At 37.0% G+C, this 72,089-nt stretch overlaps 1 protein-coding gene across 3 annotated transcripts; it reads right to left on the minus strand.

The window, feature by feature from the left end:
- Positions 1 to 11,650: 11,650 nt before the first annotated feature.
- On the minus strand, positions 11,651 to 54,563 carry GABRA1 (gamma-aminobutyric acid type A receptor subunit alpha1). 3 transcript variants are annotated; one of them, XM_061456567.1, is made up of 10 exons: positions 54,364 to 54,563; positions 51,832 to 51,913; positions 47,957 to 48,069; positions 38,251 to 38,318; positions 32,301 to 32,521; positions 30,595 to 30,677; positions 26,104 to 26,247; positions 20,825 to 20,977; positions 17,663 to 17,865; positions 11,651 to 14,465 (listed from the first exon to the last, which is right to left on the minus strand). In XM_061456567.1, the coding sequence occupies exons 1-10, from the start codon at positions 54,419 to 54,421 to the stop codon at positions 14,157 to 14,159; spliced, it is 1,434 nt and encodes a 477-aa protein (XP_061312551.1). In that variant the 5' UTR covers positions 54,422 to 54,563; the 3' UTR covers positions 11,651 to 14,156. The 3 variants fall into 3 exon arrangements, with proteins under 3 accessions (XP_061312551.1, XP_061312552.1, XP_061312553.1); XM_061456568.1 differs by having other exon boundaries at positions 54,173 to 54,502; XM_061456569.1 differs by lacking the exon at positions 54,364 to 54,563 and adding an exon at positions 54,029 to 54,166.
- Positions 54,564 to 72,089: the final 17,526 nt, after the last annotated feature.

A 72,089-nucleotide genomic window follows, 5' to 3' on the forward strand; every position in this document is an offset into this window, starting at 1 on the left:
GATGAATAGGATTTCTGTATTTACATCCTAGGGCTGTAGGTGAGAATAAAATAGACCCTACCACCAATTCTTTCTTACTTATATTCCACTTCTGTCTCTTTGGAGCTTTGATTCGGATTTTCATTTTCCTCCTTCATGACAGCAGTGCATTGGAGTGAAGTTTGCAATAGCTCCCAAATGCCTACCCTGGTCAGTATGCAACAGTATAAGCCCAGGCCTCACTTACATCAGTAATTTTCTTGCTCACTTTTCTGTTTTATTTTTCCAGTTAGTGCTTGTAGATTTTCCTTTTATTGCTAAATAAAAAGATCTTACCTGTAGCGGCATTCATCTGCTATTTCCATCATCTAAATCCAGGAAGTAAAATGATACTATAATCTACTTTAAATCATATCATAACAATCCTCATTAATTGAGGCTTTGTCTTTAATCATCTAAGATTATGAATACAGATTTTTGCCTAAAAACTGCCAGCCAAGTTATGAATAGGGCCACTGAATATCCTCTATTTCTCTTCAGTTGAAAACGTTACTTCACTAAAAACCTTTCACTTGTATCCAAGCCTGATTCCAACATGCACTTTTTTCACACATGACTCAGAATAAAACTCACAACCTGCAAATTACCAAATTATTCAAATCTCTGTTCGCTGCTGAGGTGCAAAAAGCCCACAGCTATGAGCCACATAATTTCCAACTGTGAATGCAGGACGTTGGATGGTTCAAAATTATTTTCTTAATTACAGTTGCAGTTTCTTCTCAGATCTTTTGGTCAGGTAGGAGATGAGAGGGGCATTTACCTTGATTAAGGTGCAGGAACGTTTTTCTTCTTTCCAGATGTCTTTCCTCCAAATAAATCAGCAATTAAATCTAATTTGGATTGTATGTATTTTAGCTCAATTACTAAAATAACAAAAGTTTTGTCACGAGCTGGAGAGAGGCCTGACTTTGATGAAATCACTACTTAGATCTTGGTTACGCAACATGAATCGAAAAGGAAGACATAGAAATACAGCTACATAATGAAGTCCTGGATTGTACATGAACATCCTCAAATTTCTTTATTGGGGAATGGGAATTTTGTCCCTCTTTCTTTCTGCTGCAGCCTCGTTGAGTCTTCCTTTTCTTGCACATAGGGATTTCTTCATTTCTTAATACTTCCCTTTGCAGCCAAATGTCTGGAATCCAATACTGTGCTGCCTTCCCCCCCCGACCCCAGCTGACCTCACTTGCTCATCTTTTTGTCTTTTGGACATAATATACTTCTTATACTGTTCAGTAGAAAGCACAAGACAGGCTGCAGATGTGAGAATTTGTTCTATATAGCAGAGTATACCTGACATTTATAAGAGATTTTATTATCTCATGGAAGTTGAACAGAGTTATTTTTTTTCAGTCAGCTATTTATTTCCTATGAATCACTTGGTACCACGTTAATAATATTACTACATTATCAACCTTTCATTTTAGCCATCATATTTAAATTTCCGCACTTCTTTTTTGTGGCATCTTATATCCTCTATTCACTTTGAAATAAAATTACTACAATTTCTCAGCAGAGTTCTTTTAGAGCAAGAATGTATTGCTCAAAATAAAGTACATCTGTATCTTTTAAAATCTACAGGAAAAAAAAGAAAACCCTTATGAGCAAAGCCAGTGAAATTATGTCTCAGTATTTAACAAGCTATTTTAGTACCAATAGCTCAGAGTCTTGCATATCCTATGGTGCAATTATACTTGGTTTAGACTAGAGCAATGGTACAGGGTTATTTCTAATTCAGGTTTCTCAAACTGTACATTATTGACTCATAAAGATTTGGACTCCAAGAACCTTGATGTTCAAAGTACCTGTTCATTAAGTATAATCTAATAAATGTAAATTCTAGTCTTTGTTCAACATTCATTAGGGGCAAACTCCTTTCATGCACTAGGAAAAAAGCAGTCTAAAAGATCTAGTTAGAAATATCTGTTATCCTTTGTTATAATACTAAATAGCTTACCATTTCAAGACCTTAAACAGCACCAACACTTACTAACCTAAGCAGTGAGAGGTATACAATTACTGCTTTCTTTACTGTAAGGGATGTTAGCATTGCTAAATCTCATATGACACACAAATAAACATTGTTTTTTCTGAGAGATTTCACTCGGTGAAGCTGAAAGTACACTTATCTCCCTCACAATCCTTCTCTTTGCAAATTACTGCTTCCCTTCCTGGATGCTTGCAGAAGGATGGTAACACAGGGGTGACTATAAATTGTTAAACCAGGGGTAATTTCCCAGTTTGGTCAAAGCAGAAACCATGATCTTCCTCTACCTTATCTTCCCTTTCTTGAGTCCAAGTAACATCCACCGTATAGAGAAAAACTGTATGAAAAAAGGGGTGTGTGTGTGGAAATCAGTGGTGGGATGCTCATGGTACTCATGCCAAAGATTGGGTTCAGGATAAGGCGCTCAGAATGAGCAGGAGGGCAGCAGACACTTAGTTATTCCTTTATGTTTTACTGTCTCCTTTGACTAGATCAGAGATGACTAAATGGTCGGAGGCAGCTAAGGGGAGTTGTCATTTAGGCCATATACAGTTGTTACAAGTCACAGCTCTGGGGCACTGCTATCCCAGGACTATTGCTCTCCATCCTGACATAGGTTGCCTGCAGCTACTAAATCTTTCTGCAAGCTTTTTGTGTTTTGGTTTTCTTTAATTCCACAGACCCTTGTGGCACAAAACAATGTCATCTCGGTTTTGTCCTTAATCTATTCCCTATATCAAGCACTAACAAGTCTTAGCAAAAACAAGAGTGAAACAAAAGCAGGTAGTTTAGTTTGGCAAGATAGAGGAAATCTGCGAGGAAATTCTATTTCAAATATTTTCTGAATATCGCAGAGAAATGTACTTACATGACTTATTTTTTTTTAACAAGGCAGGTCAAGAGTGAAAAATCAATACATTTCAGCCTACATGGTCCAAGACCTGAACTCATTTGGAGGCCCACATTCCAGGGGTTACTCACAGTTAAGGAAGAGACAACTGGCCATCATGTGCCTGGTCATCATATTTAGCCACCTTAATTTTCCTAGTTCACATGATGACTCTGTCTAGGTGAGTACAGCTTGAAACCTAGGCTTGTAGAAAAGCCCAACAAATGCATTAAACCAAATATGCACATATAATAATACAGTTACTTTGTGGAGGAAGGAGAAGAAAAGGTGGCAAATCAGTGTAATGAAGCAGAATACAGATCTCTGCACATATCACAAGTCGAAATATCCATTTAGAATCAGGCTTCCAGGTTAGGTATGTAATTGCCATTCACACATTTGAATAGTTCGTCATTTATCTCCATAGGAAATTGGAACAACGTTTTGGGGGTTACTGAAATGTGTATCACTCATGGAGTGCTCACTCTGGCTTGTTTAAAATTGTGATTATATCTCCAGTCACAGACACAGAGATTGATTCATCCCAACTGTGCTGAAGCTCAGAGCTTGCTTTTAGCTAAAGGCATTCACAGCAAATCAGAGGTGTACTCCAGCTGGGTAGATGAAATAGGGTTGGAAGGCACACTGGTGACAGCAGTTGTCATGCCTAGGTCTCAGTGGCACTGAGCAGTAATACTCAAGCATGCTGTTTTCAGGTACTGAAGATGTTAAAACATACTAGTCAAGGTTAAAAATTGTATCAGAAAAAATACTTTCAGAGGGTCTTGTGCTTTGTTATCAAAATGCTAATAATTACAGGGAGGAAAATAAGGGATTTTTTCAGATGATGTCTATGAAAGTCTACAAAAAGAAATTAATAAACTTAAACTAAATTTAGAAAATCAAAACTCATCATCTTAGCAGATGGTGCAGCCACTGAGTAGTGGGATGTTGTACCTGAGCTTCTAACACATTTCACTCCTTCGAGAAAAAAAGTAAAATTTGACGTTGATGTCAAACCCCAAACTTTGCATTGATTTCCACAAAGTTTAGGAGGAATTGTGGCAATGTTCACACTTCTCAGGAAATTATGTAATATGGCATTCTCTACATGAATCCTGCTATTATTCGACTAGACAACAAAGTTTAAGTACAAATTAACAATGAAGCTATAGCAGAAAGAGCCACCATGTGAAGTTGGAAAGAAAAGTCATAATATATGTGTATATAAATTTATCTACATTAAAAAATATCTATTAACAGGATTCTAATAATTTGATTACAGACTTAGAACTGCTTCATTAGGGCTGAGAGATCTCCTTTAATTATCCCACAATTTAAGCTCTAAATGTATCTATTTAATACATAACTGTTTTTCCCCAAGGACATTCTGCCCTTGGCAGAGTCCCCACAGCTGATGCAAATTTGTCTAAGGGTCAACAGGTTTTGCACCCTTTCTGTAATGTTAGCCAAGGCAGTATTTTAATGTATTTTATTCAGACATATACTCTCCTATTTCCCCCAAGCAAATAGTAATTAGAGGCAATGGAAAAAAAAAATCTTATTCATGCTGACTTGCCATAGGACCTGATTTTATATTTACTGGAGATCAGTCTCACAGTGTCCTCCTTGGAAGATTCAAGTGCCATAAGGCAACTGGTTGTATTTAGCAATCTTCTGCATCAGTACTTTTGCCTTTTGGGCTCCAGAATTGATTCTTTTCTTCTTTACAACTATGCCACTTGACCTAGTGCACTGCACTGTCCAGCAGTGGCATGAGTGGCAGAAGAAATGTTAGTTCAGACTGGTGATTTCTGGGATGTCAGAAGTGACAGCTTCATGAGTAAAGGGAATTGAGACAGGTATTTTAAAACATATTACAGCTGGGAATCAGTCACCACAGAGGTTATTCAGAATTGGGAAACGTTCTTCTTTATGAAGAAGTCGCCTGCAAGACAGGAAATGTGTCTACCCTGTAAGTACACAACCCAGAGTTGTTTTTAACACATTGTAGACTTCTGCTAAGATTTTCTTACACTGTGTGAGAACCATTTATCTCAAAATTCTTAGATTTATTTTATATTTAGGAACATGCTGGATGAAAAAAGCTTCCATAAAATGTGTCCTTGCTTTATTTAAAATTCTCTTTTAAAATTGCCATAGATATTCTTGTAAATATCTTAGATAAAACTGCCACAATATTCTTGTACACTGTTTTCTAGGATGGGCTAGACTTTTGGCTATTAATAGCACATTCCACAGCTGAGACTTCTAATGTACATAAATGTAACCATTACTAGGGTGAGATTTCCACCTTTTCCCTCTTTTTTTTCTAATTATCCGCCTCTTACCTCTTTGTACAAAAGTCTGCTGAGAAGTCCCAGTCACTGACTGAGGATTCTGGTTGCAGTTATAGCTGATAGCAGCAATACCTAGGTGATAGATGTGATTTATTTTTTTTCTCAGCAGAACCTAATGGTAGTACAAGAAGTCTTTGAGAGCAGAGTGGATCCTTGCCTGATTTCCTTAAATCTAGTGAACTGCAAGATAACTTTTCCTCTTAACCTTCGTTTAAAGAAGGAACTAAGTATTCCAAGTGTTTATTTGCATTCACTCAGAAAAACACCCAGTAGTTTAGGTCTTTGGAGAGTTAAACCATACCTAAACCACTGGATTATATCACCTGAGTTGTGGTGGTGTGACTATGGTGAGTATTTTTCTTTTGGTAGTGTGGAAGTGGACAGAAAGTTCTGTTTAGATGAGCAGTTTCTTAAATCCCAGACATCATGAGTTAGCAGTTACTGTTAGCAGCAGGTTGAGGTCTGGTGTGCCCTTTTTCTCAGCTATGGAAGTCTGTTGAGTTTCTTGGACAGAGAAGTGATCTCTGCATACATCCAATGTTAACGTTCTTGGCCTTTCTGAAGCACATTAGTTTAACTGTGGAAATTATCAAATGAATACAGCACACATTTAATGAGAATTTTTCACTTGTAGAGAATAATGATTTCAGTGGGGATCGCTTGTCCCCCTTTGCAGCAGAGTGGATGAGGACAACCTTCTGCAGCCCTTTTCAGCCTTATTGCTCAATGGTGCCATGATGTCCATTCTAGGGGGACCACAGAGACAACCCCACACTAAGGCTTTGAATTTTCCTCAGAAACCTGTTCAGGTTCCTTCTCAGTGTCAGGTCACTCAAGCACAGATGTATTTGGGCTGTCGCCAGGCCTGGTCAAAGGAAGCCAGGCAGTTCAGTGTGAAGGGAAATGCTACCCAGGATGCTGGGACACAGAGACACTGGCTCCTGCCAAAGCCTGGCCTGACCAGGAGTGGCAGCTGTGGCATTGCCTCCTGCTCCATGATACAAATGCACATGTTCACTGTTTGCTAGCCTCCCCTAGCCTTCTCTTAAGCTGCTTCACCTCTGACTTCACAGCCCTCTTGCCTTCAGTTCCTTCTGTTGTGCTATAGGCAAAGTTTCTTTCTGTCTGTACTTTTCCTCCATGTGTGCTGATGAGAACAGTGTGTCCATTCTAACTAAGCCAAGTGCTGGCGCTCTTTGTGTAATGCCCCAAATAGTGGAACTGAAATCTTTGGCAGTTCTCTGCCACTACGAAGAAACTAAAAATAGTAAATATGTTTTTAGTCTGGGATTGGGGTTGTGCTGCGGTACAACTCGGTTTCCGCTGTGTTGATTTTTGTTCAAGGCCCTTCATTGCACTGACCTTGAAGCAAGTTTTCTTTAGTGATGCACACTATCCAGCCACAGTTATGATGACAAGAGAAATGGGTGATTGTTTGCCATTTGCACTGACCATAGCTTCTGATATCATCAGTCTTTTTATCTTTTAAACGTGCATTCACAGCCATTAAGTACTAGATATAATAAACCAAAATAATAGCTAATAATCTGTATAGCTTGGCTGCAATACACAGGTGTAATAGCTTGTCTGACATGTTTTAGAGCTAATATTTACCTTTATCACTGGTAAATTCCTCCTGAGACTCATTATTCATGTAATTCCCATTAAGAGGCAGTAGTAAAACAGCCTGTTGTCTTACAACTCTTGTTGTTAAGTACACTAGTAATAAATACGTCAGCTTGTGCTACACCAGAGAATTGTCATTTATCTCTAGACATTTATAAATAAATGAATCATGTTTATTTATAGACTTCTTTCCATTTACTTCTTGCAGTAGCCAGATAAAACTGCTTTCCTTTAGGTGTATGGGCATATTTTTTGAATCTTGATGTTCCCTTTGAACCTAAGGCTGTATCAAAATTAATATTCTTGCTTTTTATGTCTTTGCAATTAACCAAGAATGATACGTAGGAGTAAAAGTTTTATCAAAAGATAAATTAGTCCAATCTAGAATAATGTGATAGAAATACTTCACAGAATTGAGTTACTTGAACTTCTGTTATTTCCCCTGCTATTACTAAAGCCTGGTATGGGAAGGTAATAATTAACTTGTGCCTCTAATTTGCTTGATCAATGGCTCCATACAGATCTATGGCAAAACTCAATAATTTCAAGCTCTGTTATATAATTTAGAAAATCTTTTATGACTATAACTGGGAATTGTTTTTCTCTTTTAAATACTTAAAAGTCATTCTAAACATGGCTAGAAATTTTGGGTAAGCTTTTCAAATGCATCAAGCACTCATTTAATTCTGCTCAAAGGGTGTTTTTGTTGTTTTATTAACTCATTTGCTAGGAAAAGGCCATGCGTCTGGGGTGGGGAACTGGATGATGGATGGTTAATCATCAGACCTAAAGCTAAGATAAACATGTGGAAGTGAACTTTCTGGTTTACCAGTTTTCTGTGTTATCCATGGTTTTTTTGTCTTCTGTCTGTGTACCTAAAATTCATCTTCTCAATTGTTATACTTTTTGGAGTTTCAAGCAAAAAATCTTTCATTCAAAACCTATTAAATGGAAACGGACATTTTCATCCCTGCCACATTTTTTGGAGAAGATGACTTAGGTTAGAGTCATTTACAAATTGAGATCCAGTAACCCAATGACCAGACCACAACTCCTATGCATTCTTAGACAGCTCCTACTGAAGTAATGGCTGGGATCCTACTTAACTGCAGAAAGGTTTACCTTCTCTGGAAATCTGGCTGTCTGTTAGTGGGGGAGATTACATACGAAAGTAAGATAAGTACATTCAGGTGTGAAAATTTTGGCTTTGCAGCCAGTTAAACATTCTGTCATACATATGTTACTCTCATAATACACAGTGTGTCCTTTTAAGCTGTTGAAATGGGATATTTTGCTATTGCTTTGTTTCTTTGCCTTCCCATGGATAAATTAGGAGAGAATAGTCATTAATAAGCTGGTAAAGGCCCTAATGAGCCCAAGGCTCCATTTTTCTTGGTCTAAATTAGCCCAGTTCCTTACAAATCAAGTGCTAGTAAGAAAATCGGCAGGCTGATTGACAGTAAGGATTGTCTTTTGAATAGCTGTAAGCAGCAGTTGTCTTTTGAAAAAGAAATTTGATTTAGCTGTCTCGCGTAAATGAAGAAATGAAATCCTATCAAGCCCACAAAATTTTATGTTAATCTGCATGTTATTTTGTTGTGTCTTTGAGGCTTAGCTGATCATTATGTATCATTATAAAAATATTTCACATTGTCATATTAAAACTCATGTTTGATCTGAGACTCCCACGCTGTTATTTCCTGTGATATGCACTGTTACCTTTGAGAACTATCCCCCTCGCCTCATCGTGTCTGCTGTAGCCACTCAGGCAAGAAAAAGATGAAAACTGACGGATTTCATGTTTTTCTTTTTGTAGAAAAAATCAGAGCAAAAACCCGTATCTAAAGCACCTCCTGAAAGTATTAAAATTAACAATTTTCTCCAAAAAGCAGATGGCCTCTTAGTTTATTATGGTTAGCTGAAAAATGTTATTCTTCTTTCTTAAATTCATGTCTCTACAGCAGGTCTTAACAACTGGCAGAGATTTTTACTGTGGCCTCTGTTGGCTTTTCTTTTATTCCAAAGTATATTAATTTAAAAGATCCTTGGCTGAAATCCACTTTTCTGGTTTTTGTAAAGTATTTCATAAAAAAAAAAAAAGAAAGATCTTTCTATTGTAGCTTTGTCAGGTTTTATTTTTTTTTTTTATGACCATAAAAGATTTTCTTCTGGTTTGTTTTTTTTCTGGAATTTTTCATATGCTTGCAGTAAATCTGTTGCTACACTACAATGCAGAGCAAACCTAGAAGCTTACAAACCGCTTGTTTAGAAGTGTGGTTCTGCTGCTACAGATAGCAGTGGAATAGGACCTTTAAGTGTGGAGCTTTTAAAGAAATTTGCATGAATCCTATAGCAGCTGAATTATTCTTTTTCCCAGGAGGCACTCAAGTCAGCCAGTATTAAGCAGATGATTCATGTATGTGAAATTATAGTATAGCAAAGATTGTGCTTTCTGGGCAACCATTAACAACCCACTTCTAAAGAAATTTAGTATCCATGCCTGGTTCAGATCCTTAGACTTATACAACTTGAGGTTAATTAAATACTTCATATGTAAGAACACTTGCAAACACAGATGATGAATTTCTTTGCATTCAATTGTCCTTGATTGTAGAGAGTTCAGCAAATGCATCTTTCCTCCCTTGACAGCACATTCAGAAAAGCAATGCCCTTTGTTGGTCTATCTGTCTGTCTGCAGGGTTTTGAAGGGAAATGTCTCTAGTCTTTGGGTGCAATCCATGTAACAGCTGTGCTGGAAGTGTGAAATCCACTCAAAACATCTTCAAATGCCCTGAAGCAGTTTAATCGAATAAGTTTATCAGCAGCTGTGAAGTCATCCTGCCTGTTTGGATGGGCCTATATCCCCAGTGGAGGAGCCTATGGAAACTTGTCGTTTCAAGACTCTTAACTCTGTTGTTGTATTTGACGTAGTTTGTAATCAGATGTAACATGACAGCAGCAGCTTGACAAGCTGATAATACCCTTCACTTGCAAAATTCATGTGCTAAGACTACAAACACATTTTTATTTAGGCTATGTCATGTTTATGCATAGTAGGAGGTTTTATTTTTTCTTCTGTGCATCTGCTATAGAAAGTCTGAGGAGATCTTGAGGTTTTTATCTCTTAAAATATGAGTGATATTTTTACGGCCCCTAAGAAAAAGTTTTACTTTCCCCAGTCACACTAATTTATGCGGACAGTCATTCAGATACAACGCATGTATCTACAAAGCTGAAAGAGTTTTTCTTATTATTTGCTTCCTGAAGCATGTGTGCCCCATTTTCTAACCATTAGGGTGTTTCATAAGCTTTTATTATTTACCATAGTGGTGAAAAATAGGAGATAGAGAGAAAAGAAAATCAGAGAATTCTTTTTTTTTTTTTTTTTTTGTCAGTCTGAGAGAAATAATATAATCCAGCAAGTCATTGGTGGGCTTAAACCACGACAGTGGTGTATAAAAAGTTCTTGGTCCTGAAGAAAGTCCTGCAGTAGCTTCTAGAGATGATCCAAGTGAAACTGAAGGAGTTTCTCCTATTGATGTAATATCAGAGAAAACACAGCAATGCCATGTTAGGGTGTCATGCTGGACTGCCTGGTATCTGTGAATGTGTCATCTGACAAGGCTGTTCTTCCACTCTGTGAGCTGAATAATGCTGTAGGTTTTTCTTCGAGCCAAATCCTGTTGCATCCAGCCCATTTTACTTGAGTAAAATTCTGCCTAAAACCATCTGAGCAGTGACAAGGGAGGTTTGAGAATCCCTATGTATGCTCGGTAACTGGCATGTGAACATAGGATGTGGGTGTTCAGATGGTGTCACTCACCAGTTTCTTTACCATACTCCTCCAGAAAATCCTGTGTGGGTTTCCATAGGGATTCATCTCTGTGTATTTAGTAGTAGGAGGCAAGGAACAGGGATTCAGACTGCATTATTTTCACCCAAAATAGAGGAAAGCATGATAAGTTAATAGAATCTGAGTCTGTATTAAGACATTCTTTCCTTCTATTTTGAAGAATATGTCTGTAGGAGTCATGCTTGAGAACACTGAATATTGTTATATACACTTAAACCAGATTTTCCTGCTTTGGAAGCAGGAACTGTGCCTGCAGTCAGTTGTCTCCCACTACATAAAAGCACAATACTCGCTTTTCAAGAAGTTTTCCAAGAGAATTTGAGGGCTGAATGCACTGGAGTGACTTCTCCTGTCTCTATATTTTTCTGTGTGGGAAAAAGGAAGAGCTGAGATTTCAACATACACGTATGCTTGTTTGAATGCTACCCCAAAACTCAATAAATAAGTGAAATAATATTACTTTACATAGCCTGAGGTACTCTTCTAACAGTCTTTCTTAGATATGTGCATTTATTTAAACAGTGAAATCTGTAAAATAAATAGCTACATTTTTTTACTCTCTACCATTTTACCTGGGAGACAAAACATTTCTGTTCTGACCCTCTATTGTATTCACTGTTGTGGTACTAAACCTTAACAGTTGTTGATCTGATTCAGCTGTTTTATGGGATACACATTGTGTGGACTGAATTATCTTTTTTGAATGTCAAATCAGATTTTGGAAACTTTCCTGTTATATTTGTTCCTAGAAAACACTGGAAAAAAAAATTACATTTATTAAAACTGCATTCATTACCAAATCCAGAGAAGCTAAGGTATTGGATGAATAGCAGTTTATCTAACAATGTATCATAAAAGGCAGTAACTAAAGAAAACCAAAGTAAAACATTCACTTTCATTATTGAACATTTTTAGCTTTATTATTATAATAGAATTACAATCTGACATAAAATAAAGAGCTTTTGCTAAACTCTGTAAAGCAATACATGCTTCTGCCATAAACAACCTCTGTTAGATTTAGGTTTTATTGCCACATCACTGCACTGAGGTGCAATAAACATTCAATGTCATCTTTTTAAAATTATCCCAGGAGTAAACAGAAACTGTCCTCTATAAGAGTGTATCATTATTTTCAAGGAAGACTTACTATTATTACATGGTTTAGCAAAGCATTGTAAAAAAGCTACATAGAGAATACCTTGTCTTTGATAAACTGTGCAATCAAGTTTATACAGTATAATACTATTGGCATAGACTAACTAAGAGGTGATATAATGCAATCATTGCATAGCAAAAAGCAGACTAGGTAAGTAATATTCACATCTAATGTGCAAAATGCAGACCAAAAGGTAGCTATGGATTGCTGGAAAGTTAAAATGCCCTAAATGAACACACTAGTTTAACGCCAAAAATAACAAGATAAACAAGTACACAGAAGTTAAAGAGCCATAGTTTATTTTTTTTCTATACATATATCTACACATGATACCAGAAGATGAAACATCCCCTTTAAATAAGGTCCAATCAGATAACTTATCAAGTTTAGACAGGACTAAATGTTAGACAATGAAGCATTATTAAAGAAAAAAAAATATCTTCCCTAAATAAAACATTAACTTTTTCCTTTTGTAGGTAGAGAATGTCAACTTTATAGAGTTTAGAAAACATCGCCTATGAAATCTGACTTACAGTAGCTGTTTCTCTGGCGGCTCATATAGCATTGTTTTCAAATTAATTCAATACCATATATTACTTTTTTTTAATTGATGTTTGCAAATATCTACAGTTTTTCCCATCTCTTTGAAAAAATCTTTATCTGCAATTTTATTTCTAAGAATCGGCGGTAAAGATACTGACTAGAATTTTTTTAAAGGGGGCGCGATACCTGCAAAATGGACATCTTGTATTTAAAGCCCTTACATATTGTTCCTACAAATATATTGCTACAGTAAAAATGAAATGTAGTAAGTTTACTCAATAAAATCTATTTTCCTGTACATTCTTTTATGTATGACTTCTTTGTATTTAATGCTACATATATTACATCACTTATTGTAACAGTTATGTATCAGCAAATATAGCAGTAATATACAGATGAACTTCTGTCTTAACAAATATTTCACCATTTTTACCTACCAAATATAATCCCATACTTTAGTATTTATGCATGACCTGAGCAGACCAGTCATTAATCTAATAGTATACATTGGATGACATTGTCAAATTGCAAGCTACTATAAACTTAACCACTTTACAAATGGAATTAATTCCAAGCACTTTCTGCGTATTTATTTTGTAGGCTTTCCAGGACTGCTGATTTATTTATTTATCATTTATTTTTCTTTAGGCTCTAAATATGTTTTATTGAGCATTTAGCAACATATTAAGAGCTAAGAGGTGAATCCTACATGATGTTTTAAGAACACAACTTTAAAAAAGTAAAAAATGTACAATCTCATGCTGCGTATTTACATATATTATTTAAATATTATATTTTCTTTCTGCTATCCATAAATCTCAGTCTAAAGCTTCTTTTTAATGTATTGTTTTATAAAAGAATACATTCAACATATCTAGAGCTTGCAAAAATTTTGTTTTGTTTTAACTCTCTAAAATATAGTGATGAGTAAAAGCTATCTGTAAAAGCATCCAGAAGTTGTTTGGAGTACACAGGTGATAGAGGGAAGTTGGGATCTGCACTTGATTGTGCAACTGGCTTGAAATGTAGTCTAGTGACAACTTAATGCTTAGAACAAGGCTGCAATAAGACAGCATATTAAAGCATTTGTTACCATTAGATCTTATGTGCTATACAGTGACAAACTGTACCTACAGTGAGTAGATTTCCTTTCTCTTTAAAGACCATTTATTGTTATAATTCAGGTGTTTTGAATATAGAAGGGAAAAGGGATTAGGAAAATAACATCTCTTATTTGATTCAGCAAATGGAAAGCTTTACATCCTTGAAAAGATTATAAACAGTGGTTGAAGAAATGGTACAATATAGAATGTGCATCAGGAATATCATAAAGAGTATTTTCCCACTCCCTACAATCCTTTGAATAAAAATATCCTTTTCATGTACATATACAATATCTCTTGGGGATGTTCAGTACTAAGCTACCTACAAATAGTTCCTTTTTTTTTTTACCTTTTTTTCATTACTCTACAACTCTTTCCCACTTTCAGACTCACTTTTCCAAAGTATATAGCTTATATTGTTCTCTCCCTCACCCCCAGGTTTTTAAAATATACCGATATATTTTACCTTTTGTTAAATAAAGAAACCTTTATTTTCTTTAAGACAGAGGCAATGAAGCAGATGGGAATTACTGTATGTGAAAACGGGAAGCAATTCCCAGAGCAAATGACAAAACAGAACTGTACAAATCAATGAGGTTATTGGTGTGGAGTTGGAGCTTTTAACTGGGGCTCCCGGTTTAAATAGGTAGCCCAATAGACTAAGTTGAAGATTCCAAAAAGCAATGGAAAGGCTATTCTTGATAGTCGATCAATTTTACTGACGCTGTTAAAAGTTTTCTTGGGTTCTGCAGGTTTTGTTTCTGGCTTAACTTCTTTGGGCTCAATCGTTGCACTTTTAGCTATGGTTGCCAGCCCAGGGTCCCTTGCAATATTAGGGGTGTAGCTTGTAGCTGCAGCTGTGTATGTGTTATTTTTCTTAATGAGAGGATCCTTCACTTTCTTTGGCTGAAGAAGAAAGAAAATGTTTTATTCTCACTGTCTTCTCAACAGATACGATCATGAAAAAGTATAATAAAATTTTCCAATTAATCAAATTCACACCAAATATTGTAATAATCTGTAAGAAAGAAGTTAGGGTCGGGATACATGACTTATACAAAATATTTAGGTGAAGACAGAATAAAAATCATTAGTCTGCATTACTTGCATTAGTTAAACCAAGTTAGATGATGGATAAACAGTAATGAGGGCTTTTACTGATAGCTAGGCTCACTGATTGACAAAATTACCTCTAATGTTAATCAGCAGTGACTCATAATTCAATATTACTTTAATCAACAGGACTGAAACTTTAAAAGACATTTCTTATTGTAGCTTTCCGGTGTTAAGATTAAAAATGTGTTACCATGCATTCTAATGCAGTTTTTTTATTTAAAATAAAAAAATATTATTTTATTAAAAGAAAATATTATTTTATTAAAATATAAAATAAAATGATGTGTCCATGCACTAAAAGTATGAATCATTTAATAAACTACAACACTACAAGCAGTCTATTCATGAACAGTTTTCACCAAGCGCGCATGCATTATGGAATAGAAAATTTTCTTGTTTGAATGTTACAGTTGGATCATAGTGGCTGAAATATCATTCCATATCCAAGGATTTAAATAGCTGTATAATTTTTTGCATCCACCTAACTATCCTGCTAAAGTTAAGAATGTACTGGAAGTCTTTTAGTAGATCAGAAAGAAAATCTAGATTTTTCCCCAGTGTCGTCATGTTTTCTAGTGTTCTAGGATCTACTTGTAGGAAAAAAAAGTAATAATAGCTGTTGTATTACTTTTTCATAAGTTGAAACTGACGTAATTCCCATTTGACAGGAATACTAGCTGGAATTCAACTGTCCTTGCTGCAGACAGTCCAAACCCTTCCACCAGCCACTGCAGCATGATAAACATGAGAGATGTACTAGATCTCTAAGGTGGTGTAAAGGAACGTATCACTTTGCTCCTAGTGCCTTTGTTTATGAGGAAGAAAACAACAACAAAAAAACACCCAAAAACACAACCAAAAAAAAGAGCTTAGAAAATCTTTAGGCAGTTCTTGGCACAAAAAGAGCAGCCAAGTGTTATCCATTCTATCCTCTTCTACGGAGAAAAGGATTAAAAAAAAAAAAAAAGATACGTCTAAATAGAAAATATTAGGAGAATGTGATCCATTATGTTGTTTCCCAACATAGTAAATACAGTTCTCTGTTTTCAAGAAGCAGCTGAACAACAAAGGCAATTTTTTTTTACAGTCACAGTACTTTTTATGATAGATCAACTACAGACTAATAGTTACATAAAATACCCAGTGGGGGGAGTTGATAAAAGAGTTTTTATTCAAGAGATGAAAGTTTCAGGGAGCAGAAATACTATACTATTTAGAATACTTCCTAGTACAAGCAACTGCCTCAGCATTGGGACTCTTCTCAAGTATAACCCAGCTCCTGCAGAGCACTTGGGAAATTGAAGGGAAGCTGCAAAAGATCAAGTGGGCAGAGGCTTTTCAAAGCATGGCTTGGAGCCCCTTGGGGCTGAAAGGTTAACTTTCTGCTACTTAGGAAGGAAAGAGATTCACATGATGACTGATGTAGATGCTCTTTATTTCATGACAATGACATTTGGCTTAGCTTGAGGCTCGGATATAAGGCTACAAACTGTCTTAGAATATTTCTGATGAACAGGAGGAACAAACAGGTTGAAATAAAAAATAGAATAGAAAAAGGGCAATGTCAGGAAGATGTTTTAGTTATATGTTTATTCCTCTCCTCCTGAGCAGGAAGGCTGTTAACACGCTTGCCAAGTATGAAGCCGGTCTTGTTTCCTTAGTAGATACTCCAGTGAGGAGCAATACATTCAGCAGCCAAAGTACTACTTCACTGATGTTTCAGGAGGATCTTTCCATAGATTTAAAGGTCATGAGAAACCTGATCTGCAGACAGCCCTGACACCAGTCAGGGTCTTAATATTTCATGTCAGATTCAAGTTATGAAAAGGTAATACAACAGCTAATTAGAGCTCAATGTCATTAAGTTGCAATGCTCTGTTCATAGGTAGTTTGCCTTCCTCGCCTTTCCTTACATCTGCAGATAATGCATGTTTTTGACTTAAATCAAATGACACATAAAGACCCTTACCTGCTGAAGAATGCAAAGCCATAAATCTGCCAGTGTTTTAAACAGTGTTTGAATATTGTGTTTATATGGTGGTTGAGTTTTTTTTCTGAAAATGCAGTTTTCTTTGAAACAAATGAAATGGCTGATTATAGTAATATGTTACAAGGTAGGTTATATTAGCAAGGCAGTATTTAACATACAAGGATTTTGTTCTTTTAATACAGCCTGTTTTTTACAATGGATATGATGAAGATAGGAGACAACAAAGAATAAAACAAATTATTTAAAAAAGAAAATTAAATAATTTCTCTCTCATCCCCTTCAAGTCCTCAACAATTTCTTGATGTATCTTTGGTTTACAGACCATGTCTGATCCCAGACAAAAGGGAGTCAGTGTGATGTCTCTCTGCTGCATTCATGGAGGTATGGATCAGGATTGCATAGTCCTAGCAAAACTGTCAATGCTTTCCCCAAAACAGATCAGTTTTTCATATAGAGTAAGATGTAAAAATACTGTTTCTAGTTATAAAAAAGAAGGAAACAATAGGAGGCAAAAGAAAGAAAAGAAAGTCTGGCAGTGATTTATTTGATCTGATCACATGGCATTCCTCCTGATGGTCATGTTGGGAAGCAATGTACTTAGGAAACTGTCAAATATAGTAGCCACAAGTTTTTTTTTCCTGTGTTTATACTTGAGGCATCCACTTTTTCTCTTACTTGCACACTAATTGCCAGCCTTAAAAATAAGATGCTCAATTATCTTTTCTGCTTAGCAGCACATGTCAAAATCTTAGTAAAATTTTAAATTACTAACAGTATTAAATATCATCCAGTATGTCAAAAGCAGTATTTAAGTACTCAATGTCTAAGTAATTATTGTTTAGGTGTAGAGATGCTGTGTGCGAATACATGAGGAAACTCTTTGGAATAATTACTTCCTATTCTAAGTAATAAGAATTTCCAGCAGAGTAAAAAACCCCATGTAATGACCAAAGATGGGGCAGGATGACCTGTTGTAATAGATATTAAGTGGCGTTACCTTTTCAGGAACGACGCTTTTGCCGTCCCATGCATAGCCTCTCTTTGTGAAGTAATTCACAGTTGCAAACTCAATGAGTGCAGAAAACACAAAGGCATAGCACACGGCTATAAACCAATCCATGGCAGTGGCATAGGCCACCTTGGGGAGTGAATTCCTTGCGCTGATGCTCAGAGTAGTCATTGTCAGGACAGTTGTCACTCCTGCAAAGCAAAACAGTTTAGTGTCTTTAGATCAGTGTCTATGTTAACTGTCACAACAGATAGGAAAGCCTTGTCTTCACCCCTAATTCTTATAAACTTCCCCACTTAAGTCCAGTTGTTAATTGAGGAGATCAGAGTTCAAGTTCTGTGGGAACTGCAGGATCTACAAAACATCTTTTATACCTTTATTCTTTGACATTGTTGTAGTAGAATAATGTTTTTAATGTTGTACTGGAATTATATTTTGCGGTGTGGATTGGATACTACTTTCTGCTTCCTGGCATTTAGAGAATCACTGTCGCTGTTCCATATTCATGCCCTGTGAATTGTTGTGCAGATGTAACAATTTAATATTTTTCATTCTTTTTTGGAACAGTTCTAAGGTATTTAGATGCAAAACTAAAAAGGTTGTTTGCATTCAGCTTATTTGGGATATACTCCTTCAAATATATACTCCTTCAAATATATACTCAAATGCACTAAACTTGATGTGATACTGCATTTGTTTGTATTGATGGGTTTACAGATTTTCGACCCTTTATTCACTGCTGCCCTGAAAACAGCAAAGAATTTATGTAAGAACAATAATAATGTAATTTACATTTCTGATACCAGAGCTTAGCACTGCTGATGAACCTTTTCCCTTAACTAGCCATGGAGAGCAAGCAGGACTCCATTGAACTGACTCTGCTTGCAGCTGCTTGGAAAAAGATTCTGCAAGTGCAGGCTGGGCGTTTACATCAAATCACATGTACAGGAGTTACCTTGACAACTGCAATGTCATGTATTGGATATGTCTTCTGAGCTCAACTTTGCTACACTGTTAGTGAAAATATGCAGTGGTCTAAAATAGGCAAAATAATAATGAGCAGTGTATTTTTGTGCTGGTGTAAGGAGCTTGAAAGAGGAAGCAGTTTCTCTTCCCTGACACATAACCTAATTTTGTCTTTGACCCATTACTGGAGTTCTTACATTTCACTTACATAGTAGCAAACCAGGATTTATAATTTATATAAACTGTTGTACCAAGTAGACTAGCAGGCGTGAATTGTGTTTCTGTATGTATATACTTCCATGCAAAACTGTCTGCAATCCTGTTTCACTGCCATTAAGAAATGAACAAGCTATTTTGATACATGGAGTAAACGCAAGACTCTTTACTATTTGTCTTCTAAAAGGAAAACATTCAGAAATATGTGAGTTCTTGAGGCTGTGAAAATTGCATCTTGAACATTGAGCTTGGAGCACAAGTGTGATGAAGAACGGCTGAGGGACGTGGGGGGTTTATTCTGGAGAAGAGAAGGCTCAGGGGGGACCTTATCACTCCCTGCAGCTGCCTGACAGGAGGATGGAGCCAGGAGGGGGCTGGTCTCTGTTCCCAAGGAACAAGTGACAGGACAAGAGGAAACAGCCTCAAACTGCACCAGGGGAGGTTTAGATGAAGATGAGGAACAACTCCTTTCCCAAAGGGTGCTCAGGCATTGGAACAGGCTGCACAGGGCAGCGCTGGAGTCACTGTCCCTGGAAGTGTCCACACACCTTGTAGATGAGGCCCTCAGTGCCATGCGTTAGTGGTGCCCTTGACAGTGCTGGGGTAAGGGGTGGGCTGAATGATCTTAAAGGTGTTTTCCAACCTGGTTGATTCTATGATTCTATATTATTTATTGTGAGCTTAGCAAATCTTAGAAATTGTTCTCCATCTAGGACCAATGAAGTACAGCATTTCAAACTAATAATCTGACATTTCTTTTTAAATGGCATAAGCAAAAAGAGGAAAATAGTTACAATTTCAGTAGCTTTGATTACCGAAGCCCTTAAAAATCCAAGGTTAATTATCAGTGAAGTTGATGATAAAAACTCGGGACTAATTTTAGATGTTAATCTAAACAATATCATGCAAATCAAATTTAATTTTACTGTGGTCTAAACCATTCTGTAAACACATATCTATTAACAGAAAGCCTCTACTTGGTTCATGAGGTCTAAAGCTATGCAAGTTGTGATTGAGGCATTGGGAAACTAAAGCACACCTGTAAAGACTGCTAGAAAAGGTCAATATGTATAGTTCTTGAACAAGAGTTTCAGAGTCTGCATTTTTCAGCATCAGTCCTTGTGACTCTCTGGCCAATGTAAACGGGCAAGTGCTCTTTGGCAAAGCAGAAGGGTGCATGGGTTCCTGTTCCAGCAGTGCCTTGAGGCAGGAAAACCCGTGTAAAAGCCAGCTTGGTTGTGCGTTCTTCCACCTCCTCCTGTCAAAGGTGTTTTGGTGTCCCATCTGAACATCACAAAAAAGACTAGGTGACAGCAGAAATCCCAGGTTCTGTTTTCCTTAATTGAAGATTTTTTACTTTTTTTTATTAGGTACTTGACTTGGATTAATACCTCTGAAGTCTGTGCTAGTTGTTTGTTTCTAATTTTAAGATAAGTGTTTGTAAGAGGTGGTTAAAGCACTAGGGACCAGCTGTGTAAACTTTGTCTTCTTACTGCATGTGTCGAGTGCCTCTATTCACTGCTGTAAGCACAATAAGCTGTCACTGATTTCAAGAGCAGACCTTTAGCAGCAGCCTGCAGAAGTGATTGATGGATTAGATATTTTAAGAATTTTCAAAGGGTCTAAGGATGTCAAATGACCAACACCCATTGATTAAACCTTTCTGACAATTCCCACTATGAACGTCATTGCTGTTGTCAGAAATGATTTATTAATACAATTCTTGTTTTGGAAAAATCAAACTGTAATGGATTGCTCAAGGTATTTTCAGGTCTTTTCACAATCAGTTTAAAAGCTTTGATCCTTAAACCAGTCTCTGCTACATCTTTGCAATGAAACGTGTTAGCTACTGTGTACTGCACTATGCCCAGGCTTGTGCTGTCCTTCAATATCATGTTATGCATAAACATAAAATTTCTTAAGCCTATTTGGCTGATGATTGCCAAGCAGGTTATATGTCTTGCTTACCAAATACAGTTCTTGCTGGAACAGATTCTCTGTTAAGCCAGAAGGACACCTGCGAGAGTATCACTGTCATGATGCACGGCAGGTAAGTCTGGATGACAAAGTAACCAATCTTCCTCTTCAAATGAAAATGTGTAGTCATAACAACATATTCCCCTACAACCAAGAAAAACAGGAACATTAAAGCTTTTATAAATATCCAAATTAGAAGGCTTTATAGGAAATACTTTTTTCATTATATCCACCCCTATTATAAAAAAAGAAAAAAATGTCCTCACATCAGATTGGGTCAGCTTTGAAGAAAACATTTAATAAAGAAGGTTCTGAAGTTCCACTAATAATACAAAACTAGACAGTTCTAAGAAATGCTAATTAAACTTACATATTTTAATCTCTCTGAGTAGTGAATGAAAGTCTGCATTAGAGGCTGTTTAGGCCTCTTGTGAAAGGTCTTATTCTATTAGAAGGTAGAAAACCACCATAATATACATGTGTAGACATCAAATAAAGACTAAATCAAGAGAGGTTCTCAGAAATGTTTCAGGGCCAGGCTTAAGATGTACTTGTTGATGTGATTGGGTCTGTATTATCACTGTCTGTGCTTTATGTACTCTGAAGGTTTTGTCCCTGTCCTGCTAATTCAGTACTTTACTAAATGAGTATTCTCTCCTAAAGTAAATGGGCAATGAAAGACTCTTTTTATTACCGCTAACTTTTTGGGTGCTATGAAAACATATGAGCTGAGTATTCTAACTGCAACTGAAAGAAATCGTAAGTATTTATATAACTCTATAAATCTTTTGTGCCAGAGTACAGCAAATAATGCCGGATTTTTAAAAACAGTATATTCTCAAAAGATTGGGAAACCTATTGTTGTGACCTTTTTTTTTTAGTTGATTGTTTCTTCTTATTATGCAATAAATATTACCTTAGGAAAGGAACAAGTAGACATGTAACTGAATGGAAACCTCCATCTAGATTAGAGATGACATGTGAAATTACTGTTATTCTATTTTAAAATGTAGGCAGCTGGAAAGAGAAAGTTGCTCTCATACTGGAAAAACTTAAATTGGATTGAAAATCTATGTCTAGACAGTGACTGCTTATGCACCAAGCATGTCAAATGCCCTTTTCTTTAATTCAGAGTCTAGAAGAGCATTCATTTGAACAATCTTGCTCAATGTATAACCCTCAGGAAAGTTTGTAAATAAGATGTGACAATACTCCTGATATGATTCAATATAAAAGACAGTAGCAAAGGGGGAAAAGAGGATCAATTATAAATTGAAAGATATAGCAAAGGATATACAAGAAAAATTTTCTTTTAAAAATAGGACTGGCAGAAGTAGTATAACAGGTATTATTACTTGAATTTTGCCCACCTTTCTTTAACTTTCAGTGAAACAACCTTCTTTTCTTCTGTACCAGAGATTATGATCTCATGAAGAGTGCCAGCCTTGGCTAGAAGAGTTAATAATTTAATTTTATCTACAAAAATATGACGTGGGAAGCTATTTTAATGCAATCAGATATAGAATGCTCACAACGGTGTGTCAGCATTAATTCAGTGATTGTAGATGGCAAGCTAAGAATACAGAGTGAACACACCACTGTACTCTGAAGCTTTATTTAGCTACTTAAATTATCAAAGTATTTTTAACCTCTGGAAAATGAGAACAAGATTCAAAGCATAAAGGCAATTAAAAAGACAGGGATTACTCTCATCTGTTGTTAAGCATTGCAGTAGGTCTGAGCTAGAAGTCAGATAAAGGTAGTGCCACAAGGAATGCAGGCAAAGCACAGGTCTAGAGTAATGCCTACAGTTCAGCTGGGAGCCAAAGCCATATTTTCCAGTATCCAAAGTACCAATAGACTGCAGTCGTTTATTAGCAGATAATAGAGCTTTGAGATAATTTAAATAACTACTTAAATAACTGCAGGACATGAAAGTACTCAGTTATTTACTGATTTTTTAATTTTTTTTTATTTGTTCCTTGAAGTTTAAATTAGTTTATATGTATTTCAAAATATGAAGCATTTAAAATTGTGAAACAGCTCCATCTACATTAACTTAAATGTTTTGAATGATTCTGTGATTTCTACGTTTGATTACTTCCACTGCTCTGCCTGCAGTGGAAGTAATTTAACTAGCCCTTAATTCTGTAGTGTATTCCAATGCTCAGGTGGTATAAACTAACCTGTGTCCTTGGAAGAAAATAGTTGATAATTCAGTAACATTGCATCAATCACTCGGTGATCCGTAAACTATTTCTGATAAACCCAGTTTATCAGGTGAGCACCTAAAATTGGTGTTCATCACATCAGACATAAGGTTTGAGCTGGGGACTGAGTATTAGCTATAATAATACTTTTTCTATCACTGCAGGTAGGAAGTAAGGCTTTCCTTGTCACTAGTTTTAAACATAGCATTTCTCATTTATTACTTTTGCCATGTAGCCAAAGAGAAACTAAACAGCATCCTCTCAGAAGGTTTACAGAACAACAGAAAAAAAATAAACCATTGTGAATATAAATCCTGATAATTCTCAGAGCAAAGCAATGTTTTCAACGTTCCAAAATAATTCTATGTAAATAGGAACTTGCACAAGACCTTTAAGCATCTGTTAAGGTGCTTACAAAAGAGATCACTTTAACCTCTTTCTGAGTCAATATGAGTCAGTGGTTGGAGACTGACAGGAGTTTTACAAACATAGTAAATAAATAATTCAGCATTTGTAGTTACCTTGTTCTAGATCCAAAATTAAGAATAGCAGATGTCCTTTAGCAAAGGAAGAAAGTAAGGGCAGGAGGTGGGGGTGGGGTGGAAAAGGGAAGGGAAAGGACTTTATGGATTTACCAAGGCACTTAGTAGTTTTGAGAATGGTTAGAGTAACCCACTTACACCCAAAATCTTGGAAAATATGTGTCTGGAATTACAGGCAACTGCAAATATTATCTTAAAATTGCCCAAGATGATGTAGATTCCTTTAATGATCCACAGAATCAGCAGCACAAGAGCTTCGTTTTCTTGCCTAATAAAGGTGCTGAGACTCTTAAGTGAAGATTGTTTTCAATTCCTTTTCTCTTTTTGTCAGGTGAGTCATCATCCACGACTTTGAAATCCCTCCGTACTTTCATAATTTTTATTACATATATCATATCTTAAAGCAGAGATGATCAGAGGACAAATTTTTGCTGGAGGATTCTGTTGAGACTAGCTGCTTACTTACCTGAATGAGGAGAAAAGTGATTGTTAACCACTTCCGATCTCCAAAACTACTTTGAGGAAGGCAAACATTTTCCTTTCCAAAGCAAGTCAAGAAAACTTTTTTGTTGAGACATTGAATTTGGAAACAATAAACATGTTTGTTGTATGTTTTTATCAGGTAGCAACTAAAGAGGATTGCAAGTTTGGTAATAAAAAATTCTTTACTGGTTTTCTGTTTTTTGTTTCTTTTTTTTTTTTGTTTTGTTTTTTTTTGTTTTGTTTCAGTTTTTGTGATAACCACTGTAGTTATTTCTTTGTAATGTTATTCTGCACCTAGCCAACAGCATCTTTATTTCAGCGACTATTAACTATAGTGTATTTAACTTCATGGATAGGGCATGGTAAAGAGTTTCGTAGGTAGAAGAAGGAGGCAGATTTCAAATCTAGGAAATACTGTCAATAGAACTATTTATTTCTTCATAGAAATACAGGAAGAATTTTTACATTTAAGTTTGCCTTCAGTTCTGTTTAAAAATTTATCATCTGCCTTTCGTAACAATTTATAGGATGCCTCTCATGTTACTATCCAATTACCTTGAGCTATACCTGGTACTGCTTATTGAGATTAGGTTAAGTTCCCACATCTACAAGTGTCTTCTGATCATCCTGCTGCCTTTATAACGCATACAGCCAGCAGAGAATTGTCAGTGAGTGCAGAAGCACAGGCACACAGGCTGCCAAGGTCTCCCTGAACAAGTAGCTTCAGAAAAGAAAGAGCAAAGAGCCCGAGATCCTTGCTGTTCCTCATGAATCCCATTGACTTTCCAGCAAAGGGCAGCTGGGGTGAATTATTGGCTCCACAAAAGTCAATGGCAACATTTCTAGCTGTGGCCAGGCCAAGAGATCTCCCCTTTTCCCTTTGCTTGTCTGATCCATGCAGTGAATCTGCAGGAGCAGTTGTGTTGATACTGCCTTTGTGCCCTTAGTACTGGTCTTCCACTTCTTTTATAATTACATTAACTGAACAGAAGCTTCCAAGTAGTAAGCTGAATATTGGTCCCCTAGAAACTTTTGTCTGTGAGAAATTTTGTTGGCTTAATAGAGCATATGAATATACTTTGGCAAACGAACTATAAAATTCAGATGTGGAGTAGGATTCAGCTTGAAATTACTCACTTTTCCTTAAATGTTCATTGACTTTATGAATGACATATTAGAAGGTTTAATTTATGCAGGTCTAAGTGTACTTCTCTAGTTTAGTTACAAAGTTGGGTGCATTCAAAGCAATACAACTACTTCTAATGCAGCGCTTCTTTTGGTCCACTGAAGAGTCAGTCTAGTCAACGCTTTGAGCTCTTATTCATGCCTTATGCTCAGTTTCTTACTGTATTTGGGTCTTCATGCCACGTCCAACTTATTAGGAAAACAAACCCCAAACAAAACATCTTAAACACTATAAAGTGAAAAGCAATGTGTTTTAGACAGTTTTAAGGTTACAGGTATATAATACTGTAGATGTTGGCCATATTTCTGTATCTCATTACTAGTTTTGGGAGTAAAGCTGGTGCTAACATTAAGACATCTAAATCCTGTTTGAATGTTCCAGATGTTTTTTTATTTGATGACATATTTTTTTTTCATTCTCTAAAGACCTCCCTGAGAAACTATATGCTGGCTTTTAGCAACTTCACAGCCTCCAGGAACGTGATCCTTGAGGATTCATATTTTTATGCAATTATTTTTCTTTATGCTTATATAGTAAGCAGACAATACAACAAAGATATGAGGATTGCTTCTTTATAATGTAAATTACTGTTTTTCTGGCTAGATCTGTCACTGTGGGAAGCTTTTTAATTGGTCAAATACTTTAACCACTAGTTGAAAAAGTGGTTATCCCATGATATGTTGTCTTTTCAAACTCATGGTTTCCTAATCTGAAGCACATATATTGCACTTTACCTCTCTTATTCTTTGGTCTTTGCATTTTTTCTCCTGCTTGAAATTATGTTTTGGCAGTTAAATATGACCCTTAAAAAAACAAAACCAAAACCAAACCCACAACATTTTCACAGACCTGTACTGGACTGAACAATTCCAGAGTCCACAGTTTGTCCAAGGAGATCATATTGGTTCAATCGAGAGCCATCTTCAGCCACAACCACTGACCTTGCTGGTTCCCGTGTCCATTCATACACAACCTCTGCTCTCGTATAAGCATCTAATTAAAAAAAAATACATTGCATTTCAGCTTTGCACCTTCTGTTGCCATATGGCTTTATCAGAACAATGTTTTGAGCAGTTATTTTGATATTAAATCTTCTTTAATTATCTGTAGAAACCCACAGCTAGCTTACTGGAACTTTTTATCTAAGGGGAGATGAAACTGATTTTACAGGTCTATCCCTATGATGATTAACTAAATAACTGTTATAGGGCTGGATTAAGGTTTGTCCTCAATGGCATCAAAATCTTTCTCTTCCTTACATCATCCCTCCATTTGGTTATCTCCCCCTCACATTGACCCTGCTGTGTAACAGACATAGCAGACGTTTCTGAGGCTGCCTAGGCTCGCGTGAGGTTTAAGCACATTAATCTAATGTTCTTGCTTTGGTTGTTTCTGAGAAATGCGCACACTCAAGTTCACATTTATCTGAGACTAGAACAAAGCAACAGAGAACCACTGTGGATTCTGAAAACTTGAGTAGTCTAGTATGTTACATAGGTGATTCAGTAGCATCCTACATATGCTACCCAGGTTGTTTTGTGCTGTTATTTGTACATTATTTATGTTATTACAGCAATCAGACTATATATCAATATTTTTAATCTTGGTCCCATTGTAAAATTCTGCTGTCATTTTACATAGTCTGGAGTCTGACACTTGCTGTGAGCAGTTAGGGTGCGAGTTAGTTGTCTGTGTAGAGGCATCTAGTGTCATTCTTCGCACCTAAGGATATCCAAGACATGTATGGGACAGAATGTGTGATTAGAACCTGCACAGAGCTTGGACTCACTAAAGTCAGCTGGAAACTGGGTGGGACATTTTAGGGTATCTAAAATGATACTAGACTACTACCTAGAGGATGAGATTTTTTCCTTTTTTCAGTACTGGCAAGCAGCAAAGGAAAGGAAGGAATCTGATTTACTTGACTTTATTTGTGAGTAATTTTATCATATCGATGTAAGAGATAACAGTAATTGAAGAGATGGTGTTGAGTGGAGCGTGCTGGTAAATTAATCGCATGGCATTTGATCCTGCCTTATTGAAATGGAAGGGTGCTTTTACCCTCAGACTTCATATTCCCCAAGCACTGTAACATATAGCTTTTCAGAATCAGTGGCAAATGCAAGTCTATGTCTTAAAAATATTGGCCACACCAATACAAGAATTGGATTGCTAATCTAGTCACATAAAGAGTGGCAATAATATTAATTTTGAAGCATCTTGCTTATTCTGGAGCATGAGAGTAGTTTAGAAAAAAAAGACTGATTAGCTAAGCTGCTGAGAGCCAGTGGGTTGAGAGGGAAGGGAGTACACTCAGCAGTGCTGGAAATGAGTTTGCCCTACCCTGTACTTCCCAATTCAGTGCTCTGTTCAGCTTCCATCCTCAGCTTTCAACTCAGATATTGCATAAGTAGCAGCACAGCCTTTTGCTCCTACCACTGCTGCTTTCCAGAGTGGCCTTAGTTTTAAACTGACAATCAGATTTTTGTGCTAAGAGTTGAAGAGAGCATCTGCCTTTCTGATTTTGTTTTGCCAACATGTGGCTTTTTGTTGTTCCAGAATCTCTTTAGCATTTGTCACATTGAATTTATACTGGAATAAACTCTAGCTTAAGCTGCTATTTTGGCAAATCACTTTAGCCTTGGGGCTGGGTCAAACATTTATCGGCCTCTACAGTATGAGCAGAGACCATAGGAGATGTGCAGCTTCTTCAATATGAGGCTTTTCTGAATCCAGCTCCAGTGTGATGAGTAACAGTGGAGGACATGGAAAACTCTTATCCAATTTAATCCAAAACAAACAGAGCTGGGCAAACACTACCCTGGGGAGCTACTAAGTGTAATATTGCAGTCTGCACTTAGAGCGTGGCTTTCATGACAATTAAATGTCTTTTTCAGTATTTTTTTCAGTACATTGAGATGATTATATTGAACTTCAGTTGTTTTACAGAGATATCCCAAATGCATTTAATACGATTCCCACTGAAAAGTGGCAATTAAATATAAGAACTGTTCTTTTTCTATGTACAACTGCAAGTCCCATTTTCATATTATTCTTGAGTCCAGCCATTTGTCTCATGGAAGATATTTCTATTTAAATTAGTAGCTAATTATTGAGACAACTGTTCTGTAATCTGATAGTTAATGGAATATAACCTGATGAGAAGGAGGAGAAGGTCCAGCTTTAAGGTCCTGTTCTGGACAGTTAATTCCCATGCAGTGTTTTCAGTAAAGCCATGTTACAGAAGGAATTTCTCTCCATGAGGATCCCAGATTAGAAACTTGCCTGAATTTAGTAGGGGAATGCAGTTTTGCTGAAAACTCCTTGATTTTATCTCATGGTCCTTCCCAGCACTTGGAGTTACTTGCCTGGCATAGGCTTGTTTAGAACAGCTGACATGATAGTCAGCTAGTGATCAAAACAGAAAAATAATGAAGATAGCCTGTAAAATGTGACAGACTATGCCTGCGCTCTGACCTTAGAATGCCAGTTTTTACCTTCGACTTTAGTGTGAGAAATGGTCTTTCAACGAGAAATATCACTGATATTTTTGTTAATGTTCGTTTAAGAAAACTATGTATAATATAATAATAAAAAATATTTTGGAGGATAAAGAGGAAAACAATTTAGGTACAAAGGACATGCAGATATACTTGCAAGTCTCTGCTGTCTTGTTATCTTATGGTGTGGTTCTGGAGTTGTATTCAAATCCATATTATCCAGCCCTTTTCATTTATAATTTCTGCATCTCTTAATCATTTAATGGGAGCAAGATTCTAGTAACTAGGAAAACAATGCACTTTGCGAGCCAAGAGTACGCTAATCTGGGACACAATGGGCCAGAAAGAAATAAAGGTAGGAAAAACATGGGGGCTATTGAGAGACTAGGGAGTGTCTGGTGTTGTTTAGGCTGTGATTCAATGATGCACAGATGTGGTAGGTTTTATATCCAGTCTGCAGAACTTCAATCTGATAGTTCTCATTTGTTCAAAAACTGTTGATGGTTTATGCAGGATTAGCCATCTTCCCACCTCCCGCATCCAGCATGTGCTCCCCATAAACACTGTCATGGGCACTTCAAAAGAAATTCGATCCTGCGAGCACTCCAGATCTAACTGGGATCTCGGGTGCGCAGATCTCCCGTTATTATAGAAGAACCCACTGCAGCTATTTGCCCTATTATTAGCCCGAGTAAGGCTTCCCCTCCACCCTCTTCTGTTTCACAGGAGATTTCTAAAGATTTGTTGTAAGTGCTGTAAGAAAGCTTAAGGTTCAGGAGTAAACTATTCTTGTCAGTGATACTCCAAGTGTGTATGAGCTTTTGTTCTCTACATCTTATCTAGGAGGCCAGTAGCTCTTTAAAGACCTAACATCAGTCCTTTCTCATGGTAGACATAGAGCCCTTCAGCTCATAGTAAATTACCATCCGGTCTAGTACCATGTGAAGAACGAATTGGGTGTTCTGTTTGTTGACTTCTGAAATTGATCAAGCCACTAAGTACCCATTATGAATGAAACGACCCATTTCTACTAGAAAAAAATAGCCACTGAGGAAACAATTTGTACACTGTCACATCTTTCACACATTTTGTCTTCTTGTGTAGAGCCAACTACAGTGAAAAAGCTTTTCGCGATTTTGGTTTTGTTTTGTTTTGTTTTGTTTTTATTTAGAGTTGGAGAGGGCTATATTTAATTTTTTTAAATATTATGTTTAGCTAAGTTTGACTGCATCAGTGTCAGGTTGGTTGCTGTTCAAATTAAACTTCGGGGGAAAATTCTCAACTTACAGACAGCTTTGTCAATTATTACAATGATTTCAATTACATTATATTTTGTCCAGTATGTTCTCTGATCATAGGTTACAAATGTAACTAAATGCTGCAAGTGTAGGACTCAGTTTGGAGATTTGTGAAATTTTTCCTGTCCAGAAATGTTGCATGATTGTAATATGAGCATTTTATAATCTCAGGCAAAATTTTGTTCTAAATACGCCAATAAGGGAATTGTTTTCAATTAAACCAAATCAGTTATCCGTGGTCTGTATTTACTTTAACACTGATTTGGGGTCTTAACAAAATAAATCAACTATAAGATTACCAGTATTTTCTAAGTACCAAAATACTTTTCTAGATGTTTAGATCACTGTCGATTTTCTCTTTTGTGAATGTCCAGGCATGACATTGGAGGATATTAAAGACATAGAAAAGGTTAATTATATTAACTATAAATATATACAAGAATAAAAATACACAAGATTAAAACCTTGAGGTTTTCTCAATTGCAAAATACTTTTGTAAACTGGCTTGAAAAGGGAGTAACCTCAATTTAAAATAAACTTACAACTTCCAAATTTCAAGGGGCAAGCATGTACGTCCATAGGAAAGTCTTCTAAATGCATTGGACATTCTGCTCTCACAGTCAATCTATAACAGATTAATGAGCAAAAGGACACATTTATTCTAGTTTCATAGAAATAGCAAATAGACTTCTATTAAGACACATAGAGTAAGTATAGCATAATATCTGTTATGTGATTAATTATCAACTAGAACAGGACCCGAATTGTCTGGCTGGGGGTGCCAATAGCCATGTGTGGACACAGCAGTGCATCTGGGTCTGGCCCTCTACCACATTCACTGTATAGCAAAGACATGCTCAGACTTCTAATTTGGCATGAGGATTAGAATCTATTAACAACTGAACTTGGTTCCTTGTTGTCATCATTAAATTGGTGCACTCTGGATGCTTGGACATTTACTGCAATCATTGCATTGTTATCAGCTTGGGTGCAAACATGTTTCTCAGTAAAAGAGATTAAATAAACTATAAACAGTCACATACCACACATCAGCAAGGAACGAACAATAGTACTTGAATACTGGGCAGAAGATTGCTTCAAGGCACTTGCAAAGGTGAGCAAATAGAAATGGTTATGGTCAAAAAAGAGATATATGTGAACGATGTGCTGCCAAAATAGTGTTCCTGTGAATTTAAATCCTTATCAGTCAAGCATTTAGGAAGACAAGAAAAATTGACCTGGACTTGTGTAACTACCAGCCTAGCAGATTCTACCCTATCCTAAGCAGTCTTTAAAGATGTAGAATAAATTGAACATATTTGACAGAGTCCCAAAAGCCTGGAGACTTTGTTTTCTCCAAATACTTGCACTGCTTTTAAAAACATCTTTAAAATTGTTAAAAGAAAACTCAGTGTTCACCTATGTACTAAGCTATTTATCTTGACCTTAGTCAACAGAATCACTTTATGCCTTGTTTGATTCCATGGAGACATAAATGAGGGATGTGTAGCTCTGTAGAGACAGTATACCATTTTTTTTTCATTGTTTCTTTTGCAGTCTTTTAATCCAGAATGCTTCCATGACTGTGTGTCGTTATTTCAAAAGGATTTAACTCCTCTGCTGAAAACTAGGTAGCCAAAGTGCCAGCACAGAAATAATTTTGTCTTCTAACCTTCCAAAAGCGTTAGTGAATTGGTTTTCCTGTTATGAACGGAATAAGACATGTCTGGTTTTAGATTATTGTGCTGTGTATTCCCAAGCACAAGAAATATGAAGAATGGAGAATGAATCCTCTGTGCATCTGCTAGTTCTTAGCATCTGCTTTCTATAGGATCCAAAGATTAATAATCCTTGCATACCATCTAGTATTCTAGATTATATTAAGTTTTCGTTTTCAGGCTTTATAATACTTTGCTAATGGAATCCTTGAAAGCAACTCCAAAGTAAGGTCCTTTGCAAACTGATGGATTCACAATACTATAGGTACCTTTTCAAAATCATGCATTAAGACACATCCAGGCAGTGTAAAGGTAGCACAGCAGGAGGGAAAAAAAGCCATACCAGCCTAAATGCCTCAGTTTGTCCATCATTCCATGGCCTATTGTGAAAATAATTATGAAGCAAGAATCAAATAATGATCAAAAAGGAAACCTGTTACCTGTTTGGAAAATATGATGCTTTAACAAGTTAAATTATGAAACTGAACGAAGGATATAATGAACGAAGGATATAATGTTTTAGGACTCACCTCATCGTATATAGCAACGTCCCATCCTCAGTAATTCGTAATAGTTTATTTGGCATTGTCATGTTATGAGCCACAGACTTCTTTCCATTGTGGAAAAAGGTATCAGGTGTCCAGATTTTGCTGGCCATTAAATTATTTAGCCGGAGAACAGTCATAGGTCCTTTGAATTTTAGTCTCTCATCTTTCCAGCTTTGACGGAAAAATACATCTATAGTGTATTCCTACGTCAATTCAGAAAAAAAGGGAAACACTTGTGACGCCATATGTTGCAATATGAGAACTTGAAAAGTATATTCTTATTGTTTCCTAGAAGCAAGATGACTATTAAGGAAATCAGCAATTACCAGAACATTTCTTCTCTATATTACAATGTACCCGAAGCAGTTATTAACCAGTTACAATATCATTACTGTGTTCAACAGAAAAAAGGTTAGGGAGAACTGTATATCAAGTTAGACAAGAACGTGAGATATAGTGGAAACAAAATAATTCATCCTTTTCTCACTTTTCCTTCACTTTCTAAAAAACTGTAATTTGAAGCTGTAGATATGCAGCCAGTATGCATAGCCCAGGAAGGATATGTCTCTTGGAATAAAACAAGCTTTGTGAGACAGGGTCTTCCTAGAGTCTTTTGTTCTGTTTCATTAGCATAAACATGTAGTCAACCTGCAAAAAGTTCACAGTTCACTTAGAATTATGTGGTCCAATTTATGAGATGTTGAATGGCTCATTGGTCCAAATCACTGGACTACAGCTAGCAAAAGCTGGCAACAGCTTTGGACCAAGAATTATAGTTGTTTATGCAAGGACTAGGTCAATGGGGAAGAGATGCAGTGGCTTACTCAGTGTATGTAGGGTGTATCAAAATAACCAGCGCTCACTATGAAATGAAAGAATTATTTGTTACAAACCAACAGGAACAAAGTTAAGAGAGAGAAGATGGGAAGGAAAAGTGTGTTGGAGTATTATACTATAAATACAGAGATACATGGGGTGAAAGTGGGGAAAACTCCTGTGGATGCAGTGTAGTATAATATTTTCCCTGGGAAAAATTCCATTCAGTCATGAAAGTTTAGTGTGGGATTACCCTGACCCTTCCAACCCTAATGGTTATGCTATTGTGATAGACATAAAAAGTAGCTGTCCAAACACTGTTCAAAATTACCCTGAATTATAATCTTTTGTCTGAGAAACTGAACTTTTTCTAAGATCTCCTGCTAATGGAGGTGGCAAATCCTGAAATGAAGGAAATTCCTGAGTATGAAGGCACACACAGCTATAAGGACAAGGAATATGGTAGTAAATAGAAACATTCTGGAGCTGGTATGCAAAATCTCTCTGTGACAGACTTTCTTAGACTTGTAATTTTTCTATTAGCAAATGGTAACACTCCATACAATATAAGCAAATGTGAGCTGTTTATTTCTTGTGTAATTATCAGCAAGTAAGAATGGTGGTTCTTACTGATGGTGTGTTTTCCGTGGTTTTAGGGCAAGAAATAGCTAAATAAATTTCTTGTGGACTTGGAAATGTCGTAGTTCCATGGGGTGTTCTTAATTCGGGTTTGTTTGAGTTTTGGAGTTGGGGATTTATTTTTTTGTTTTTGTTTTGGATTTTTTTAATTTACATCCCGTATCTGTGAATCATTTAGGTGTATAGTTAATTTTATTTCCATTTTTTAAGTATGTGCTCAGTGAGCCCAGATGTGTTCAGCTCCAGTGACAGCAGTTGTGCCCTTACAGCCTACTGCTTGCTTCAAGAATTTCGCTGGGTCAAGGCTTTAGATTGAGCAGTGTGCAAAATCTCGTCCAGGTGTGCAGCAGAGTAGCAGAGAAGGAGGTTCAAAAGGCAGTAGATGGCATTAAAATATTGGATTTTCTCCATATTTTACTGTCTCCAAGGAAAATTTCCTCCTACACACATGGGGAAGGTAAAAGACATGCCCAGAAGGTGACATCATTTCAGCGTGCATGTAAACCATTCCCTTTTTATCTCTTTCAACTGCAAAGAAGGAGGTGAGTGGGAGGTGGTACAGGTTGAGAGAAGGGAGTCTGGTTCTTCACTTTATATGAACACAAGTTTCTTATGCTGGGAAAGAACATGGAGTCTGAGAGATCTGACAGCATAAGACAGAACTCAATTAAAAAGTAACTGACAGGTCATGTCTGGCACAGACTTAATCTGTCCCAGGCTGTTGCAGTATAGAGGATGAATTTATTTTGGCTGAGATTTCTCAACTCCTTAGCTTTCACTACCCACTTTAATACATACAGTAATTCTCCTCAAATGAATCCTGACAGACAGCTGATCTTTAAGATTAAGTCATCGGATACTTTAATTAAGTCTTTCTTCTACAGGAAGGTGCCACAGAGAACAAAGGAACAGAAGGATTTTTTCCAAACCATGTACTATAGCAGTGGTCTGTGTACAAATATAGGAGTGAGGTGAAATTCAGAATAAATTCTCCACAGTAGAGACTCTTCATTCCTTAGTGTGCAGGTAAGGAAGGAAGATTCCTGTCTGTGCTTTGGCAGTAAGTTGAATGATATTAAATATTTAAAGCACTTTGACTTAAATATTTTCTGATTTACTCATCTAATATCTCTTCTCAGAAACTGTAAAGGAATGTAGTAAGACAAAATTAAATTCCTGAGGAGCTTACAGTACAGAAGCAGTGGGAATGAAGGTTTACTAGGGAAAAAAATAAATATCTTTATGAGAAAAAGTTAATTTTAAAATGCTTCTTATCCCACATAATATACATCAAAAATTTCACAAAAGTGTGTCATGTGGGAATAGCCAGATATCTGTTGATTACTCCAATCCACCATCTGAGAGAGCGTGCCTGAAAACCTGCAAAGCTCTTCCAGGAAATGATATTTTTAAAAGTGCTTTTTTCCTCTTTAACTTTATTCACAAGTTTAAGAACAAGCCAAGACATTCTCTTTATAGATTAACAGGTTATGTCTATACTGCTCTTAAAAAAGTGTATTGAGAGTGGGTAGGAACACCATGTACTCCCTGATATATCAACCTACTATCTATATAGCTGCCTCATTGGATTCCGCAAACAGATGGTCTCTAGGTATGCTGATGTCTCACTGTGGCTGTAGTTTCATAACACATGGCGTCAGCTGGAAAAGCTCATTGCCAGTTCCCAGCCATCCATCCCAGGCTCAGACAGCAGCGCATCGTTCCCCCAGTGTGCCAGTACAGCTGCATGAGGCCTCTCTCTTACCAAATCCCACAGCCCAGGCTACACTTACCTTAAATCTGCTCACTGGAGCAAATTTGGGGTAGCCCTCAAGTGACAGTGTCGACAACCAACCTGTAGTATGCCCAGAGGAATTTGCACTACATGTACACAGGAATTAATATAAACTTTATATTCTGCAAGTCCTTAATTTTATCTTTCTCTCTCTGCCTCTGATTTCACGCTTATTTCCTTACGCAAAAGAGTTAGCATGAGTAGGCAGCACACACGTTACTTTTTAGGAAAGGTGAGTAGGAGTTTTATACTAAATACTCTTCTGTAATTCCTTAGTTTCCAAAACACATGAACACCTGCCTGTGTGTTTCTTGGCCGCACACTATATTAAGAAGAATGATGAATTCTTTCTCCTGTTTAATTGAGAATCAGGAGCCATGTGGTATGAGCTTTTAATTATTTTTGACAAATATTTTTGTAGGTAGTGATGGCTTATGGTACAGTAATTCAGCTACACTGAATTACAGTTGAAGTCAATGTTTTGGGTTTTGGTTTTTTTTAAATATGCCTGTTCGTATTTCTGAAAGTAGATTATTTTTGGCTTCAGTATTATATTCCTCCTTAAAACTCAAATCCCATACAAATATCAGTTCATCCTAGGAATGACAAATTAGCTTTACCTTCTACTTACTAATTAAATCACCTGAAACTACAAAGTAGAGGTAGCCGCTGAAGTCCAAACATTACATAGTCCCAAGTACTTCAGCAGGCCTATCAGTTACTCAAAACTTATGTCTGCATGTAGGATAGCATCCATGTCCATTTGTTTATTAGATCGCTATTCGTTAGTGGAGTTTTCTAGTAAAAATGACTCAGCAGAGCAAACAATAGCTTAGCCAGCTGACTTACAGCAAGCAATGCCAATAAATATTAATACAGAGCACACATTCACCCACGTACATTTATTACTCTTTTTTTTCATTGATCTCTCATAAACATCTACATCCAGTCCAATGCATTAAATTTCATTAATTTTCAGGAAATTAACAAGAGGTCCATCCTGAAAAGGCAGATTTCTATAGAACTGCAGCAGCCTCAGATCACTTACAAACTGCAGCTGCTACAGTTTGAATTCAAAGACTATTAAATTAAAGTTAAATGATAAAAATTAATCACAAGACTGTTTGAAATTTCCAGTTTGTCCGGTGGTGATTGGTTACCTGTTTTGACACAGAAATGGGAAAGCAAGATGAGGTGTTTTACCAAATACAAATAGTGTATATCAGATGTTTCCATCAGTCTTTAATCCAAGGAATGTGCCCTCTTTAATGTAAAATTTAGACTAAGAAGTAAACATGGTAATTTCACAACATTATCATAGAACAAAAAAGCAGAAATCATTTATTTATTTATTCATTCTTCATGGTATATATACTGCTTAGACAGTATTGTATGTATGTCCTGAGAAGACAAATCACCAGTGCAGTTATTTCCCTAGATTACCCTCCTATTGTAAGTAATCTCAGCAGAATGACTGGTCAGAACTTTTGTGCTGCCACCGAGGCTATTCTTTCTCATTTAAATATCATGCCATCAGTTACAATTATAAATATGACTGTAGTTTTATAAATGCTGTTTTCCAAGCAATCAGGAAAATGGTGTCTTTGCATAAATTTAATTCAGGAAAATAAAGTATCTTGTAAAAGTTATTCTCTGTTATTCCATCCCTTAACATTGTTTAGAGTAGTCAGAGACCTGTAGTAACCTGGTGTTTAAGGCCTGTCTACAGATTTTGTTTGAATTAAACAACTGGCAGTTTTGTGGTAAGGAACTTGTTTCCTTTCCTGTGATAATGTGTTGGGGTTTTGTTCTGTTTTGTTTTGGGTTTGTGTTTTTTTTCCCCCTGTTTTTATTTTGGTGAATGTATTTAGCTAACTGTAGCCAGCTACAAGGTTGAACTGTTTTCTTCATTTAAATTAATGAGGATGCGTTCAGCATTCATCCTAACACAGAATCCAGCAGATACTAGTGAATGCAGACCAGGCTTTCCCTGTCAATAGCAACCTATTTGTGAAGACCTCATTTCTATGCAAAATATTAAGTACCTTATGCGTAATTTCACACAATTTTTAATATCTCTTAAGAACAGAGCTCACAACATCTTCATTCAGGGTTCTGAATTTCTCCATTCCCTGCAGTTATCTAGCAATTTCATTTCAATATTTATTCCATGAAGAAGTGACACTAATTCTCTCATTAATCTTCTCTCTTTCAGCAGCCAAGATCTAGGAAAGTCACTTCCCATTGATCAGTAGCTTTTAATATAAAACTACAGGTTAGACTGTATGAATGTCACACTGTAGGCATAAGTGTTAATTGCATTTTAAGATGATGATCTTTCTCAGCAAATTGGATCAGTGGTGTGCTAGCAAGGACCTGAGCAATCATTCTCAGAAGAATTGTGTATCCAAACCCTAATGCATTTCATAATATATTATGTAGCAAATAGAAGGTCTGTTAAAACACTTATTAAAGTCTCTGAGGCTGCTAATTTCAGGGCACTTAAATGCAGCCACAACTAGCAGGAAATGTTGCATATAAAAGCTGACAGCATTTTGGAATACAGGGTTTAATAAAGGCCCAGCCTTAAAAGGAGTAAATAAGTTACATATAGATCTTTCATCCTCCAAATTAAAAAGACAAGACAAAATGAATACTGTAGAAATATAGGCTATCACTTACCATATCATGGTCTGAAACAGGCCCAAAACTGGTGACGAAGATGTCAGTCTTCACTTCAGTTACACGCTCTGATGAAGCAGGAAATTAGGACAGTGAGTGCCTATCAACAGTCTTCATTAGATCTAACCACTACAAATTCTCACAATAAATAGAAAAATTATTGGCTTTCATTAGCCATTCTAAAATTGGTCTACAATACGGTCCTGGTAATTTATTGCTTCTCAATGTAATTTCACAGTCAGTATTGTCAGCAACAATCTTTTTACTGCAGTGGTTTTAAACACAGAACTTTTTGAGACATGGCTTGTGATGCCAAAGTACAGCAGCCATAGCTCCGCTGCTGTGTAAATCTTTTTACTCTGGCTAATAAATCTTCTTGTCTGGTAACATAAACAGTGCTGTGTATTTTACACAGTACTCAAAAGTCTTATTGGGTACTCAGCGTTTCTGGGGAAGCTGAATGAAGGTCTCTAATAATTAACCATGAGCTTATGAATTTTGTCTTTTTTATTGAGATGCAGGAAGAAAAAGAGAGATAATGCAGCAAGGTGTGTAAAAACATACAGATATTTTATTTGGCATGAGTGAGAAATGACTGCACTGCCCTTAACTGCAACAAAAAAAGGAGTTAAAACTTTTCAAATAAATATCAGCTAAACTTATCTACTACAGTTTTTCACTTATGTATAACCATTATAGATTGTAAATGTTCAAGGTTGTTTTTAAATTGATACAGGCATTAACAACAGTAAATTTCTCAAGCTACCAATTTTTTTTTAATAGGCCTCGATGATAGGTTAGTGTAAATGATAATTCGGAAATCTAGAACGTGTACATAACACAGATTATATGTATTTACTATGCCATAAAGATGGACTTCTCTGTGATTTCAAAGATGTACATTTGCTTCATGGCACGATGCCCTTGTCCACTTCAGAAGGATATAATGATTTTAGTCGTCACAGATGCTGAGCCTGAGACACCTAAAATGGTGCTGATCTATTGTTAAAAGTCACTTTGAGAAACACAGGAGTTTAACCTCCCTCTTCCTCTCCTTTCCTCCCCCACTACATGCACTTTGGAACATCCTGGTATTTTCTAGGCCACACACCACGAAATATTCACCAAGGATGGCATATATCAAAATCACTCTACTGATTTAAATATAGCCACAGGGAGTAACACCACCTGGAGGCATAAATTCAAACAGCTAACCCCATCAGCTTTCAGAATTTACAGTGATGTAAGTCTGAATACATTTACTATAGTGCTGTACGAGCCAGCGTGGAGTTTTTAGTAGAAATTTCAAATACGGAATATGGAAGGAGTGATACATTCTCAAATAACTTAAAAAAAAAAAAGAGGGAAATTTAGAATATTAGAAGTAAACCTAAAGTGAAAAGGCTTACAGAGAAGTACAGGTATACTAAGCAAAAGTCATGCAGCAAGCAAAAAATGTCATAAGATTAAGAAATGCATCAATGTAGCAATCTGTATAATGCTATTTAAATATTTTCAAATAACTAAATTTAATACCTAACGTAATACAACATCCTGATTTCAAAAGGCCTTGGACTGCTAAAATATGATTTGTTCTGTCTAACAAGAAACTTCTGACGGAAGTGAAATAAGGAATCAAGATTAAGCAGCCAGTAACAGGATACATTTCTGTATCTGATGAAAAAGTTCGATGAGAATCAGTGTTCTACAGTGCACATGCAGGTTTTTCACTTTCATTCAAAAAGTCTACAAATTCTAAATACGTGTATGTAAGCAGTTTAATATAAGTGTTTGATATATATACAATAAAATATCTCCTTCTGTGAGACAGCAATAATCAAGATATAATATCAGATCTGATTCTACTGCCATTGTAATAATGCACCGAATGAGAGAGATTTTCTGTTAGTAAGTTAATGCAAAAATTAGATGGTAGCAAAGTAATCTCCAGGAATCATTATAAAGGTTAAAGGATGAAGTTTCTGATGTGCTACACATAATCACAGAAAGTAAAATACTATAATGTGACTGAATCACCTGATAATATTGTTTTTGTGCTTTATATCTGTGACTGAGATGTGTACAAACTACAGTGACTATTGACAAAAGCATGGGATAGGTGAAATTTCCTCCTTGGCTGTCCAGTGAAATTAATGTGTGACCTTAGCATTGTTTATAAGCTTTAGAGAAATATAAGTAATCTCTTGACACCTAATTGGCTCTGATCTTAAAGAAGTTCATAGTGAGAATTTAACCTTCTATTACTGGAAGAAGCATATGGCTGTCCAGAAATTGCTTGGCTTGGAAGAAAAGTATTCTCTCCTTCAGCCTATCACTTTAACAACAGTTCAAGAGGCTATGATCTTGTCTGAAACAGCTGGCAGAAAAAGGACATTGAGATTTCACAAGGTCCAGTAGAACATTGCTGAATGGATTCTTTTTAAGTTCAAGCTACTGAATCACCTTTTCTTTAAACTGAGAAATTAATAGTATCATGAAACCTATTAACGTTTTACATCTTGAAAAGTGAAACTCAGATGACCTTTTTTAAAGATCTTTCATTCTGACTGCCTGTCTCTCCGTCTCCTTTCAATGGAGGCACTGGTGTGATTAGGGGAGAGAAAGACACTAGATCCTCAGGCACAATCCATCATCCTTCAGTGGTGTAAACTTGAGAGTCTCAGCTCTGAGTGAGCCTCTAATATAACATAACTGATTTACCTTGGACAAGCAAAGAATATGCTGTTTGAATCAGTGGCATATTATGAATTCTAGCTTTTGGAGACATATGGTCAATCACTCTGAGAGCACAAAATGGAAACCAAAGACTTTGGCAGCAAGACGGAATATTTCCAAGGGAGTGGAAAAATGAGTGATGCCTTTCATTTCTGTATAACACTGAAGATATTTTAAGTGGCATGTAAGACATAAGTAATAATAGAAAATTCAGACTGTGAACTCAGAAGAGATTGTGTGTTCTTCATACTGATTACACTTCTGCAGAGCATCTAATCCCAGTTCTCTTCAAATGCAGATAAAGCCACTGTACACATCACCAAATGCTTTATTTTTCCTTTGATATGTACCTCTTTATCAAGAGCAATGAAAAATTGTGTGTGAACACACAGGAAAAGATTAGCCCCTCCAAAGCCATATGGAAGTTTTGAGATTTATATTTACTGTTTTACTAATTAGATGATTCAACTGTGCTTTGCTAAGGGCTTCAAAAGTTGTGAGTCAACCTTGTACAGGACATGTGTTTACTCATACAGTTGGGATTTATATTTAGAATCAAGGTTAACCACGTTCAGTCTGCAGCTTCATTAGCATGGGAAGGCTTAAACTATACTTCAAATGCCCAGGATGCATTTTCTCAGGAGCCTCAGATCCTGAGCAGTGGTCAAAACCTTCACAATATCCTTAAGAACTAGAGAAAATTATAAATCATTGAACAAAACAAGCTCAGGTCAGGAGCTGATCTCACTGCTAAGGATAAATCCACTGGTTGTAAACACATGCTAATGTCTCTTGATTACAAAATCTACCTCATGAACCAGGACTAAGTAATACAGAGGTATCTGTAGAAAATGTAATGATTCCAGTAAAAAAACAAAAACGAAAAACAAGGAAATTAATGACTTGCTAATTTTACTATAAGACAACCATAGGGTTCAGTAAAATAGCAACTGATTACCACACCTTGGCACTCTGGAACATGGCCTCATGCAATTGATCCACATATAGCTGTGAAAACAGCAGTCAGTGTTAACTACTGTAATTTTACTGTTTACAAATACTGTGTTTTGCTAATGATGCTAGACTAACTTATACTCTCAACATTAATAACAATAAATATTTTGATTTAAACTCCCAGGGAGCTCATTAGTGCTAGAATTGTGATTGGATTACAAATTGAGAACAAAAATAAGAAATACAGATTTATTTAAAAGGCAGGAAATGAGCCTATTTATCATAGGAAACTATATATTAACTGTTTCCCTTTCAGACCTGCTGGTATTTGAGCATAAGGCTTATTTGAATTGCATATTTTGGTGCTTTAAATTAATTCCATCTCATTTGGTACCGCACATGTTCCTGCTGCATGTTTGGTGTGTGTGCTACAGTTATTAAAATGGAAAAGACTTCTCCTATGGTTTTGAAGGAGAGGAATTTGGTTGCCTGTATAGCGTACTCTTACTGCTGAAAAAAGTCATGTAGACTAATCACCCTGGCTGCATCCTATGACGTGTTTTGGTTTACAAACCACAGCAAATACTCATAAGGATTTTGTGCTGCTGCATTTATAAAAGTAGAAACCAAAAGAGAGAAGTGCTTGCTGTCCTATGATCACCTGCTGTAGTCTGTGCTGCAGTCAAGGGTTTACCAAGAACTGTGCAGTGTCATGGCAGCAATCCCTGTGCCAGTTAACAGCTCAGAGCTGTTCATATCCCTCCTACTTCCCTACTGTTGTATTAGATCAATTTTCCTAGGGTCTTCTATGCCTTTTTACATCAATGTGGTGTCTACAGAGTGGCAAGAAGACCAAAATCAGCCCTTTCAGTTTTTACGGCGTTCAGTATAGCATCTAGTTGTTTTTTACTTGAAGAATTACGTGTAGGAGGTCCAGTATAGGACTCTCTTTTAATTTAGGGTAGAAACATTTAGGTTTAACTGAATTTTTATTATACATGTAGACAAAACCTGTATTTTCTTTAAACTTTAAGTTAGCCCATATACAAGTCAAAATCCAACAATTTCCATTTGGACCTCAATCACCAAGAGATAAATTTATATTATATTTATAGATAATGATCTCATAAAAACTGAATTCTAAAAGCTAATTAACATAATACTGTCAGGTTTATTTTCCATCACTATAAACATAAGCATTCTTTGGAAGCGATGAATTGCCGAGATGGGCTGATGTTCCACTTAAGAATAGTCACGCTCAATTTTGATAAACATTACACAGGAGAGGTCAACAAATAGCTTTTACTGATAGCATAAAGCAAGTATAACTGTTCAATACTAAGGTAATGTTGGTAATCTACTTGGGGTGATCTAATAGGCATTCATCCAAACTGTAAAAGCGAGTTTCATTTTAAAAGATTCTTGTTTGCCTTATCAAACCCACTCTTAGCTCTGTATTGAGCAACCTTTCTAGTACAAAATCCGTCTCAAAGGGATAAACCACATTTACAATTGAAAGGTCACAGACTGCGTGATATCCTTTAGTTTTAGAGAGGAGATGTGTGCACTGCAAAGGTGATAGCCTTAAAAAAAAATCTGTAACTGCACCTGATTTCATGTTTATAAATCTCAGCAACAGTACAACCAGCGTGCCCTGTGCAAGCCTGGTGAAGCCACGTGAAGACAACCCACAACAAAAGGCAATGGCATAGCCATTTATCTGAAGAACTTTTTTTTTCCACCATTTTTTTGTTTCCTGTCAAGTCTTTTAAACTCCCACTCGAAATATAGTAGCTTACTAGGAGAGGTCACCAAACACTGAGGTGAAATTTCCTACTTATTTAACTCCTTCCCAGCACAATCTGATCCTTTATTTTGTTCAGGATTGTGTATTTGAAAAGAGAACAGCATCTTTATTATTCAGGATATTTTTTATCACCTCTGGTTCTAGGATCCAGATATTTCCCACAGAAAATTATGCTATTACCTAAATGACTTCACTGTTCATTTTTTCCCTTAATGTCTAACATGATTTCCACTTTTTTCAGCTTCAATATTTTACTCTCTGCAATTCCTCCTCCTTGCTTTTTGTAAATTATTATCTTCTCATAGAGTTAATAGTTGTCATCTAGTATGATTCAGAACATTTTTACATTCATTTTTAAAGTTTTATTTTCCAGGCACAAATAACTGTAAATGTAGCTATTTGTCCATGTTTATGGATGGGTATAACAGATGCTATTTCCTGGCAATGTCTGACTAAGTGACTATGCCCACATATGAAGGAGGCAAGCATCTAAATAACATAATTTATATCAATAATTATTGATAGGAGGTGTAAATGTGCCAACGTGTAACATAGTGCTGTGTGTTTCTTTTAAAGAAAAATCAGATTAATTTTAGCTACAATGCCATTTTTAAAATAATTACCATATTCAGTCACTGTAACTTTTCACTGTGGGTCACCTACTCCTTTATTTATTTATTTATTCATTCTTGCTAATAAGAAATGACCTCTGTTTAATAGCAAAATGCTCAGAGCTACTCAGTTAATTTCAGATATGGCTTTACTGGGTTATCTGAACAATAGTAATTTTTATTCCCATAACCTTTAATGGAGCATATGCATGTTTTATTTTTCCTTTTGAAGTAATACCCCAAAAGAAGATCTGAAAAAAGGAAAGGAAGGATTTAATATTAATCTAACACTGATTCCATGCATACTGAAAGACTGATTCAAAATTCAGCACCTCTAAACTTTTCATTATCTTAATGCTCCACTTTTTAACCTGGCTTCCCAATGAATATGTACTACAGCTCCAACTTTGTAATGAGATCTCTTCAGGATCTTGTTCCTGGCTTCATGGTGCCTCATCTGCCTCGCCAGGATATTTATTTCAAACTATGAATCTGTTCATCGCACTAATAAGTTTGCAAACAAGATAGAGAAATATCATGGCACTTATTTCAAAAAGGAGGAAATTACTCTTATTAGTAAGAAGAACCATATCAAGATCAAACACCTTTCACAGTTCAATACAATTTTTCAGTAAGCATATTTTGTCACTGAATTCTTCATGCATAAACTCAAGGGAAGAGAAACAAACTGACTGAAGAAACTGTCATTTACTTTTTCTTCCATAGGTGGGAAAGAGAGAAATTGGTTCTCTTTTCTGTTTCATGCATAGTATTCTGTTTTCTGTAGGCGTATATGTTTGAAAAGCTGCACTAAAGAAGGAGAGGTCCTACAGGGATAAACAGTTTTCTGCAATATGCCCCTTTCTGTAGAAGAAAGTGACTGTACCATGCAATGGTGTACTTCATCTATTGTTGATGAAGGCATATGAAGACATAGAACAGGATAGATATTTCTGGATAGCTGCTGTGGTGTAATCAGTGGTACACAGATTACACCAGGAGGTACACCAGTGGTACTGGTGCCTAACAGTGTAAAATTCATTAATAGAACATATATATATATGAGGGTCTCTAATCTCTTAAATTCTCCGATAGCCATGTCACAGTTAATATGGAATGAATTGGACCTAATTACATATATCTAAACATGGCACTATATTTGTGCCTTTCTTTAGAGTAGATAAAAATCATGTTCTGACTGAAATATTTAAGACATCATTGACTTTGGGAAGAAAAATGAAATCACCGTTTTTACATTTAATTTTAACTTTTCCAGCAACAGATCATGCTGTAACTGAAGGCTATTGAACTTCCAACTCCAAAAACATTGCTTTATTTGATATATTGATTTAGATTTCTCACTAGATATTTTTCCATATGGAAAATTTCAGAATGCATTTCCCCATTATAACAAGTGTCTAAATCAAATGTGTCAGAATTGAGTCATCTGGAGGTTCTTAGCTCATATTTAGACACCTTAGCAAGAAGATTTTTCAGAGATGAATTTCAGAATTCCTGAGCAAACCTTTTAATTATAAATTGGTACCAGAATTGAAAGCATAGGCCTAGAGGTTTGTCTCTAGTGTCTAAAATATATCATGTATGTCTTTTGGATAACATATTATTTAACACTTAAAAGACTAAAGCTACTTCTTTTATTTTAAACATTATTTACTACCCACAATTTGATAAGATGTGGGATTTTTTATAATAGATAAATTAAATTTACTCTGTTGAACTGACACCATGAAACTGTAATGTACTAAGCAACAGGGAAATTGTGATATTCGAGGGGTTTGGCTAAAGGCAGGAACATGCAACACAATTCAAAAAGGGAGGGATGCAAAGATGATTTAAACGTCTCTAACCAAAGGTTAGAGAAATTATTCCAATACTGCCTTCCTTCAATCCCATATTTCCCATGCTCCACTCATTTTTGCTTTTAACTGATAGTGATGCAAATGGCTATTAAAATTTGTGAAAAGACTCAGTTCCTCCTACAGAAGCAGTTACGTTAAACAATCCTGCTCTCATGATCAAATTTTAGCTGGACTGAGTGATCCTTTCATGAAGTATTCAGACCTCTTCTCCCAGTACACCCTTGCAGTCTGGCTTCAGAATTATAGATAGAAACACACATATATAAGACTCTGTACAGATGTCCTTAGTTCTCTAATCTGCAATCCAGAGAATGAGAGAAAATCCTTTCCCTGCAGCTCCCTTTGTTTGCTTTTCTAGTAACAGTTCAACAAAACATAATAGCTACAAAACTCATATAAGAAATCATCATATGCTCAAAATTTTCCTGTAGACCTGTACCAGACTCTACACAGTTTGCAAAGTTTCATTTATTTATGGCCTTCTCTGCTATGTTTATTTACTATGATACAGTAGCTGACTGAACTGTACAGTTGCATTAATCAAAGATTAAGGAGCATTTATTTCTAAGCTAGTCCAAGTATTTACAAGTAAGCAGGCAAAAATACTGGTAGATAAATGTAAAAAGTTATTCTTATTTTGTTGTGTATTATCTGAAATAGCACACAAAAACGTAGACCAGCACATTTTAAAATGCATTAATTTTATGAACAGAATTTTATCTTTGGCCATTCCTTGAAGTCAGTGAAGTCAAACCATTGAAGAAGTTGGCTCACAATTCAAAACTGTTGCAAGGTGATAGCCTCAAACCATAGAATAAGCTTACCCTTAATTATCTTCCATTTCATCCTCAGGAGATGGTATAAAAATTCTAATGTAATACCCTGTTCTTCTTATAATGCAGTTCCTCTGAGAGCTATTACATGGTTGAACTATACTTTGTGGGGTGGGTTGCTCTGTTTTATTTTAAAGGAAAGATTAAAAAACAAACATCTGAAAGAAATAAATCCAACTTTTCCATGCACCAGAAAGACAGGTTTGTGCTTGTATGTTCAGAACTTCCACGTCTGTGAACAACAAGCTTTTAAGACCTAGTTTTGGGATTTTGTCAGAGCAGAACAAATCAGAGGGAACATAGGGATGCTGATAAAGACAATACCTTCATAACAAGGTTTTTAGAAAGATGGAATTGCTGTGTGGTTTTATATCTTTTTATGGATTCAGCACCAAGAGCAGAAGAAAAAAGACATTTTTATCAAGCTGCGAAGACAAAATGTTAGAGAAACAAATGCTGACATACCTAAGTAGAAAAAAAAATCTTATAAACTTCTCTGAGACTCTTATGGCTAAGGCTGATTGATGCTTTCACTTCTAAAACGAAATATTCTCATGAAGGTAGTCATAGATAGATGTGCTGTTTAGGCCTGATTCATAAACTTGTCATTTGTCAGTTCACAGGTTATATTTTATTCTTCATACAATTTTAATACATATTCAGAGGTCTTCTTGAATCGTGAACCATTTTCTTGTTTGGCGTATAAGTGTGAGAAAATCAAGTATGTGAAAGACAGAGAAGGCGTGGCATTTTTGAAAAGATGGATACTGCATGTCAGCATTATTTTCAGTTTATATAGAAACAGAATTGAAATGAGTATATAATAGGAAAACAGCATTGTTTTACCTAACACATAACCTTATATAAAATCATAATACAACACACCTCCCAGTCCTGGTCTCAAGCGGTTATCGTAGCCATCCAGCAGACGATCCAATATTCTGGTAAATACTGTGGTATTGTCTTTAAGTTCATCTTGTGATGAGGTTTGTCCATAGCTGAAATACAGAACCATGAAGACTGAAAAACAGGAATTCACCAATAAGATTATAAAGCAATTCAAAATTCTGTTTAATCTTGCTTATACAGGGTTTACGTTCACAATATCTCCCCCCTAAAACAATATTGTAATACTTTATAGGGTTCTTTCACTGAAACATTTTCTTCTTAAATTGTACATTTTTTGTAAAATCCTTGAAAATCAGTGCCTCTCTGTAAACAGTGAGCAAATGGGATGTCAGTTCCTCAGTGTTCATTTCATTATTCATTAATGATTATAATGTTCTGTGTGTTCCTCAGGAAAAGGCTCATTTGTCAGCAAAAGATAACGTGTTTACTTCATAATAGTTATAAAGGGTTTGCATAGGAAGAAAGGTAGAGTAATTTAGAATATTGACACTTAAGTACTGAAATAAACTCTAGAATAAAGATAAAAAAATACAGAGTTGCCTACCTTATGAATATAGAAGTCAGTCAAGTGAGCATTCATTTTCAATATAAAATTTTGCTTTATTTCCTATTTTCCTTTAGCAATTAGATTTGGAGCAATACCTCCAACTTTTCCTTACAAATGTGCAACAAAACCATCTGTTGATACAGAAATCTCTTATGTCTGTCAAACTTCACTTACGGATCCCTAATGTGTATCTCTAACTCAGGCAAGGGTCCTAAAATTTTGCTTGAACAAGGATCAAATTGAGCTCTTTGAGCTCAGCTACCAAAATCTTATTTTCATCAATACAAATGGAATGGAATCCTTGGGCTTAGTGGTTTCTGTCTGCTGTAGATTACATCAGAATCAACCTTTTTCTTAAATCTGAAACCTTTACCTGTCATAGATGATTCTCTTAATCACAGATTACAGTCGTCTTAAAGCCAAACCCAGTATTGTTTTTTCATTCATTGCTGGGAATACTTCCATTATAAACCTGTGTAGTCATCATGACCAAGAGCAAAACCAGTGCTTTCCAAAACATCATTTTGTCTCACACATTGCTACTGAGCTGGATAACCAGTAGAGTGCCAAAACCTGTTGTTAAGATTGGGTCTAGTCACAGAAGCGATCCTTCCATTGGGCAGTTTATTATCCATACAGCAACGGAGATCTGCGGCTCTCAATGCTCTGCTAGTTGTTCCTGTTCTAACCAGCAAAGGCCGTCTTACGAGGAATATACTGTTACATAAAATTATCTTGTTCTATTGAAACACCTACAAAATTATTTTCTGTTAAGCTTCATCAAACATCTTTTATGTATCACATGTCTGATCCACTTGTATTTAAAACAGAGAGAAGGAGAAAAGATAACCTGAATATAGGTGCTCTGGAAATGCTTCCAGGCTATTTTGCAATACAGGTTTGAATACGTAACACTACAAATTTAACTAAGTTTCAGAACAGACGCTCCCAGAAGTTTTACTAACTTTTGTTTTATTTCAGTAGGGTGTGACTTTGTAGAGAGCAATATTCAGGGGGTTTTATGCATATAGAACACTGTTTCTAATGAAGAGACAAAATCTTTAACAGTTTTAAAAAATATTATTAATCTCCTCTAGCCATATCATATAATTTTGCTTTTAAAAGGGTTGATTTATATTTATTTTTCATACCTACAGTTGAATTTTAAGTCACAGCCATTAATATTTCTTTTTCTTTTATGCTTCCTATATGTTACCAAATAACAAGTTCTCCTGCTGTCTCCTGTGAGCATTATCTTTCAAAGGATCATTCCTCATGCGCCTGACGTAGAACTGCAACACAGGTCTTTTCACTGGATTAAATCTTACATTAACACTCGTTGTCAATAAACAAGCTGCTGTACACACATATCTCAAGGATAGTAGAAGGTCATCAGAATTAAGGTGGCAAAAGGATATAAAAAGACTTCAGAAATTGTAGTGGTAAATAAATGAGCATGTTTGCAGAAAAGGCATCAGGAAGATGAACTGGTGGCAATGCACTCGGCAAGGATGCAACAAAATGTACCGCTTCCATTCTGGGTGTCACATTTGTCAGTACCCTTACCTGTTCTTCCCACCATTTTGTCAGAGGTAAAAAGCACCCTTAGGGCTGGTTTTAACTGACATGTGGTCACAACAGGAAGAATCTAAACATTTGTGTACATACAAAGTGTACTGTAACTCCAGAGGGATTGTGTTTTGTCATTCAAAACGCACATATTAAAATAGTCCTAGTGCTGCATTTTGTGACAAGAAGAATGATATGGGAAGGTTGCATCTTTCTGTATCACAGACACTTCTCATTCATCATTCTCTTTTATCTTAAATGATTAACAGCACTCCAGAAGAATAGGCAAGGGACGTTACTATGACACAATGGTTTTAAAAACAGATATATTTCATGTAAGGTGTGTACATTTTGAGAGAAAGGTGACTGCAAGCGATTGTGTTTTCATATTAAACCACAGTATAATAAAAAACTGTGCACTAACTCCATCTACAGGTCATTATAATAGTGACACACCATATAATTTTTAAACACTAGTCCAATGCAGTTAAATTCTCACTTTAAAAATGCACATGCATACCTTAAATATATAATAAATACATTTACACATGTATATGTACACATATCTATATAATAAACATGTTTCCACAAAATTCTCTAGCTAGGCCAGGTGAAGTACTTTATGAATACTTCGAATCTCACTTTTCTTAATATATTATCAAAATAAAGGTATTGCCTCTAAAGTGCCATGTTTATTCAATGAAGCAATTGTTACATGAATCACCTGATTTTATTCTTTTCTTTTTAGAGGAAATGCTTGTACAGATGAACCTTTGCCCACCCCACTCTATCTAAAATCTCCAAGCTAGCCAGAAGGTAAGTAAGTTTATCTAGAGCTACAAATGCATAAGGAGACACTATGGAGGTCAGGGCACAAATACACCTTTTTGGGATCGCTGTTGACAATATGAAATTTCTAGTGCTTTTTGGTTATTAGGTAACATTATTGACTGGACTTTAATATTTTTAAAATACAGAAATATATCTATGCATCTTCTTAAACATCTTTACTGAATTCTGAATTGCAGAGGATACTCCAAGTGTACTCTAAACTCCTTGACGATCTTTAGTTAACTTACTAGTTGTTAGGTGAGGTGTTGTATGATTACAAATTGTTCTTAATACTGATGATGGTTTTAGATTATGATTTCAACATATATTCCTTACACATTCAGTGCAGCATGGTCTTTCAAACACAAACTCTTATGGGGTTTGAGCTTACAGATTCTCCTTCATCCAAGCAGTCTCCCTTCGCTAGGATGGTCCACTTTCAGATTTGCAAAAACAGGTACTAAGTTAGGACACAATCCTGAGCAACAGACAAGTAAAAATTTTGCCTCTTCTTGCAGGGATAATAAAGTTGCTAAATAGCATTTAAATAAGGTTAAAAAAAAAGACTTGATTACACTTTTTATTTTTCCTCTAAAGAAACTTGTATTTCTGAGCAGTCCTTATCAGAGTAAAAAGGATTGCACAGGTGTTTAAGAGGTATTTCAATTTGTTTCAGAAGGGCTTTGCTTTTTTTCTTCACAATATCGAAAAAGAGATGTTATGCAAACAAATTGTAGTTTTCTTTCAGACTTCCTTTGGTTATATTTAGCTGGGATTTGAATAGGGATTAACCACCCCCCAGTACACGTAGTAGTAGTGCAGCCCATGCGGTATTTGTCTCACGCTGCTGTATTAAGTTAAATGTTCCAAAAATATGTTAGTGCATTAAAAAATATCTCCCCACCTTCTTTCAGTCAGTGCATTCAGGAGGAGGCTCCAGGCCCAGAGGCAGTCACAAAGCACCAGGAATCTCTTCATGGTGGGCTCTGAAACTAGAAGGAAAATAAGCATCAACAAACAGGTACTGTGAAAAAATGTCCAATTTAGGAAACTTTTGCAGAATAATTTGATGTCAGGCAATGACCTCACAATACTGCAGCTCCTGTCATCCAGAATAAGGGAGCATGGCCTTTGCTGTTCCCATTTACCTTTTACTTTTACACAGGGGCTTAGGGTGGGATTTATTTTGCGGTAAGGGTGTATTCCTGTTTGCATTATTCTTGAATTTAAACAAAACCAGCTGTGAGTTAAAGCTGTTGTCCCCAAACTCTGTAGCAGTTCTTAGTTAGTTCCTTCCTATGTTGAAAATGTGACGAGGAGCCTCCATAACATTTCCAGATAACCAAGTGTAACTGGTTTTTGTTTGGCTTGAACCAGCCTGAGTACTTCCAGACTCTTGGAAGGTGTCAGTGTGTGGTAGTGTGACTGGGGAGAGAGCGGTGCTTCCCTCACAGCCGCTGCTTTGCTTTGATGTGGTGGAAGCAACTTCTTACAGATATTACTACCGTTCCCTGAAATAGTGGCATAAGAGCAGGAGTAAAATGATCAGATTCTGACTCTGTGATCTTCTGCTACATACGCACGCTAATATTTTTGTTGGGCTAAAGGGCACGATTCATAATCAAACCATGTGCTGACAACCTACACACATCTCCTACCTCTCTACCAGTCTCTGCTCTAGGAAATGGTTTTGCATTAGCAGCCTTCTCATCCCTTCCAGTCCTTCCTCCAGACTTCTGTGAGTTACTCTCATTTACCTTTGAGTAAAAAGTAACACAACTCGTGTTTCTTTTGCTTTCTAATAAACCATAAAATACAAAGTTAACTGGTATTTGTGGAACCGGTGTTCCAGATTGAGCTGATTGCCTGGGAGATGCTGCAGGTCCCTTTACTTATCTGTGTGCTGGAATCCAGATGATTTTTAGTATTCATTACATTAAAAAGGGCAACAAAATAGGAAGCCTGTATTTCCTCCCCCGGTAGGGAATTGGGTTTTTTTAAATGCCTGAGAAAGCAAAGCACTGTACGTGCAAATGTTGTTGTACCTTTAATTCACTGCACACTCTCAGGGACAATTTAAATCAATAAAATATCATTACAAAGCGGCATGTAAGCAATGAGATATAATTAATGCGTTTATAGCCAAATGATCGGCAGATAAGCATGGAGTGGGGCTGAGCTAATCTCACTGGGTAGCGAAGAGCTGGCTGTGACTGGGAAGCGTGGATAAAGATCTTCACGGACGAGACTGCATCTTAACTTGCCCTGTAACCAGCCCCCTTACAAAGGGAAAGGCAACATCTGTAGCTTCAAAAATCGCCTTCTCCCGGTCCTGCCAACTTCTGCCTTTGCAAAAGGCTCCTCGGGATAAAGAACGGAAAGTGAATTATTCCCAACTATCTTGATCTGTTGAGCTCCACGTTTGCCCCCCTCCCTTCACCACCCCCTGCTTCAATAAACCCATACAGGCGCTATAAATCCTGGAGAAGGAAAGTTTCTTGCAGCTAGAAAAAACAAATGTTAGCAAAGACTTTAAAGGAGCGTTGGACCCCCCCAGCCCCCCAGCCCCTGGCCTCCAACTACCCGCACCGCCGGGGAACCAGCTCGGGTGTTCCCATTCAAAATGGGAGAAAGATCCACGTTTTGGGAGAATGTCAGCAGCGCCCGCTGGAAAAAAAGGAGAAAGGAAAAAAAAAAAAAAAAAGAAAGAGGGAAAAGAAAAAAAATTAAAAAATTAAAAAGGGGAAAAAATTAAAAACAAAAACCGGGGGAAGAAGGGAACATTTTGATGCAGTTTTGAGTCCCGGTGGGAGGTTTGCCCATCTCTGAGGCGCAAATCGAGACTTGTTTTCCTCCCGGCATTTCAACTTTGTATTTCCCCCTCACCCCGAGAAAGCCACCCCTCCCACCGCCTCCCGCGGAGGGGGAAAAAGGGGGGAAAAAAAAAAAGAGCCCCAAACCCAAAAAAAACCTTTCCCAAGCGACCGGTGGAAATCAGTCCACGCTAAAAAATAAATAAGACTAATTACAATGCCCATCGATCGCTGCGGATTTTCAGGCTGGAGGGATAGGGAATAAAAATCCCACCGACCCGGCGGTACCTGCGGAGAGGGGAGAGGAGCTGCCTGCGCGCCTGGACGCGGTGCCCGCAGCCGGGAGCGCCCGGAGGGGTGCGGGTGTGTGTCTGCGCGTCCGTCTGCGTGCCGGGCTGCGTGCGCGGGGTGCGAGCTAGCGGCCGCCCTTACCGGAGCCCCTCAGGCGCGGGTCCGCGGCGCAGCTGCCCGGCTCTGCCCGCCCGCGCGGAGGCTGCGCGGCTCCCGCTCCGCCGCTCACTCCGCCTCGGCCATCGCCGGCGCTCCGCTCCTCCGGGCGCAGCACCCGAATTTCTCTTCCCAATATTCCGACCGCCGCGGTACAACAAAAGCTTTCTCTTTACCAAGACAGTAGTAATACGTCCCAGGGTAAACCGGATGTGAAATAGGCTGTGACTTCATGCCAGAGAGATTTTATTTTAGAAAGGAAGGTGGTACCAAGCTCTCATCTAGAGACCAATCCGCCCATTTTTTATATGCAGCACAATTTAACTTCCACTGCTCTCGCCCTAATCCCTTTCTCTCTGGCTGCAGACTCAAATCCTTCTACAATCTGCAGCGTTATTATTATTTGGGGGGGAGGCTGCGCGGCTGGGGGGAGGCAGCACCGGGATTCTTTAGACACTTGCTTTCACAAAACAGTCTATTTTAAGGGTCGTACATTAAAAATATAACAGATCTGCCTCAGCATTCAACCTTTGATCAAATATTTAATCGCGGCATACATATGAATGAAGTCTAGCTGGGAATGTGGAGGATGCGGTACCATGCATGTGCGCCTATAGACTGTGCATACCTACGGAGTCTATCCTGTGCAGTACCCAGACAGGGAATGCTGTGCAATCCTAATTAAACCCAGGTAACATGCATTTGGAGCGAGACCGCAGGCGATCCGCTCCAGGACCTGGTGTCTCTCCTACACTTCCACTCGCCCTTACGGGTGGGTGCCACCTCTGCCCGCAGCGGCCCCAGCGCTCTGCGAGGGGGCTCCCGGTCCTCGCGGGCAGCCAGCGGCTGCTCTGCCTGCGGCCCCCAGGAGCCGGTACCGGGCTGAGGCCGGGACATCCCTCCCGTCCCCCGGTGCCCGCGGCAGGAGAGGCGCTCATGCGTACCCCCCCTCCCTCCCCCGGGACGTGCGCGGTGGCCCGGCCGTGGCCCACCTGTGGTCGCCGAGGGGCAAGGTTCTGCTTGAAGTTAAGGTCTGTTTAACCCCCAAGCAGCGACCGTCCTCTCCTCAGGTGTGAGCAAACTGGGAGAGCTCGGGCGGTGCTGATGCATCTGTGGAAAAACAAGGAGAAAGTTGGACGCATCAGGTAGGAAGAGGTGGCTGTTATGGCAGGAGAGCATCACTCAGCCCTCACCTGCCCACCGTGCACAGGTCATCATGCCTGTAGCCCAGGGCGCTTCTCATCAGCTTCACGCCTTTTACAGAAATGTCAGACGCTGCTAACTGCCACACACACAGCGTGGTCAGCTCTCCTGGCTCTGGTTAGTGTAAAGATAAAATGAACTCCTCAGTCAAAGAACTACTAGCATCCATAGGGTGGAAAAAATGCATCCATCAAATCCTTACAGTCCTTGCTACTTTCCGTCTTCCCCTCTCAATGCCATCACCAATCCAGTTTCTGCTCCCTTCTCTGATGCTGCTTCAAGGGAAGTCAAAATCCATATATTTTGTCAGAGATAACCTGAATTTGTATCTTATGTTACAGTTAAACTATCTGTTGCAAGCTATATCCAGATTTTTAAATGAAATATTGCACATTCTATGCATCTTCAGGAAATATATGATCTATTTGTAACAGTATGGGGAGGATTTGATGTGACCCAAGAAACCAATGACATTCATAGCTAAGGCTGGCAGTAACTTCCAAGGTGGCAGTCATTTTGGATAAGTGCCTGACTTATAACAATCTAAACACTGCAATGATTTCCCTAAGCGCAAGGAAAATAGGAATTCTGTTTATCAAAGTCCCTTAGTGCACCAAGTTCGCACAGTCGTTTGTGTTCAGCATTAAATAGCTACAGGTTATTTTAAAGACTCACAATGGGCTGTTTTCTTAGTTTCCTGATGTTTCCAATGTAGTTCGTCTCAGCTGATTCAAGCTTGTTAACAGTGCACAGAAAAGTAGGAAATAGAAAAACCTACTGACTTCCCAAGGAAACTGGAAGTAGTGGTTTTTCAAATCACTAGCTCATAGACACATAGCGGCTGGAGGTATTTTCCAAATCGATGCTTTCACCTTCATTTGCTCTTAGCATAATTTGCTAAATTTTTATTTGTACGCTGAAGCATGAGAGAGTTTTGCTTAAGCAACAAGTAGGTCCTTGGCTGAGTTTACAAAAACAGCACAAGGGGCTTTTATTAAAGTACATGGACATTGTGTGGCTGTAAACCCACTGAGCTTCCTTGCCCTGTCACTATAGCAGTATATTATCTACAATGACCTTAAACTGTTTTTCTTCTAGATTAATAATATATGCTTGCAAAAATAAATGTTCAACATAACTTCTGTATTTCATTTTCCCTTTCATTCCTCATGGTGGGGGGGAGAAATTGCAAGTATGCTTGCTGTATGTGTGTCAGTGACAGGTAGCTAGACAGGAAGATGGGCTGCAAAGTGAATGATTGAATGGCTACAGGTCCATGTACCTCCGTGCACTGAAATCTGAGCAAGTATCTGGGCAGCTGATACAGTCTCAGAGCCAGTGAGACATAACTGTGCATCCTACAGTGATCTTTAAATCCTATAGTTTTCTTCTTATTTTAATTAGTGTATGAACAATGGTAACTGCTTTTATTTTTGCAAAGTATCAAGAGTTGCACAGGATGGTCTTTGCCTCCATGGACACATCCTCCATGTGCCAAAGGTTAATGTGTTTTTCTGGGTTCTCCCTGGGTGAAAATATTGCCCTAAAATTAGAAGTTGCTCATTCTCTCTCTAATTCTCATCTGCTTAGAAAGTAGGACAAAACTATTTTTCCTCCATGGCTGAGATTGCTGTCCATCAGTGCTCACACGTAACCCAGATTTTCTCTCTTCTTTCAAGGCTGTTATCACAGTTCATGTCATTCCACAGTAAACACTAAAAATATTTGGATGTAATCAAACAAATAGGCTGGTTTATGATGGATTGTGGTAACAAAATGACTGTTTCTTAAGGAAAGACAAACTATAAAAGAAAATAATTTGTTGTCAGCAACAGAAATGCTCTTTCAACGAACGAGTGTTAAGCTGGAGATCGCTGTCTTGCAATTCCTACTTCTTCCCTTTCCTGTCCAAATTCCACTGACCTAATCCAAAGACCACTACAGGTAATGCATTTATCAAATAAGTCTATCTGTGGGTTTCAGGTACCTAACTTGATATGTTTTTTAAATGTCAGGCTATATAGAGTAACATGCATATTATCAGTGAGCACTAGGGTGATATGATTTAATTCTTGAATGAATTGTTCAAATGAGACAGGAAAGATGCATTTGAATTTAAGCCTCCAGGTGACTAAATATTAGGAGATGTGCATATCACTGCATGGTTTACAGCACAATAGGAAGATATCAAGAAGACCTATGCTTTTTTTGAGCCAGCATTATGACTCCATAAGGTTTTCAGACAGAGGCTGTGTCATTCACATTACAAGGTAGTGTAGAGCTAAATCCTGTAAAAAACAATTTTATTAAATCTAAACTGTCAGCCAAATTGAACTTGGCACAGCTACTATGTACAACGCGTTGAACCTTGACGTTAGTGCAAGTGATTAGTAGCAATGAAGTTAAACCAATTTAATCCTATTTTGGTAAAATATATTCATTAAATGATGGATTAAAATTGACACAGAGAAAGATTTTTTTAAGTAGTTAGAACTGGTTTTGCTTTTGAATTTCTAATAAGCACTTTTTGAATTCTGGCCTATTCCTTATGTGCCCACATCCTCTCTCTGTATATAAACATAACATGTATACAAAGAATGTAAATAGGTCACCAAGGAAGAATATTTTTTCAGTGTTGTGTTTTTGTGTTGTTCTTTGTGTGTACAGAATATACATATGTTTGATTTTAGTTTAGGGGCATATATAAACCAACTGAAATTCCACAGCAGAATGCTTTGATACAGTGTGTCCTGAATAGGCAAGGGATTTGAATAAAGCAAATGAAACTCAGAGATTTACTGACATACAGCAGATCAGATAAAGAATTAAACCAGAAAGACCATCTGCTCCAAAGCTTTGAACTCTGTTATTTACAAGTTTTGCTCATGTGATTAAATGGAAATATTTTGTTAAATATATGATTTCCATCTGATTTCTAATTTAATGTGTTCCAGAAATATACTGAGGAATAGCTGTTGACTCTTTGGTAGACATAACGGAATCCAGTTGCTTAACCTTTTTTTTCTCCTTTAATTTACAGCCACAGTCAAAAAACAGGACATATAATTGTCAGCTAGGGTTTTTATAAAAGGTACGTGATGATATAAGAAACAAAGTTCACTCTCATTATGCCTCTTTCATTTTACAGCGATGTTTATTCATTCCATCTTTCCGCTTGAAAAAGTTAGTAGAAAGAGAGGAAGTTCCAGGGAAATACAAATGAGAATCTTCATGAAAACAAGTTGTACTATTTTCAAAGAGTCAGTCTGAGATACAGTGCCCATTAAGGACACATGAATGTTCTTTCTAGATCTGTGGTGAAAATTGACAGTGGCACTTCTTTGAACCCATTATCTATTAAAAATGGAATAAAGATGTAAAATAGCTGATGCTCAGAAACTTAGAGATGATGCTCTCTTGAATTTTAAAGTCTTCAAATGCAATGTTTCAAACAGAAAACCCAATTACTTATACATTTCTCAGACTTTCTGATCCACAGAGATAACGATTTATTATGCCTTGGCATGCTGTTGCCAAACATCGCCACAAAATTCAATCTGCAAAGCCAGGAATGGAGGATTCTTTCCTAGATAATAACAGGATTTCTTGTCTGATGTCAGAAAGGAAGAATGGGATAATAATCTGTTTTCTAAAAAAAATCCCACCACTGTGGAATTAATGAAAACTGCCAAAAAGAACACAGGTTGCAGTCGGGAGCTTGTGGGATTACAAGAGCCTGGTAAATCCAGTGGTGATCATTGATGAGATCTTTTTCAGGAGGCTTTTCCTGCAACAGCTGGGTTTATCTGCAGTGGATTACAAACACCATATGTGTTTACCTCCTGTGCTCTAACACACTGCTTCTGATGAGGTCTAGTCTTGAATAGAAATCCACAACCTCATGGAGCTTTCATACTACCTTTAGTGTAAATTCAGCACACCTACAACTGGGAAGCTCTCCACACAAAAAGGGAGGAAGGTACTCTTGACGTTCTGGTGTGGATGTAATTCAGTTACCCTTCAAAAACAAGAAAGTTATTTTGCGGTTCAGTGTCCTTCCTGTGCTGCATTCGGAAGAAAAGATTGTTGTGGACTCAGAATTATGGCCTTAATGACAGTTCATGTTCCTGCAGACCAATGAGCTAATCTGTAATTTCATATTTTCTTAAGCAACAGTATTGTTCCATAATGATGATTTTCCCTAAAACTGGATAGGCTAAAAAGCTATGTAAGCAGAAGTTCTAGATTACCCAAAGTTCATGAAGGTTGATACTTCTTTCCTGTTAAAAAATGATCCAACAGTACGATGTTTAGTGCATTAATAAGCCCTTGTTACTTATTATTTGTGGGTAAATAAAATAAGTAACAATGAAAAGAGAGTGAGCAAAGTAAATATTTACAGAGATAAGAAAAAAATTAAAATACATTTGTGAGAATTAAGGGAAAAAAAATCAGTAGGGAAAAAATTCCATTCACCATTGTCCTACTATAAATATTTGTCTTTGAACCAAGAGATGTAAAGTCAGAATATCTCAGCCTGAATTCAGAGAGATGCTTAAAATGTGTTTAAATCCATTCTCATTCAGGCAAACACTTAAGAATCCACTTAATGCAATGGGTCATAAATATTTGTGAACTTAAATGTGTCACACTCGGCTGAATTTTGCTGCTTTGGAAGCCAAATACCCTGCTGACTTCCTAGGTGACCTTAGATGTATTTAATTTCTCTCCCTGTGTTGGTAGCTTTATCTAGAATGAAAAACATTGCAACCTGTGAAGTTCAATTAGCCAAATTCCGGTAGATTCCGGTGCACGCAGTGCTAAGCTGAAGCTTTCCTGCAAAAACTGTTTAGAAGCCGCAGAAAGTTTGTAACGCAAAGGTAACATGCAGAGTAGCTTGTCAGGTAGGTGCTGGCTCCCCGCTGTCATTTAGAAGCACACAGTGTTTGATTCTGCCATTCCTCCTACTCCACTGCCTTTCTCACTTCTTAGAGATGGTGACAAGGAGGCTCTTCAGATGATTTCGTCTTCCATTTGGACACATTGTGTTATTCCTGACTCTGATGCTCTTGCATGGAGATACACTTGCTCAGTTGCTGCACATTGTCAAACCACTTTTGATGGTTTGTCCTGTTCTAGAGTTTGAAGTCTGCTGCAGAAATGTGATATTCAGATTTTAAATTTATTTCTTGCATGACCTGCTTACTGCTAAAAATCCAGGTGTAGTCAGTTGGGACAAATGCAGGTGAGAAATACACTGGGACAGTTGGTTAACAAGACGATGTTGTAATGGTATGAGTTTTACGCTTAGCTTTTGCGCAGTTTTGCACTCTTGAAAGAGACACATCTCTTTCAAGGTCTTTATCCAGGAGATACTAACACAATCCTTCTGCATTTTCCTTCCATTTTAAAATTATTTTTGCTTAGTTTTATAGGTACTGAAAATGACACAGACAAAACACCTGTGTAATTTTCCCAGCACTGCTCTGCTGGGGCAACTGAAGGTCCAGGTGTTAGTGGGAAACTTTTACAGGCCATATAAGAACAGGGCGGGCTGGATGCAAGCTTTTCTCAGGCCCAGGGCTTGTAAAGAACCCATCTAAGGTGGGTTCTTCCTGATTTATTTTGTGGGTTTTGTTGCTTGTTTTTACTGTTACAGATTGAAAACAGATTACATGCTCTGAATTTCCTTGCAGAGCCCTCAGTGTTAGGTAGAACTGAAATTGTAATGTGAGCTAGAGAGCTGCTTGATGAACTTTTTTCTTTTCTTCCTCATTGTAATACCCTGATTCAACTACATTTCTTGTTCCAGCCATTTCATTCATAGAAATATACCTCACAATTGTATTTTTATGCCAAGCTTTGTGATGTGAAATCTACATCTACAGTAGTTTGCATATGGTGTTCTATTAAGTAATTATTGTCTTCATTCAGAAGCAGCTGAAATAGTGGCTAGGCTACAGGGGCAAAACCCTTAAGAATTAAAAATCAATATTTTTCTGGTCATTATCAATGCATGTAAATATTAGTTAGAATTGAAACTGTGTTGTAATCTAAATCTGTGCTTTATTTTAAGGAGAGCTATAATAATATAGTTTCTGAAATTCTCTGATAACCCAAGATGATCCAAAGGATATTTTGGAATGTAACCAATAGTTTTGGATGTTGACTGGCATAAGCAGTTTTGTAGGTGTCAGGATTGGCTCCCCAGCACATGTAAAGGGGCTCAGATGTGCTGAGTTCAGCTGGGTTGGTGCATCAGCTTTGGATCTGATCTCTGCCTATCTACCTTGTTTAAACAAACTAAGCAATTGGTATGAACAGCTGGGCTTGCTCAGGTAGTATATGAAAAGGCAGCCAACTTAATAGAAAGAGTTATGTTTAACCTTGATAGTCTTTACTGCCCGTCTTCATGAAGATGTTAATGTTTACCTCATCTTTGTAGCATGGATGTTGGTGTGCACTTTTACCTATTTTGAAATTCTGAGTACCAATATTAATTTCATTTTGTTTTAGAGCTCAAAATGTTTCTTGTGAAAATTATGAAACGTGTTTATGTAGAAACAGCGCCTCTTTAGTCAGTAGTGGCTCTATAGAAAAGAGTATTGAGACATTTGTCCTTTTTGCTGCTATCAATCAAGAGCAAACCAATGGACACTGGAACAATATTCAGGCTAACAGTCACTGGTGTGACAGGGAGGGAAGCTACTTTTTCACTTGTGTTCTGCTCTGGGAGTAACTCGGCATGGCTCTGACACCACGTTGATTACCGCTGTCTGCCTGTACTAAAGGAAATGAGCATGCATGGGCTTTGAACAAAGAAATGCTATTAGCAGTATTTCATGGGCTCACAAGAAACTTGTCTGACCTTCTCATTCTGTGGTAAGGTAGAAAGCAAAGGAGTCAGCCATTCACTCTGAAAGTGAAGCTGTGCTCTGCAGGTCATTAAAGGCAAGGTTTATTTATCTAACCCATCTTCAGCTGTGACTAACTAATTAGATCCCTAAATTCCCATATAGACACCATTTGTATTTAACAGAGTGACAAGATGACTCAGTTTACTTCTTTTTAAGAGGTTTTTGAAATTAAATTAATCATTTTTTCATATTGATATATCTCATTCTACTAGACAATACTAATAAGCAGGTAGCTAAAACTTAGTTACATAAATGTAACAAAGGATTGTAAAGGCAGGCCTCTAGACTATTGCTGCTCTGTTATAGCAGTTCTAGTGTTGGGGGGTTTATTTGTATCTGATCGAGTGAGAGTTCAAGAAAAATTTACAATGCAACAGTATTGTGATCCTGAGCCATGTGTGATGCCATGGTTATATCCTCAATTTTTTCAGGACAAAAAAAACCCCAGTCAAATTTGTGTATCAGATCACTTTTCAAGTGAAAATACTTTACTCATTGCAAACGAAAAGCAGTGTTATTCACTAACATATATAATTCAAGCAAGAACTTCAGAGGCCTAAATGTTGAAATGGCTGCATCATAAAGTCTGTATTATAAAGCAATTGGGATGTGACATTTATCTTCTCAGTAGTCTGCAGTAAAATCTTTAATCACTTCATAGTGGTGTCATGAACTTCCCTCATTTGTTAGGGATGCCAATGGCCCTGTGACTGCAAAACTGCTGGTATTTTCTTTGATTCCACATAATGATTTGTTCTAGTAGCTAAAACATATCAAAGTATGCTTTGCCTTGGATGACAAAGAAGGGCCTTTTTCTGAAGACTGATACAAACTGAACAAGTGGGACAGCAAACCAGCATGTACTTGTAAGTGCAACTGCTCAGTCAGCAAAATTGAGGTTATTGAAACCTCCTTTGGCAGACCTCAACTAGAAAGGATCAGCCTTGGACTCCCACTCTCTCCCCATAAAGAAGCAAAACAGAAGAAAGACATAAAGGAAGTCTTCTGAAGGCAAGAAGTTCATTAGCACAAAATATCTGCTGCATAAAGTAAGATTGGTCCAACGTGGAAATAATTTCTATTTTTCTATCAATTTTTCCTTCAAAGTAGATTATGCACTCTTAACGCTTGTTCCCCTTTTTCATGAACTTTTTCTTGTTCTTGAAATTGAGTAATGTAGAAAAAAATATTAGTCACCTAAGCCGCTCAAGCGTTTTTCCCTGATCTTGCAATACAAGTTCATCGAGCATAATAATTTCTAATGTATAGTGCTAAAACTTCTTTTCCATGAATATGTTGCTGTATACACACAGAGTGGTTAACCTGTTGTTGTTCAGATTTTCCCATTAAAGTTTGAAGGGTTTTTATTATTTTCTAGGTAGCGTAGCAGGAATGCACAGGTTCTACAAATTCTGTCAGTCTCATTGTTGAACAACAATAAAAATATTCAGAAGCAGTGAAGACTTAATTCTGTGAGATCTACCACCTTTAAGGTAACAAAGATGAGGTATTCCCAACTGTGCATGGCTTTGTGGCTCAGGCACATGTATGTTGTCTGTGCCCACTAGAGAAAGCAAAAGTGCCAGGAATCATCTTAATCCTGAGTTCAGCAGGGCATCTGGGAATTTCTAAGTTTTCTTGGGGATTCATGAATTGGGATAATTAAAGCAGCAATTGTACTTGATTGCTCCTTCTGACCTGATGAGTCCTCATTGGTAATAACAATGTCCACAGTAGAAAAGCACTTGAGTCAAAGGTAGCTTTATTTAACAACTCATTATCTAAAAGATGTGCTTATGCTAATGTCTTTGGTGTTGTGTGGCCTTTTGAAGTAACTGGCTAGTCTTGTTGCAGTTTATCTTACATCAGGGAGGAGCCTTAGAAAATGGAAATTCAAATCATTACAAATGAAACAAAAGCAAATGATAGTTTCCAGGAGTATCTGATATGCTCCAGCAGCTAATGGGTATTCAGCCCATCGGGCCTGACAGGAAGTAACCCTCTCAAAATGCATAAAGGTTATGTGCTGATATATAGCATCAGCTGTTTTGCTCTAGATATCTCCATCTACTGGTTTATGGTACTGAGTAATGCAAAGCCAACCTATGATAGTGTCCTGGGTTCAGCAGCAGCAGTCATTTTTCTCCTTCTTAGTAGCTGGTGCAGTGCTGTGTTTTTGACTTTCAGCCTTGCAACAGTGCTGATAACACCGATGTTTTTAGTTGCTGCTCAGTAATGTTTACTCTGACCAAGGACTTTGAGTCTCATGGTCTGCCAGGGAGGAGGGGGAGCTGGGAGGAAGCAGAGACAGGACACCTGACCCAAACTGACCAAAGAGGTATTCCATACCAGAGCACATCATGCCCACTATATAAACTGGGGGCAGTTACCCAGAAGGGCGAGTTCACTGCGGGGTCTGGCTGGGTATCAGTCGATGGTGAGAGGTTGTATTGTTATTATTGGTGGTAGCAGCTGTGGTTTGTGTTACACCTTAGTTACTAAACTGTTCTTATCTCAACCCGTGGGAGTTACATTCTTTCGATTCTCCTCCCCATCCCTCTGGAAGCAGGGTGGGGGGAGTGAGAGGGTGGCTGCGTGGTACTAAGTTACCGGCTGGGCTTAAATCATGACAGATAGTTGGATATTCATAATAAAATTTGTATCAATTCACCTTTTGCTGTGTATTTAGGACACTATTATAGATACTAGGCATGACGATATCCTTGTCCCCAACCTTCAAAATTCTTTTAGGGGTTGAATCTGCATATATGTGTGTATGGCTATGCCAGCTATGTGTTTCCCTGGTTTAGAATGTTGACTCCATGCTACCAGCATCCTATGGAGCTCTGTCATCTCCCTAGATCCCATCCACTGTTCTCCTGCCTCCCACACTCCTGCAAGAATAGGCCTTGTCTGTGTAGAATAGTCTGTGTTTTCTTCATTATCAGATCTGCTCATTGCCCTAAATTTATTACCTGTATACAATTTTTAAGAGGGTCCTAGTATTAGTTTCTTTTTTCACTTCCCTGCTGTATGCTGGCTTTTTTTTTTCTTTATATTAGGAAAAATGAGTTCAATTGTGCAGATTTATTGAGCAAGTTCAGTTGAGTGGTTTGAGCAAGACTAATTTGTTGGGGTTTGATTTTTAACATAACAGAAAGTATATTTTACCTAACTTGGACTGCCCTGATAACTGTTTAAACCACCAAAGTCAAATACTGGGAACTGTTGGCTCATCTTCTCTAGCAAGTCAAGGAATTTACAGTTATGTAGCCCACCCTGCATCTTACTCCCACTTTCCTTCTGGAACAGACCTTTCTGTTTACTCTATCCCAGTAGGACCAGAAGTCCTTCTATAGAAGCAGGGTTACTGAGAACATCATGTGAAGTCAGGTAGTATGACTAGAAAGAGCTAGAATCGATATCTTCAATTATAGTTGTGTCAGTAGGTACTGAGAATCGGGACATAGTTTCAACAGCAGAATAAAGTACTTTAAGTACAGCTTGAACAGTGCAGATCAGTATTAGGAATAAAATACAAAACCATTTTTGAAAGCTAAAGAATTACTTGGCTTTTTCTCTATTAATATTTGCAAAATTCTATAAAACTATTTATGTAATGAATTGATCATTTATTTGCGTGACTTAGAATACCACCCCTTCTGAACTGTTCTCTCATGTTGTTTGAAGGCGGGGGGAGGAAGGCTGGATTTCCTTGTCTTCTATTTGTCTCCTTAGAAATATGAAGCAAATACTTTGACCAAAACACACCCCCCACCCCCCAGCAGCTTCAGCACCTGATAGTAAATATCTCCTAAGCACATGTCTACAAATGCTATGCAAATTTCTGTTCTTAAGCATGTTAGGAGTGCCACTGAAATCAAGACTGCCTACTGTCTATGCCTGTGTTTTTTAAAAATAGCTGTTTAGGACTTTAAAAAGGTTTCTCAGATGTGTGTTGGATATTGCTGTAAGGGTTCTCCCCAGTCCCCAGAAATCCATTGAGAAAATGTATCAATTCTAAGATTGGAATTTCTTTCTGACTGTATAAATAATCACTAAAAAATCAACTACTGTAAGAAAAAAAGAGCCATTAATTTGTATTTTAATTTATATGTATAATTTTTTATATAGCAAGAACTAGACATTTAAATACTAACTGTGATTGAGCCTATTTAAATAATTCCAACTGGGAAAAAAACATAGCTCACTCCTCAGCAAATTAATTTTCTACATGTATAAGCTATTGTCAGAACAGGACCTATTCTTGAAAATAATCTGTTAATGAATCTGTTTAGAATTAGAGTATTTCATTAAAATGTTTCTTGACCTCAACCAGGTTTTATAGAGCTACAATCAAAGCACACCTCTTCAACCGCTGGACTTGAGTAGCTGAGTACATTTAAAACAGTCAAAGCAAATGTATCAATCCAAAACTCTTTCACTAAACAAAACGTAAATTGGCATTTACATATATAATGACAGAAAGAGTTTTTTATGTAAAATTTCTTCAACTATGGCTTCCAGATTATTTAATTATGTGTCTATACTTAGAAATTAATTTACTAGTGCAAAGTCAGTGTGAAATGGCATGTGCGAAAACCTCAAGATTAGAAGCTTAGTTTAAGGCATTTTTTAGTCAAGAAATGCAGGATAATCTGTCTAACAACTGCTAGCCTGTAAATTTTGGATTATTCAAAATGTTACACAAAAATAAAAAAAAAAGGATGTACACTAAATATAATTACTGTTATATAGTGAACAATACTGCTCCCAACACAGAACAGGAAAAAAAGTGGTTGGAAAAAATCATGTGCTAAAATTAGATTATAACTTAGAGTGCCATTCACCCAAACAGTTTTTACAGCATTATAAAGAGAAATGTTTTTTGTAATTAGGGTGAATGAATGCATTTCTTCCAGTATACCAACTTTAACACCCTTAGAGCAACTTCTATGACAGAAAAGCTATTTAAAGGACCACTGCAATGAAGAATGACTTGCAATATGTTGCAGTACAGAAAGGACCTCATTAATTTTTACAGGAAGAAGGAATTGGAAAGCTGAAGCTTTCAGAGGGCAAGAGTCAGCCAATGTAACAAGGAAGTCCTTATAGGAACAGTGCTGTTCACCTATTACATAGCAGCCATTGCAGTTGAAATTCAAGTGACAAGTGGGGAAATGTGGAATATGTCTGTAAAATGTCCCATCCTCATAAATTCTGTAACATAATTCTATCATAAAAATGCAAAGATGCAGACAAAGCTATCTTCACAGTGAGTAATAAGCAAATACTCATTTACTAGGAGACCTTTTTTGATGGCAGTGATAGCATCATGGTAAGAATTAAATAACATCAGATGCTTTTATGTCACTCAAACAATAGAAATAACTTGGGAGCTTTTTTCATGCAATACTTGGGAAACTGTGCTTTATAATTGATAGTGAAATTGTTAAGCAGTAGTAAGGATCAAGAACTGAACAGGTATTTCAGTATTTAATCTGCATTAAAAAATAGTAAAAGCCAATGACAAATTTAAATACATGATGGGTTTTGTTGAAGCTCTTTACATTTGCTGAAAATTATGCTGGATTCTCCCATTACTCTAACCACAGAAGAGACTTTGTCTATAGAGCGACAGGGGACAAGGCCTTTCAGTTTGTCTTAACACAGGATTACTGCTGTAAAGGAAGAAATTTTAAGACAATGAAAAGTATATTCTTAAAGAAATTCTGAAGGGTGAATTGTCACCCTTTCTAATTCTGACCTTTAACTATAGTACCCACATGTATTCTCTACTCCTTGATATTCTAGCAGACTTTTTGGTGTAGCATACAACAGTCCCTATTCTCAGCAGGGGAATGAAGGGAGATTTTATGCTCTCCCATATCTGACAGGATGTTTTATTTTAATTTTTCTTGCCTCACCAGCAGGCAGCACCCATAGGACTTGGTACCAGCATGACCTGTCCAGAGGGGTTTGTGCTTCAGCAAAGAAGCGGGACTCCACACTCTTGAACTTGTCATAACAATTGTGAAAATAGCTTGTGACAACCAAGAGAGTGCATGCATTCACACTTATGTTGAAAGCATAGATCCATGAGACACAAACTTGCTAAGTTAGAGAAATTTTGTAATAAAAAGTGTACCAAAAAAAAGAACAGAATAAGCAGAGGTGTAGCACCAGAGCAGGAGAGCCAAGGTGAAACATAGTCTTGATGTAGCTATTGCTCCTTTGAAAATATGGGTAGCTGTGAACTAAATCATAACATGCTGGTCCTTAAACAGAGCTGTTAGACCTTTGGATCTAACATGTGCTTCTGAATTAAACTGAGAGTAGATCTAACAAGCAAAACATGTTATGCATATTGCTGTAACAAAACATGGAACATTGAAAGTCAAAGCTATGCAACACTGTCATATTTGTATTAGAAAAAAATTGCAGCACTGTTAACAGGTCTGGTCTTGAAATTTGCATCTGTAATTTTTTGTAAGCCATAATGGTTATTAAATTCCTCTACAGAAACTGATTTTTAAAAGAGAATTAATATTTTGTAGTTTTAATGCATGCATTATGTTCTTAACTCCTAGTCTTAACCTCCCAGCACCGTTCTTCAACTATTCAACCATTCTTCAACCATTCAGTTAAATAGCTTCTTATAGAGGGCTAGAGAGGTAGTAACTGTATGCCATGGATGAATTAAAGAAGCAATTAAATATTCTAAACTTTTATTTATATGGTGACACTTTTCATCAACTCAGAATTTCCAGTTGTTTGTTTAGAACAGAAACTACTCAGAAATCGGGAAGTAAATCAGGGTTTCTGAAATTAAGTACCATATAATGAAAACTGATGTCTAGCAATTACAAAGGCTCAAGATTTTATCCTGGGTCTGGTTTTGATGACATAACTATAATGCATTTGTATCTTACATTCTAGCTTCCTAAATCAAAGCTCAGGGATCTCAGTAAGATTTATTCATCTTGAATGCTCATTAGGCAGAGAATGGATATGCTCTTGCTGTTAATGAATGTAGTTACAAGTGCCATTCCTGGCTTTTGGCCTTTTATGCATATTTTCAAAGTCTTGTGTCTGAATTCAGAGGAATTAATATATAGATTAGCTCAGGATATTGGCACTCATCTTGCTCCCACTTCAAAGAGCCTTTCAAGGCTCTTCAGAAGACTAGCACAAGGCATGAGTAGACAGATAACTAAACCTTCCCAGGAAAAGTGTGTATGTCTTTCAGGAGTGGCTCTGCAAGCTTTAATTTTTTTGTAGCACTATTAAGACAGCTACAAAAACTCACACAAAATACTCCAGTTTTTCTTCTGTATCTCCAGAATTTCAGATAGTACCTCCTAGCCCTAAACAAGACAAGCAACAACATTGAACTAATCCTTACTTTTTCCAGCAAAATCATTATATTGTGTCTACACTTTACTAACACAGTTTCTGACCAAATAAGTAAGCTGCAGTAAAAAAAAGTAAACAAATATGAGTTCATAAAGCAGATTCTTTGTAATCGCTATGTATTCAGTATAAGAAAAGGAAAAAAATTAATTAATTCTCCCCATCAGTACTAGGAGACATGCTGACCTTCACATCCCATCTTGGGAGATCCAGCCAACAAAGTGAGTAGGCAGGTTTAAAGCACAGGAGCTGGTACAAAATGTGAAACTTCATTTCTGTTCTTTTCCCTAGAAAACAACCATTTGTTTTTTAACCTTAGTTTTTCTTGCCATGTTTTTCCTTCATGTGATTGCTGCATTTCTCTCAAGTTGAGGAAATAACCTTTCATATATAGTATGATAGTATTGAGTGTCAATACCTGGTATTTGCATGTCAAGGTATAATACTTGTATGTATTGGCAAGCTTCTTCAGTGTGTTATTTTTCATCAACTTGATGAACAAGAACTACGTACGGAAAATAATATAGATGAGATTTTAATTGGAAAGGAATAATGTCAGCTCTCTGCCCCTGATAAAATACAAGGACCTTGAGAAGACTGGCTCTTTGCCTCTAGAAGAGCTGTGAGTAAAACCCCAAACCAAAAACCTTGCAAAGCTGAACCTTGTGGTTTCTGGATCTGGAATTATGTGTTCAGGAGTCTGTGTTACTGATAGAACTCAGAACCAGGTTAATCTAAAAATGTGTGTTATCTCAAAGGAAAACGGAGCAATTCTTGCAATGTTTTTTGGTAGCTGAAGAACGTTATTATGGCAAGGAAATATCTCTTACCTGTGCTATTCGCTATTGACAGACTGTATACATATATATGAAATATTGCTGACAGCCAAATGGCCAAGAAGCTTCCCCTTAAGGGTGGTTGCAGCTGCCATTTTATGTTGTCGGTTTAAAAGTGTCAGAACTCCCTCTTCCCATGGTCTGCAAGCATGGTGTGATTCTGAAGCACAGGACATAGCCTATGCCAGGCTCCACACTTGCAGGCCAGGCAGCGCAGCTGCTGGAAGCTATTTCACACTGGTAAACTCTGAAGTGCAAACATAGCATTAGTATTAATGCTCTTGGGGATGCAAAAGCTGTAGCAGTGAAGAAGTACTACATAGCTGCACACAAGTTTTCCGTTCAAGGGTTTCACAGACCTGTAGCCTGAAGGGTGTAAGGGGAACATGTGTTTCCTCCCAAGCACTCACTTATCGCCCAGGACCGTGTTTCTTGTCGGAAATTTGGCAGTAATGTGCAGACCCTGAGGGTCTTCGGGTAAGGTTAAAAATATAGTTCCAGGTTTAACTGCATTATTGTATTTTATAATACTTATTTATATATCTTAATTTTGAGCAATGCATTTATCATAGAATAGTTAGGCTTGGAAAGGACCTTAAGATCATTTAGTTCCAATCCCCCTGCCATGGTTTTCGTGAAAGATAATGGTCTCTGTAGGGTTCTTTGCTTAGCTGACATGCTTGGTCATTTTCACAGGGAAATTCAGATCAAGCAAAAAATTACAATGCCTAAAGATAAAGCCAGAATCTCACAAGTTTTCTGGCAGTAGATGCCTCTAGCAGTATGCTGGGGCATACCAGCCTTATTTCTGAGACGTCACTAATAAAGCTTGTTATACAGTGTTATGACTGTGAAAAGTTTCTGGTCAATTATGTCACCAACACAGGTGAAACCAAGAGGAAAAATGTGCCCTGATATCAAAGGTAGACAGACTTGGCTGGTTTTATTTTTAACCTGCTTAAAATACAATGTCAGCCAAGATCACCTGTGAAGACACTGTAATGTAATTGAATATATTTTGGGGAAGAGATATTGATAACAAAGGTGCTGGAAAAGAATTTCCTGTTCAAAGGGACACATCCTAATAACGAGTACTTGTATACACTGGCTAAACATACTGCAGAAATTGTAGCAGGACTGGGTGTGATTGTGTAAAGTGGATGCCAAAAGTTGCTTATGGTCATACTTTAAACAGATTATCAGTTTCTTTGTTTAGACTATAGCTCATGTTTTTAAATGCATATTTTTGATCAAGTAAACCTATAAATGAGCCAGAGGTTCTCCATTATTGTTAGAGTTACATTAACATAATAAAAAGGTGATCTTGCATGTATCCATATGGAGTATAAACCCTGGTCTTTTTTTAAACTTATAATTGAATGTTCTTCTACATAAACATTTCTTTACAGCATAAGAGTATAACAAGTTTGTGGAAAAATACCCTCACAAGACAGTCAAACCCACACGTTTGCTGAAGTATTCTCTTTGTAGGAAAACTTGATAAAGTTAGGGTTTGCTTTTGAGAGTTTTTAA

Source organism: Pezoporus flaviventris, unplaced genomic scaffold (assembly GCF_033815535.1).
Source record: "Pezoporus flaviventris isolate CSIRO_AGI_PZ_B2104156 unplaced genomic scaffold, CSIRO_AGI_Pfla_v1 ptg000023l, whole genome shotgun sequence".
NCBI lineage: Eukaryota > Metazoa > Chordata > Aves > Psittaciformes > Psittacidae > Pezoporus > Pezoporus flaviventris.

What these genes read in the sequence shown, in the direction of transcription:
- GABRA1 (XM_061456567.1), bottom strand. Translation starts at nt 54,421, where the DNA reads ATGAAGTCACAGCCTATTTCACATCCGGTTTACCCTGGGACGTATTAC. An exon ending in GACGTATTACTACTGTCTTG is followed by an intron (nt 51,914 to 54,363) that starts GTAAAGAGAAAG and finishes TTCTAGTTTCAG; the next exon opens with AGCCCACCATGAAGAGATTC. An exon ending in CTGTTTCAGACCATGATATG is followed by an intron (nt 32,522 to 38,250) that starts GTAAGTGATAGC and finishes GAATTGACGTAG; the next exon opens with GAATACACTATAGATGTATT.